The sequence below is a fragment of the Caretta caretta genome, chromosome 9, assembly GCF_965140235.1.
Source record: "Caretta caretta isolate rCarCar2 chromosome 9, rCarCar1.hap1, whole genome shotgun sequence".
In the NCBI taxonomy this organism is placed as follows: Eukaryota; Metazoa; Chordata; order Testudines; family Cheloniidae; genus Caretta; species Caretta caretta.
The window spans coordinates 1,764,490-1,834,449 of NC_134214.1; the positions used below are offsets into that span (position 1 = coordinate 1,764,490).

The 69,960-nt window shown below is 53.0% G+C and overlaps 1 protein-coding gene and 1 long non-coding RNA gene across 2 annotated transcripts in view; one reads left to right on the forward strand and one right to left on the reverse strand.

The window, feature by feature from the left end:
• The first annotated feature begins 2,338 nt into the window (after nt 1-2,338).
• Nucleotides 2,339-47,658, forward strand: LOC125642765 (uncharacterized). Its single transcript, XR_007358502.2, has 5 exons — nt 2,339-2,531; nt 18,197-18,286; nt 18,873-18,909; nt 44,703-44,860; nt 47,177-47,658. It is a non-coding gene; the product is annotated as an uncharacterized LOC125642765 (long non-coding RNA).
• A 21,208-nt stretch (nt 47,659-68,866) lies between these two features.
• The window catches only part of HES1 (hes family bHLH transcription factor 1), a 1,975-nt gene continuing 881 nt past the window's right edge, over nt 68,867-69,960 (reverse strand). The window contains exon 4 of the mRNA XM_048865126.2: nt 68,867-69,584. Within this exon, the coding sequence (XP_048721083.1) occupies nt 69,088-69,584 (497 nt within the window). The 3' untranslated portion in view covers nt 68,867-69,087. The remainder of the gene's footprint in view (nt 69,585-69,960) is intronic.

Below are 69,960 nucleotides of genomic sequence, written 5' to 3' on the forward strand. Positions count from 1 at the left end.
TGTATGTCTGGAGAACTGAAGTTACAATAATCTGTGTAATATGAAGAGCTCTGACCATCTGCTGGGCCCAAAATCAGGGTTTAAAAGATCCCTAAATACATAGCTGTAGTTCTCTCTCTCTCTCTCACTCTCCCCCTCTTTCCTTCCATAAAGAAATTAACAAGTTTACTGCACAAAAACTATGTTTAATGTTACAAAAACCAGCTCATTGTCAATGCAGCTGAACTGTGGTGGAGATCTTTCACTGACTTCTGTAAGCAAACACAGGTATCAAATCTACCTGTCTGATCTCCAATGGCTGTTTGGTGGATATCTAGCTGGGCTGAGTGGTCTCAGAGACTTAGAAAGGCTGATTTTACAATCAGATAAAAACCTTGTTTTTCAAGAAGCTGGGATTTGCTTTCTGAAAACATCTGACTAAATCTGACAATCCAGCACGATCATACTGAATGGCTGTTACTGTGACCGAGAGATGGGCCAAGGAAGCAGCAATTAGATTTGGATCTTGTATTAGGCTCATAGAATCATAGAAGATTAGGGATGGAAGAGACCTCAGGAGATCATCTAGTCCAACCCCCTGCTCAAAGCAGGACCAATCCCCAATTAAATCATCCCAACCAGGGCTTTGTCAAGCCTGACCTTAAAAACCTCTAAGGAGGGAGATTCCACCACCTCCCTAGGTAACCCATTCCAGTGCTTCACCACCCTCCTCATGAAATAGTTTTTCCTAATATCCAACCTAGACCTCCCCCACTGCAACTTGAGACCATTGCTCCTTGTTCTGTCATCTGCCATCACTGAGAACAGCCGAGCTCCATCCTCTTTGGAACCTCCCTTCAGGTAGTTGAAGGCTGCTATCAAATCCTCCCTCCCTCTTCTCTTCTGCAGACTAAATAAGCCCAGTCCCTCAGCCCCTCCTTGTCAGTCATGTGCCCCAGCCCCCCAGTAATTTTCGTTGCCCTCCGCTGGACTCTCTCCAATTTGTCCACATCCCTGCTGTAGTGGAGGGACCAAAACTGGGCACAGTACTCCAGGTGTGGTCTCACCAGTGTCGAATAGAGGGGAATAATCACTTCCCTCGATCTTCTGGCAATGCTCCTACTGCTGCAGCCCAATATGCCCTTAGCCTTCTTGGCAACAAAGGCACACTGTTGACTCATATCCAGCTTCTCATCCACTGCAATCTCCAGGTCCTTTTCTGCAGAACTGCTGCCTAGCCAGTCGGTCCCCAGCCTGTAGCGGTGGATGGGATTCTTCTGTCCTCAGTGCAGGACTCTGCACTTGTCCTTGTTGAACCTCATCAACAAGGCTCAGGCCAAAGTTAGGTCTGACCCCAGGCTGGGCTGTGGGGCTAGACCCCTCTCTCCACAATGGTCAGCCCAGGCCCCTGGGCCCAGATACCCCGTGTGGGAGCTGGGAGGCCACGGACAGACCTGAAGCTAGGCGTGGGCCTTGGACACCTCGTATCCCCACTCGCAGAGCTGGGGAGCGCTGTGCGAATAGAGGCAGTGGAAGGAGAGATCTGTGTCCCCTCTAGTCACCCCTCCGGGGGATGCCTGGAGGGCCACTGCCAGGCCCTTGAGGGAACCTGTGTGGGTCAATTAGAGAGGGGCTCCCTCTCCCAGTGATGGGAAGGCCGCTGTGAACTCTGAGGAAAGAGGAGCTAACGAGGGAATGCTGGCCGGGGTGGGGAGGGCGGCTGGGGAGGTACCGGGGAGAAAAGCACCTTTTGGCCTGGTGTCCAGTGCAGAATGAGCCCTCCATTGCATTAGTGGCTTGCTCACCGTAGCTGGGGTGCACTCAGAGAGGGTGTTAGGCAGCAGCTGTGAGCCGTGCACTCCCCCTTCCAGAGCCTGATACCAGCTGGACAGTGCCAGGGCAACATGATCTGGATCGCCCTATCCCACTCGTCGGACGAAGCACCACTGAAACTCTCCCGCCTGGACGCAGGGCTGCTGGTGCAAAGGCTCGCACGAGCAGGGGAGCGTGAGTCCTGACTTGCTCAGCGCTGAGTGAGTGGAGGCAGAGTTTGAAGCAGCTGGTGCTGGGTTGCTGTTGCACTGACGGGAAGGGGTCCAAGGGCTATCACACCCCAGGGCTATCAAACCCCAGGCAACACACATCACGGCTAAGAGAGGAGAAGCTGTCGTAAGGCTGGGGAAGGAGAAGGGCCCTGCTGCTTGCTTTGCCAGCTGGCCACACTATGAGCAAAGACCCCTTTTGTGTTACAGGAGAAGAGTATTTGCAACCTCGCTCTTGGTGTAAATACAGCCTCCCCCACCCCATAGCAGGCTTGGTCACCAGGGAAACACCCAGCTCCTCTCCCCAGGAATGTACAGCCTGGCTTGAGAAGGCATTGTCCTCGGGGAAGAGCCATTAGCCCACCTAAGTGGGGCGGTTATTTACTCTCCTGTCAGGCCTCATGGCTGTCTCGGTGCCTCCCTTTGTGTGCATTGTGCAGCGATAGAAGATGTGTACAGAGGTGCTGTTTGCCATTTGGGACCGCAGCGTTTCCTCTCCTCCAAGGGCTGGTGAGTGGCAGCTTCTCTCTCTTTCCTCCCGTGGAGCCAGGATCCTCCTGCTCCCTCGTAGGTTTGCGGTGCCTCCCGGCTGCCAGAGCTGCCTGAAGGGTCTTCCCTCTAGCTTGCTTGTGTTTGGGAATTGCCAGGCCCTGCTTGCAGGATCCCAGAAGATTCAGGGCTCATTGCCTGTGCTCTGTGTGCTTCTTGGCCAGACTCCCCTTCCCAGCTCCAGCTCCCCAGGGGTCGGGTGTGGTGTGGGGGGAGTCAGGCTGACTGGGGCTTAGATCCAGTCCAGCCAAAGGGGCCCCAACAAGCCAATAAACTGACCTACTCATGACATGTCTAGCTCCCTTCCCTGTCAGCGCTCCAGGGGCCAGATCTGTGAATTCATGGATGCTGCCTTCATCCAACTCGGGGTGTGGTGACCCCTTCTCATCCAAATTCAAGGGTACATTGCCAAGAAGGGCAGGCTGCATAGACCCTTCTAGACTTGACCGTGGCACCGTTTAAGCCGCAAACCGGCCTCTCTCTCGAGCCATTTGCTCCTGCAGTCTGTCTACATGGCACGGTGTACACTGGCTCAATTCACCTGCAGCTGCTTCTGAACAAGTGCATTTGTGCACCCATGCCAACAGGCCCTGCCAAGCCCACCAGAACAGCTGCGTGGCCGCACCAGTATGATGCCCGCATCTTGTTTCATTGCTGTAAGAGACACAAAACTGGCAATGAAGAGAAAATAGTGAATGGCATCTTGTGGGAAAATTACAGAGTTTAATGCAGAAAATGAGGATTGTCAGCAGTATGCTGAAAGATTGGGCCACTATATTCTGGCAAACGAGGTTAGAGATGAGGAAAACCAGAAAGCAATATTTCTCAGTGAGTGTGGCAGTAAATCGTACTGCCTTTTAAGGAGTTTGTTACAGGAAAGAAACGTTTAGAAGAACTGAACTGCAAAGGATGTTAACTGAGCACTATACTGCATAGCCCAGCATTACTGTGGAACATTTTAAGCTTCATAATTGGTCATGACTCGTGAGAAACCAAATAAATCTATCCCTGTAAAATATAAAAGCCAAAAGGACAAAAAGCAAAACAAAAAACTTACCAGTCTTAGTGATCTGAGGAAAAAGGCAAAATTTGTCAGGCAGAGATTGGATGAAAGAACTAAAATGGAATTGGGAAGAAATATTTAAAGTAGAACAGGGTTGTGATGTTATTGACTTGAACTGGGACCATATAGAACATTGTTGCAACCAAGGCCCTATGGTGGCACCAAATCTTGTATAAAGGGGGTCAAATGAGGTGTCTAGGACAGGGTTGTGGTTTGCTGGTTGTGATTGTGCTGTCTGTGTGTGTGTGTGTGTCGTTTTTGTAGTTGAAGTTATGAACGTTGGCTCTGTTCTGTCTGTAGTTCAAGCTTGTGCTGTGCTTCAGGGGGACGCCCCAGACAGGTTGGGGTCAGCTCTGCCTAGCCTGCTGGGTGGCCCATTAAGGACCATCAGCGACACAAGTGACCCATTGAGAGAAGGCAGACACGCCTGGGACAGACAGCCAGGCATGCAGGGACCTGCCTAGGGACAGAACTCTGAGGTGTTTCCAGGCAATGGGGTGGGCAGCTTGTCTTTGGGACACAGACAGCAGAGACCACACGGCAAGAGACTATAAATAGCTGCTGCAGCTCCTCCATCTTGTTTTCAATTCTGCTTCTGCCCTCTGGAGGGACTTTGCTACCCTGAAGCTCTGAACGAAGGACTGAATGACCCAGCCCAGCTGGGGATGTTCTCCAGAGACTTGATTTGAACCTGCAGTTTATTCTATCACTGCTACAAGCCTGAACCAAGAACTTTGCTGTTACTATGTGTCATTGATTCCATTGAACCAATTCTAGCTCTCATCTATATTTCTTTCCTTTTATGAATAAACCTTTAGATTCTAAAGGATTGGCAACAGGGTGATTTGTGGGTAAGATCTGATTTGTATATTCATAGAATCATAGAATATCAGGGTTGGAAGGGACCTCAGGAGGTCATCTAGTCCAACCCCCTGCTCAAAGTAGGACCAATTCCCCATAGTTGCCCCAGATCCCTAAACGGCCCCCTCAAGGATTGAACTCACAACCCTGGGTTTACCAGGCCAATGCTCAAACCACTGAGCTATCCCTCCCACACAAATTGACCTGAGTCTGGGGCTTGATCCTTTGGGATCGAGAGAACCTTTTTTCTTTTACTGGGGTATTGGTTTTCATAACCCTTTGTCCGCATAACGAGTGGCACTGGTGGAGATACTGGGAAACTGGAGTGTCTAAGGGAATTGCTTGTGTGACTTGTGGTTAGCCAGTGGGGTGAGACCAAGTCTGCTCTGTTTGGCTGGTTTGGTTTGCCTTAGAGGTGGAAAAACCCCAGCCTTGGGCTGTAACTGCCCTGCTTTAAGCAATGTGTCCTGAATTGGCACTCTTAGTTGGGTCCCACCAGAACCAGCATTGTTACAAGGGTAAAATACTCACACTCCAGGAAGTTCAAGGTGTTCATCCCACAATTTTCCAAGAAGCATTAGGGACCATGGAGGAGGTAACAGCCAGGGTTTATATTCAGGATGGGGGCCAGTCAAAACATTTTAAAGCAAGACTAATTCTTTATGTTCTCAGATTTAAAAAAATCCAGACTGAGTGGGACAGGTTGGAATAGCAGGGCATCATTTCACCAGTGCAGTTTTTGGAATGGGCTACCCCTGTAGTGGTTAAACCCAACAAAACCAGCTGAATCTATGGGGATTATAAAGGAGCAGTGAATCAAGTCTCTAAACTAGACACTTACCCCATTCTGCGCACAGAAGACTTGCTTATCTTGCAGTGCTAGGTAGAAGTCAAAAATTCAGAAAACTGGACTTGTCTCAGGTGTACCACAGATGAGACTGGAGGATGAGGGTAAGAAATTCACCACCGGGAACACCCTCAAGGGTTTGTATCAATGCAATAGATTGCCATACGGAGTATTGTCAGCCCCTAGGATTTTCCAGGGTGCCATGGGAAGTTTTTTGAAAAGTGTTAGGGGTTGTAGTGAGGATTGAGGTTATTCTCATCAGCGGCAGAAGTGACCCTGAACATCTTTCAACATCGGAAAAGGTTCTTAAAAGATCAGAAGTGGTGGGACTTCACTTGAAACAAAATAACTGCTTTTTTATGAGCCCAGAAGCGATGTCCCTGGGGTCCAGGATAGAGCAGGAGGGAGTACACCCTTTGGCTGACAAGGTCACAGCAATTGAACAAGTGCCAGTAGCTCAGAATGCCAGTGAGCTAAAAGCTGGCCTATGTATGTTAAATTACTATCGCAGATTTCTTCCAAAAGTTTCAGCCCTTTTAGAGCCTTTACCCCACCTTTTGAGGAATGAGACGCCTTCACACTGGGAAAGAAAGCAGAGAAAGCGCTCCAGGAGTCTAAAAAGCTACTCAGATCCTCCGAGCGCCTTGTTCCTTTTGACCTGGGCAAAGAATTAATCCTATCCTGCAAATGGCGCAGGGGCAGTTTCATGGCATAAAATGAAAGATTTTAGAGAGAGACCAATTGGCTATGTCTCCCAGACCCTGAATGAAGCTGAATGGGTTACTCCCAGCTAGAGAGAGAAAGCCTTGCTATTGTTTTTGGAATAAAAATTTCCACCAGTACCTCTATGGGAAATCTTCTACCATTTTGGCAAATCACAGACCACTGGTGGGACTCTTCAGTGAAAATCAGAGGAGCCGATCATGACAGCTGCCCGACTACAGCATTGGGCTTTGACATGAGCTGCCTATACAATAGTTTATAGTAGTGCCAACAGCGATGCCCTCAGTCAGTTACTGTTAGTAGAACCAGCTGGTTCTATGGAGAGATTTTGCTGCTCCTGGAACACCCACAGACCAGACCCAGGAAATGCTTTCCAGGCCAGAAAACGGTCTAGACAGGGTCCTGTCTTCTCCCAGGTAATGCAGCACATAGAATCATAGAATATCAGGGTGGGAAGGGACCTCAGGAGGTCATCTAGTCCAACCCCTGCTCAAAAGCAGGACCCATACCCAATTAAATCATCCCAGCCAAGGCTTTGTCAAGCCTGACCTTAAAAACTTCTAAGGAAGGAGATTCCACCACCTCCCTAGGCAACGCATTCCAGTGTTTCACCACCCTCCTAGTGAAAAAGTTTTTCCTAATATCCAACCTGAACCTCCCCCACTGCAACTTGAGACCATTGCTCCTTGTCCTGTCCTCTTCCACCACTGAGAATAGTCTAGAACCATCCTCTCTGGAACTACCTCTCAGGTAGTTGAAAGCAGCTATCAAATCCCCCCTCATTCTTCTCTTCTGGAGGCTAAACAATCCCAGCTCCCTCAGCCTCTCCTCTTAACTCATGTGTTCCAGACCCCTAATCATTTTTGTTGCCCTTCGCTGGACTCTCTCCAATTTATCCACATCCTTCTTGTAGTGTGGGGCCCAAAACTGGACACAGTACTCCAGATGAGGCCTCACCAATGTCGAATAGAGGGGGACGATCATGTCCCTCGATCTGCTCGCTATGCCCCTACTTATATATCCCAAAATGCCATTGGCCTTCTTGGCAACAAGGGCACACTGCTGGCTCATATCCAGCTTCTCGTCCACTGTCACCCCCAGGTCCTTTTCTGCAGAACTGCTGCCTAGCCATTCGGTCCCTAGTCTGTAGCTGTGCGTTGGGTTCTTCCGTCCTAAGATATATTGCACAGATGGCCAATCAGAGTAAGGGAAAAGAATTTCAACCCTTTAGGACCACGAGTACGGAACGAAATATAGAGAATGAATGTGTACCGTGGGGCACAGGCACTGTGATTCCCCCACAAGGATGAGATCAAGCCTGACCGAAGGACGTGACGCACACCCTGGCATTTCACGCATGAAATCTGTGGCTCGGAGCTGAGTATGGTGGTCGGATGAGGACTTAGACAAAGTCGTGAAGGATGTCACTGATGTCAGGGCTATCAGCAGACCCCTGCACGGCACCCTTCATCCCTGGGAATGTCCAGGCCACACATGGTTCTGAATATATATTGATTTTGCAGGCCTATACTCAGGGAAGGAGTTTTTAGTTATAGTGGATCCTCATTCTAAATGGTTAGACGTGCACGTGATGACCTCAACAACAGCCTTGGCTACCTGTGAGAAGCTCGAACAGTCCTTTCCCACACATGGATTACCAGTCGTACTTGTACCCCCAGTTTTCACCAGTCTGAAGTTGAAAGATTTTCTGAGAAGAAATGGGATTAAATATATTCAGACTTCGCTTCCAGCTTCAAATGGTCTAGCACGGTGTTTCTCAATCTCTTTGATACCAGAGACCAGCTTGCTGCCTTCCTAAACTGGCTGCTCATTGAGAAACACCGACTAGCAGAAAGAGGGGCTCCAACTTTCAAAGAAGAAATGAAGAAGATGATGAATAGGAGCTTGGAAACAAAGCTGTCTTGATTTCTTTTGACGTCACAAACCACGCCTCAGAATAATGGGGGTGAGCCTGGACCAGCTGTTGATGGGAAAAAGGATAAAAACTAATTTGGATTTAATTCATCACGGCATGGAGGGGGCGGTTTAAGGAAAACAGGCTGATCAAACAAACATGAGTATCATGCTGAAGACAGAGAGTTGGGTTTGAAGGATCAAGTCTATACCAAAAATGTTAACATGGATTCTGGGTACTATCCTAGAATAAACTGGACCTTTGTCTTTTCAAATATGTTTAAGTGATGGTCAAGGGGTACGACGACATCTGGATCAGGGTCCGCTTATGGAGTGACATGCCTGACCCTGAGCTTTTGGGTGAGGAATACTGCTAGAAGCAAAGGCCAGTAGGGGATGAAGAATTGCCCAGAATGCCCAAGTCGGGGGTATCTACTGAATCGCCAAACTCAGAGACTGGGGGAAGAGTTTCCCCAACACCTGAGGTTTCATCAGCAGCCGAGGAGGGCTGCAATCCAGCAAGAGAAAGAAGTGCCTAGGTTATTTAAAGGAGCAGATTCAGGCCGTCAATTAAGAGAGGAGGGATGTAGTAAAGTGGTTATTAAAGGGTTAACCAAGTGACTCAGAGTATTATGGGCCGGGGTCCTGCTTCACTTTTTGACCTTTCTTCCTGTTTGAGTTGGGGGGCGGGGGTGCGGAGGAAGGTGCTGAGTAGGTAGTCCCAACAGTCATTCAGCACGTCCCATAGCCTGCAGTAACTGTATGTAGACAGTGGGTTATTGTACCCACTGGGGGGCCCTATACCTGCCCCGTGCTGTGTAGTGTCACGTGGCTGGTACTTTGCAGACCCAGGGTTTACTCCAGTGACTGGTTCTGTCCTTGCTGAGGATCCCTGTATAGGAATGTCGCTACACCTCTCTCGCACTGCAGCAAGGGCTAGCAGCAGGCAACGTCTTCCTCCCCGGTCACTTCTCTCCCTCCCTGCCGCACCTGTCCCTCCAGGGGGTGTACCAGTCCTCTGGGAGGGAGCCACCTGGCCAGTGAGAAGGGCAGGGTAGGGGCAGGACTTGCTTGTCCGCTGAGTGAACGCATACTTTGCTGGTATGCCTCCTGCTGACGTCTCTAGCAGGTGTCCCGCATCCCAGAGACGTCTCTTCCCCAGCTGTCCGACTGTGGTGGCAGCCCTGGGCAAGCCCAAGTCTGTGCTGGGTTGGCTTAGAGGCACTGTGAGGGCCTGATCCGGAGAGGTGCGGCGCTCCCACAATTTCCATTGATCTTAGTGGGAGTCGTGGGTGCTCAGCATCTCTCAGAGAATGGACCTTTCCTTGGGGAACAAGAACGTCCAGACTTCGACCAGTACTTACTACAAAAAGTCCCGGAAGGGAGATAAAACTTCCTGCTTCAGGGCTTTCGAGGATCTCCAGCTATTGGGAGCTAGGTGCAGACTTCCCTGGGCAGTGTAGAAGGATTAGGGCCTACCCTGTAGTGGCCTCCTCCGCCCAGCCCTGGCTTTGCGCTAGGTTACTCACCCCCCAGGTGAGTCACTCACCCCCCAGGTTAATTCTGTCCGAGCTCTCTCAAGGAGTCCCGCCCCGGGGAGCAGTTTCCAGCAGGGTTAGTTCTTTCATTCAAGCCTTCTTAACGAACACAATCAAAACCTTGCAGCTTCATAGAATCATAGAATATCAGGGTTGGAAGGGACCTCAGGAGGTCATCTAGTCCAACCCCCTGCTCAAAGCAGGACCAATCCCCAATTAAATCATCCCAGCCAGGGCTTTGTCAAGCCTGACCTTAAAAACTTCTAAGGAAGGAGATTCTACCACCTCCCTAGGTAACGCATTCCAGTGTTTCACCACCCTCTTAGTGAAAAAGTTTTTCCTAATATCCAACCTCAACCTCCCCCACTGCAACTTGAGACCATTACTCCTTGTCCTGCCCTCTTCTACCACTGAGAATAGTCTAGAACCATCCTCTCTGGAACCACCTCTCAGGTAGTTGAAAGCAGCTATCAAATCCCCCCTCATTCTTCTCTTCTGCAGACTTCTTCCCTCCAAAGCCTGTGCAGGCCTAGCAATCCCTTCCCCAGATCTGCCCCGCACCCCCGTAACTCCAGGAACCCTCACAGCCCCGTCAGTAAAGGACTCCACACGGTCTCCCCTTCTGTCCATTTGGTTTCTTAAACCATTCCTGGGAGTGACTGTTGATACTCACCCCTTCTTGTCAACTGCTGGGAATAGGCCACATCCACCTTGACTGCATTGGCCTCATTAGCACTGACCCCCCACTCGGTAAGGCAACTCCCATCTTTTCATGTGCTGTGTATCTATACCTGCCCTTCTGTATTTTCCACTCCATGCATCCGACGAAGTAGGTTCTAGCCCACGAAAGCTTATGCCCAAATAAATGTGTTCATCTCTAAGGAGCCACAAGGACTCCTCATTGTTTTTGCTGATACAGACTAACATGGCTACCCCTCGGAAACCTGATTCCTCTCCACAGTAGCTCCAGTAGCCGTCCATGGGGAGCACAGCACCTGGCCCCTCAGCTTTCGGGAGGGTGTTGCAATTCCTCCCTCCATTTCCTGCTGCCCTCTTTTATAGGGGTCAGCTAATTAAGTTCCAGATCTTTCTCAGGTGTGGGGAGGGGGAGCTAATCCGCTAGCCAGCCAGCTGCAGACCTTTGACCCCCCAGAAGAATGGTATCCCTTATACCGTCACAGGCAGGTTGTCTCATAATGCCTGTTTCTGCGGTTCTTGCACCTTCCTCTGAAGCAGCTGGTGCTGGCCACTGGGCTGGATGTCCCTGAGGTCTGATCAAGGCTGGCGTTTCCTGTGTACTGGGCTAGATGGACCATGGGCCTGACCCAGTATGGCCGTTCTTATGTACCTGTGTCAGTTCCCCAGCTTGCACCAGCTGCCTCGTTTTCCAGACTTCTCTCTCTCTAAGCAAGGCAGCGCCTAAGAACCTTTACAAATGGCTGGCACTTCAGGAGCCCTCTGATATAGCTAGCGATTAAACTTGCTTCACTGCGGCACAAGGAAATCCGAGAGCAATGTATCACTTCAAAGGGAATTCCCCCTCCTCATCACCGAGGTCTCAGGGAAAAATGGCCGTGTGTGCAGCTAAAGCACAGGCCTGGGCCCTGGAAACCTCACCTGTGTTCCCCGCTCTGCTACAGGCTTTCTGTCTCTCCTGGGGCAAGCCATTTCCCCAGGAATGCCGCCTGCTTGTGTTTGTGGTGGTTAGACCCAGAGAGGAGAAGGGGCCTGATCCATCTCCCATTGCAGCCAACAGGAATCTTTCCACTGAGTTAAAGTGGGTCCCTATAGATTCTGGCATTCGCAGACTGTGTCAGTGGAGTTGTCCTGGCTTATGCAAAAAAAGGTGTGTTCTTACCTGGAGTTAGCCCGCATCAGGTAGGAGCCCACCCTTGTTACTAGTGCAGACCAGGCCTGTGTCTGCTTCTTCATCTGCCCAGTGGAGATCATAGTGCTTACCGATGGGGCGCGGGGAGCTGTGTTCTACATGGTCTCGGGTTTTATGTACGGCCTTAGGCCCAGCTCCTGCGGAGGTCAATGAAAAGGCTCTCAACGAGGTCAGCACGGGTTGGGTCAGGCCCTTGAAGTGCTTTAATGGCTCCTGAAGGGCAAAGTAATATTATTTATTTTATTTTCTCTTTTCCATTGGAGGGAAGTGATAACGGACCCGTTTCAGAGCCAGCGTGAGGGGCCCAGCTCTAGCGACCTCACTCCTGTATGTACCTGGTTAGACCGATCAGATAACAAGGCCTGTCTGAGGTGACTCTGTCAGAAGCTGCAAAACCAAATCAAGCCAAGCACCCCTAGACCATGAGACTCCTCTCCCACCCAACCTGCTTCTCCCACCACCACCTCCCTCAGCAGCAGTTCGGCTCCCGTGGAGCAGCACCACACACGCCAGGCCTGCGAGCGTGCACAGTGCAGGCAGGGTGAGTCCGTGCTCTCCTCGCCAGGCCCTGCATTCCCCTTGGCTACAGCTACCCTTTGGGCGTTGGTTTCCGTGGCAGCTCGATCCCTCTCCGTCTCTGAGCTCCAGAGAGCCACCACTCCCTCTTTCCCATCCAAGATTTACTGGCTTGGTCACATGATTGGAAGACCTGTCGCTGACAGAGCTGCTGGCCATTCACAGCAGAGGAGCCTGCTCCTGGTGTTCTGACTGTCTCAAGCAATGCACTAGCAGAGGAATATGGCTGTGATGTAGCGGGTGTTTCTGGGCCAGCATGTCTGGGTGTTAGTGCCTGGAACACTGGGAATGTGCTGGGGGACGAGGGGGTAGGTTAGTGGGTACAGCAGGATTCAGCCTGCCGTCCACCTTGGAGAAGGCGCTCTGCCTTTCAGTAAGTTGCTCCGCAGGCATGTAGCGCACCGGGCTCATGGCCCTTGCTGTTCCCTGCCCCGCAGGGGGAGCTGGATGCTGGTGTAAAACATGGCATTGTCTCACAGGCAGTGTTGTGATCATGCAGTGAGTCTAATGTGATTTACATCTCGTATTCGACCTCTGACAACTTCAAAGCCCCTGAGCCCCAGTGAGTTGGGAACTGAGCGGAGAGACTCCGGCTGGAGAAACCAGGAATGGGCACAGATCACCCTGGAGCTTCCATTGTTGCTTCCCCTCACAGCCCCTGCTCGCAGTTCCGGGATAATCATCTCTCTCATTGTGCTGGAGGGAAAGCCCCAGTGCAAACACAGGGAGCCCGTCAATATTGGTTTTTAAGAAGACTCTTTTTTTTAACCGTGTCTGGAGGTTTATACCTAAATCCCCTCAGGCTACTGAGACTTCCCTTGGGAAGGACAATCCTGGGAGTTTATACTAACGCCAGCCATTGATTGAAATTTCACGCCCACCTGTTTGCACACAAGATTTAATTTGGTTGATTCTTCATGCTCTTTTCCTGCTTAATCAACAACCTATTGAACTTAACATTAAAAGGGAGAGAGACGGAATTTCCTGAAAGGAACTAGAAAGTTCCAAATTGCAAAACAGTGAGAACAACTTTGAACTAATGACAATAAAGTGATTTCTCCGTTTGTATGAAATCAGGAAATAATATGCTACCCATTGACTTTGAATCGCCCTGCTAAAGAACACCTCTTTGATGTTAAAATATAGTTAATATAGGCCCTTTCATACTGACTGTCTGCCAGGTGCACTCTCTGTCAGTTTCTATGGCGCTGATCACTGTGGTCTCTGACAGCCAAAATGCTTTACAGTAGTCATAGAGGTTAAGGTCAGAAGAGATCATTAGATTGTCTAGTCTGACCTCCTAGATATCACAGCCCATCACATTTTGCCCGGCTACCCCTGTACTGAGCCCAGTAACTTGTGTTTGGCTCACACGTATCTTCCAGAAAGGCCTCCAGGTTTTAATCTGAAGACATCAGGAGTTGACAAATCCACCACTTGCCTTGGTAATTTGTTCCAGTGGTTCATCGCCGTTGGTACCGCCAGTGGCTGCACCTCAGCACGCTCAACAGTTCAAGAATGTAGCTGCTGGGTCAAATAACAAACGCCAGCAAAGGGAGAGGCACAGGCCAGGGCGGCAAGACGGGGAACCAACAGGCAGAGAAATATCCTGTTTTTACGTGAAGCATTTTGCAGTGATTAAAAAGCTCCAGGCCTCGCCTTGGAGAATGTACCGTCTGCAACAGACCACAGGGCAATGGAGCTCACAGCAGGGGAGGCGGAGAGGCAAAGGAGGGGTGCGTGTTACAACAACCAGAAATCATGGTATTGCAATTGGTTCTGGCACGCACTGAATGTGTTTGGGCACGTCTACACTAGAGCTGGAGGGGTCTGTCTACACTGGAGGGGGAGTTCTCAGCTTGAGCAGACCTACTTATGCTAGCTCTGATCCAGATAGTATGCTGAAAATAGGAGCGAAGCCGTGGTGGCACAAGCCCTGGGATGAGTACAATCCAGTCTGAAACCTTAGGTGTGTACCTGGGCGTGGCAAGCCCCTCCCTTTGCTCTGCTGCTGTTTTTAGCACACGAGCTGGATCAGAGCTAGTACCAGTATGTCTCCCTGAGCTGGAAAGTACACCCCTTCCCCAGTGTGGCTGCACCCTGGGAGCCAAAGCCATGGAAGGGCAAGTGGGGAGGGGCAGCTCGCTGTGGGGAGCAAGGGGAAAGGAGTGAGGGTTTACGGGAGGAGGTGCAGGAGAGAGAGTGAGGTGCACAGGCTCCTGGGGAAGGAAGCAGCCTGGTGTGAAGGGGAGCCTGAGGAGGAGACGGGCAGGAGCAGCAAGGTGGGACAAGCACAGGTGGCGAGGCAGGGGTCAGACCCCTGACCATGAGGAAAAGGGGTTTGAAGCTGATCGGGAGGCAGGGAAGGGAGGAGGTGCATAGAGCGGCAGGAGGGGGGGATGCAGGAGGGATTGAAATGGGGGAAGGCATGGAGGGAGCAGGAGTCCAGGGGAGAGAGAACCAGGGTGCTGGCAGTGGGAATGGTTGTGGGAACCATCTGGGGCGGGGAGCCTGGATGGGAGGAGAGAAGCAGGTGAGTGTGCGTTCAGGTATGTGCTGTGAGGAAGCAGTGCCCACTGGGGAGAGCACTCGCCTCCCAGCACACGCTGTGCTTACAGAGATCAGCAGGCAGAAAGTGGCCTGGCAACAGAGGGGTTCAGAGATGGCTTGTACCTGCTGCGTTCCTGACAGGGACTGTGAGAGACCATGAGGCCAGGTGCTCGCTTTCCTTGGCTGTCACTCCCTCCAGCTCAGGGGCCAGCTTAGGCACATGCCTCTAAAACGCTGCAGCACTGCATGATTGGAACATGGTGCCGGCTAGAGCTGAGAGGATGGTGGTTGTTGAAGAGGGCAGGCTACAGCACTTCAGAGCCCTGAGGCACGTCACAGGGGGGTGTGTGTGTGCAGCATCTGTGGGGTTTGTCAGGTGTGGGTCAGGGCCATTCCTCCCTCCTTGTTGACTGGCCCCCCCGCCCAAAAGGGAAGCTCCAGCACTTGACGCATTTAACACTGGGCTGGCCAAAGCTCTGGAAACTGGTCTGTAGGGCTCAGTCCTGCCTTGGTCTCTGGGGCATGGACTAGATGGGACCTAATGGATCTCTTGCCATCCCTCGAGCCCGTGAGTGATGGTTGGTTGCAGCTTATGAATTCGGTTTGGTAGTGTGTATCTGCGTCAGACTTGGACTCCATTTGGGCCGTGGGCCTTGCTGCCTTTGCTGCTGCCCTGGTGCCTCCCCGCTGGGTTGGAATTCCAAGGGTAGGAGCATGAGGCTAGCAACAGAGGGTCGTTACATCGGGATGGCACTCTGTTCACATAGGAGCACCTGGGGCAGAGTTGGCTGCCACTCAGAAGAGCCAGTCTGCCCTGGTGGGCTGGTAACTAGGTAACGGATCATCTGGTGAGGGACTGGGCTCTCCTGATGAGGCTGATCCGGGGGCACCTGACAGAGGGGGCTGGAGGTTTTACAAAAGAAGGCCTCTCAGCTGCCATCTTAGAGAGAGAGAGAGGGAGAAGAGAGCAGAGACTGCATGTTCTGGAGGAGAAGCTGTGTGCAAGAGAAAAGGGGGTCCTGGGTGCCTTGCAGGGGCTTGGCCCAAGCCCAGAGAATGCTCCAGCGAGGTGAGGAACCTGAGTCAGAGAGATGCGTACAGGTGTGTTTATTATTGTGTCTAGCTCTGTGCATTGCTCGAGCTAAGTGATGATCAGCAGTGTGTAGAGTCCTGTGCATCCTCTGTGTGTCTGCCTGTTGCCTTCACTAGCTCATGCTTTTGAAGAGTTAAACTGTGAGCCCAGAGCATCCGCATGGTTGTAGTTCTGGGAGAATTTTAAGCTATGGGGAGTCCAGGATCCCTCTCCGGAGGCTTAAAGCACACAGGGCCCAGACAGGTGGGACCCAAACACAACAGTCTAGTGAGTGTCAAGCAGAGCACAGTCTGCCAGCGCTGTGTGTGTGTTTGACTCAATGTAGCCTGGCATCTCACCAGCTTCTGCCTTATAATTAACCAACATTGCATTAGCGGCCGATCCTGTGTGGTTCTCACACCTCCAACTCCATTACTGAACTCGCTTCTGCTGCAGTCAGTGAAAAAAAAATCCCATTGCCTTCAGAGTGGGATCAGGGCCCAAGCCGATGGGAGGGGAGGAAGTTCTGCATTTCATAGGACCAGTTCCGTGTAAAAGAGCTAGACTCCGGGCACGTGGCATTGCTGGAGGGAGAGTTATTTTGTGGCATCTTTATACAATTCTGAGTAATTAAAGAATATCTACAAGGCAAGGTCTTCAGGGAGAGGAATTATTTAAGCTCAGTACCAATGTGGACACAAGAACAAATGGATATAAACTGGCCATTGGGAAGTTTAGACTTGAAATTAGACTAAGGTTTCTAACCATCAGAGGAGTGAAGTTCTGGAATAGCCTTCCAAGGGAAGCAGTGGGGGTAAAAGACCTATCTGGCTTCAAGATTAAACGCGATAAATTTATGGAGGAGATGGTATGATGGGATAACATGATTTTGGCAATTAATTGATCTTTGAATATTCATGGTAAATAGGCCCAATGGCCTGTGATGGGATGTTAGATGGGGTGGGATCTGAGTTACTACAGAGAATTTTTTCCTGCGTATCTGGCTGGTGAATCTTGCCCATATGCTCAGGGTTCAGCTGATCGCCATATTTGGGGTCGAGAAGGAATTTTCTTCCAGGGCAGATTGGAAGAGGCCCTGGAGGTTTTTCGCCTTCCTCTGCAGCATGGGGCATTGGTCACTTGCTGGAGGATTCTCTGCACCTTGAAGTCTTTAAACCATGATTTGAGGACTTCAATAGCTCAGACATAGGTGAGAGGTTTATCGCAGGAGTGGGTGAGTGAGATTCTGTGGCCTGCGTTGTGCAGGAGGTCAGACTAGATGATCATAATGGTCCCTTCTGACCTTAATATCTATGAATCTATGAATTGTTTATTGAAATATTTAAAAATACAAGTACAAACTATGGTCTGATACACAGTGTCTATCTAATCTATCCTGGTCTAATGACCTAGAGCCTACATTCCAAATCTGATTCCCTGACTGGAACTCTTTATATCAAGCTGAACTTCATAGACCAGATTTTTAAAGGAGCTTCTGCCCACTCTCTTTTTTAAATGTGTGTGTGAACCACACCTAAAGACTTTGCACTTGGATCCACTATTTTTGCAGGTGCAGTTTGCACTCAGAAGAAGGGAAGCTGTCCTTCCAAAAAAGGCTCCTGCATCTCTGTAATGGATCAAAATTCCAAATCCAAGCAATCCTGAATCTGCCAGGTTGAAACCACCATTTCCCATCTATTGGCTCAATGAACTTGGGTGTGTGTGTGTGTGTGTGTGTGATTGTTTTGGTTTGCAGAGAACAGTCATGTGTATTTAATATGTGATGTCCCTTCTGTCTGTAGTGCTGACTTATTAATTGCCAGACAATGAGCAATGGAACCCAGATGTTCCCGTTTGGTGGCCTCCCATCCTTCGTAAAGACTGTACCATGTGAGAAAAAGACAAGAGGAAGTGCCTTTTAAAATGTTTGCATTGCTGCGCACTTTACTTCCCTCGCCACAGACAGGCTTAGAGTCTCTCTCAAACGCTGGGCCCCCTCGTCACCCACATCTGAACTTGCAGCGTGGGGCACCAGCAAAGAAGTTCAGGCCAATGGGCTGGATGTGGGGAGAAGTCAGAAGAGAAGAGAGGCAGAAGAGGGCATTTCTTTCTCTCTCGGAGGGTGTATTAACCCCAGGGTTTTCCAGGCACTGCTCCCGCTCTGCCAGGCTCAGGAACTCACATCCGTGGCAGTGTAACATGAATACACTTGCAGTTCTAAGCGTTACCCTTAGGTGGCCACTCCACCGCAGACTGGTGCAGCCCGTGAGATTTAGGAACCTTCTGTAAGGATAATCCTTTGTATTTTGCAGCTTCTCTCCTGGGGAAACTCAGAGCACTTCACAAACATTAAGTAACGAATACCTTAATCGTCATGCAATGCCTCTGTGAGGCAGGTGAGAGCTATACCCATTTCTAAGGTTAGTTAAATGGATACTAGAAAGTGGCTTGACCAAGGCCACACGGGAACTCAGTGGCAGAGCTAGGAATAGAATCTAAGAGTTCCCTGCTCTGACCATTAGACCACACTGCCTCTTGTAATACTACACAACAGAGGGCTGGACTGGTGACTTTGTTTCCTTCCTGATCTTTAGTGATTGGACCCCACTGCTCTGGAATGCTCCAGGAGCCCTCAGAGGAACCGGTATTTGCCTGACCCAAGAGTATGTTGGGCTGCATGGAAGGTGAGTCACTAGCTTACTCACAGGTTTCACATTTGAAAAAAAAGAATCCATTATTTCAATAACCAGCAAATGAAATCTTGGCTTCCATGATCTCCCAAAAGTGTCAGCACTGCCGACCAATGATGGATGTAATTAAGACTTTAATAACATGTGCTAAGCTTCTGTGCTGCCTTCAGATAATTCCCCAGAGACTGTATACAGTCGATTGCATATGTCCCCACTAAGCACATTAAATCGACCGAGCGCTGCTGAATTCCACCTAAACTCGTAGCTCCCAAACAAGAGGCTGACCTGGGGGACTCTGTCATTTTTTAATTACTATCATTGCTAAATAAAAAGTAACTTTGTAACAGGCACAGGTTTACCGGGAAGTCACTCGGCTCCTGACTCTTCCCTTTGGCCAGGGGCTAAAGAACCATGTTTAAACCATGTGGTTTTAAAAGCGACAGCAGAAAGGGTGGTGTTAAGGGGCTGGCCTGGCGTTTAGGGGTCAATTCCCTGCTCTGCCACAGACTTTCTGTGTGACCTGTTCCTATTTGCAGTGTTCACGCCTCTAACCGTTATTAATTATTTCTTCACTACCCAGGTATCATCAGGACAAGCTTTACTGGAGACTACCGCAGGTTAGTCTGTGGGATGGCTTTATTGTTAGTAATAGGGGGGTTGTAATGGCTTGGGTTGCTGTGCGATCGGTTTTAAAGACATGTTGAGAACAGAGCGCATAAGGATTTGACCAACAAATAACCTCTTGTAAGGTTTCCACTTCATGTTTTTAAACAGGAAAGGAATATGATATCGATGCTCTTCGAATTATGATCTGATAAGTTCTCCTGGCAAGTTGTCACATTCTCCTGGCAAGTTGTCACATCCACTGTCTTTTTCTGACATTAAAATTTGAAACCTCTCTACACCATGGATTTAATCCTGAGACTCGCCCCCTGGGACGATGTCACTATTCGTTATTTCGTCCCTGCATCTCCTCTCAGCGGGTTTTCTCATAGATTCCTAGGACTCCATTTCACCCCGTGCATGTCACGTGGCTGAGCTGGGATTTCCCAGTGGCCCGTAGTTTGGGGGAGATGCTCTGGGGCTGGCTCAGTTGTCCGGCAGTATCTTGGAGAGTTTTGTGATCTAAGCACCACGGTGTTGGGAAAGTCGCTCTGACTGCAGGCTCCTAACATGGCGCCTATGTACTGCAGGGCCGTTACCAAGCACCAGACTGGTTCACAGGAACTAGAGTCCTGATGAGACCCTGCAAGGGGCACCAGGATTCCAAAGGAGCTGAGATTCACTAGGACCGACCCGATCGTCAGTGGCTGCGGCCTGGTTATCGGGCACGGCGTGATGCTCAGGAATCGGGAGGGGCCTGCACTTTCAGGCTGAGTGCCCACAGTCTCTGGGCCCCCACAGTGATTCCTCAGTCCCTTGTAGGGGGCAGGGTGGGATGTCTTGCTCATAACCTAGCAGATCCTGTGAGCCCAGTGGAGATAGAGACCCATCTGGGCAGCGGCCTTGCTCCTCCACGTTGGCTACCAGCCCCTCAGGACCCCTACAGATCCATGGCAGCAGGGAGCTCCCTCATGCTGACAAGGTCACAGAGGGGTCTCTGCACAGCCTGGGGAAGGCGGGTATGATGCTATGACAGTGTCACTCCCCGGCAGAAATCCACCGGGTTTTCATCTCCACTTGCAGCACGGCCAGCAGAGTCCATTGCTGGGGCTTGTCCTGTGGTTTGGTTCCTACTGCTCAGTCAGCTGAGGCCCACGTACCGGACAGAGGCGTACAGCGAGGGAGAGCGGAGTCCTGGAGCAGGTCAGAGGGACAGGCCTGCCCCACTGACACTGGACTTTGCACGAGTAGTGGGGCTGGCTGAATGTCCCTTGGCTGCTGGTTGCCGGCCTGGTGTGTGTGTGTGGGCAGGGGTGCGTGCACTAGGGCGTGTGCACGTCTCCTTCTCCGATGTCTTGGCTGCAGGCTCGATGAGCAAAACCCAGCTGCCTTCTGGCTGGGGAGCATCCACTGTGGAAATCGAGGAGGAGCTGACAATCCCTAAAGATTGGCTGCACATACGGCCAAGCAAGAGCTGCTGGCTCCCAGCCTAATTCACTGCAAATGTTCTTCAAATGTGGTTCTAATTTGTACCTCCCTCCCCTCCCTTGGCTCTGGGAGAGGGCTGCAGTCGCCAGTGTGCTGTCAGACTGCAGGGCGGCCTCACATTTCAGCTGACGGGGGATGGTGTGTGGACCAGGACCAATAAATCCTCAGTGCTCACACAGCTCAAACCGGTGACCTGTGGGCCATCTCCAGACAGGAAATGACAGCTCCTACTGCATGCTGCTTGTTACCAGAAGGACAGGGCACCTCTAAGCATGTGTCCTGATTTGAACATCCACAGGGCCCAAGCCTGTGAGACTTTGAGCCCCCTCAACTCTTATCAGCTCCCTTGAGCGTATCAGGGCCTTTCATGGTAAACTCTTTGTGGCAGGCTGTAAAGATCCTAGTGGACTGCTGGTGCTATTCAAATAATGGCCAGCTCTAATTCTAGCTCAGACATGAGGCATGCTCTTCCCATGATTTTGTCCTTTATTTGCATGACTAGTAGGGTGAACACAGGACTGGGAGCCAGGAGCTGCAGAGTTCTTATTGTGCTTAATTGCTCTGTGCCTCAGTTTCCCCTCCTGTAGAATGGGACTGAAGACCTCTAACCACTTTGCATTATGCCAGTCGGGCACAGCCCGTTCTGCCTCCCATAGCTCCCAGGCAGGTTGGTGGGTGGAGGCTGCACCTTCCTGGGTGCAGCTGATTCTCCTTCCCCTGCTGTGTGTCGAGCTAGCCACGCTGGTCGGTTCAATGGGGGGCTGAGGCTGGAACCCTTTCCCTGCCTGCTCTCTGCTCCCTTTGGGGCACTGTGAGCCCCCAGGCGAGCAGGGCTGGGGCAGCCCCTGCGTTCCCCGGAGCCTGATGCTAGCTTATGGCATACTAGTGGGGAGGGGGGTTCCTGATCCCTCTCACTACACTGACCCAGGCAGGATGTGCCCTGAATGGGCCCAGGCCAGGCAGGGCATTCTTCTCATCCCCATTTCAGAGATGGGAAAACCAAGGTGCATAGAGGGGCATGATGTACCCAAGCGAATCAGTGCCAAAGCTGGGATGCAGCCTGCTCTGGTGACTGGTTTCAGCCAGGGCCTCTAGGCACTACCATCATGTAACTAATAGTCTCTTGCATCCCAGTCCTGAGCTCTAAGCGCTTCCAGCCCCCGTTTCCGTCCACCTGGCCTTGGCTAAATGTAAGTATTGCACCGTGTTCACTGTTAAAGCTCAGCAGACTTGTCTGAGGTGGCGTCATGAATTAGTGTCCCCTGTGCTTCAGAGCGCCTGGCCTGCAACGTGCTGCTTCTCTGTGCTCTGGGGCAGGAGGGGTGTGTGTCAGGGACAAGCAAACAGCACAGAGGCCTCTTGAATACTCTGACCATGATCTAGGTGACTCAAAGGGATGTAGCGTGAGATAATTGAATAATGGTGATATGGGGGAGAATTCAGGGTCCGTGTCCCTTGTGCTCACGCCCTACACGTGTGGAGGCAGGCTACCTATTTACAGCTCACTAGGCAGCAAGGTAAAAGATGGTGCTGAACTGGCAGAAGGCTGCTTCTTGTTTTGCAAACATACTCTCTTCTCCTGCGCCGGTGCAGTGCTTTGATTCTGCATTTAAAGGAGTGAAAAATCATTTCCACTGGGTGGGCTGGCTATCTATCTATCTATCTATCTATCTATCTATCTATCTATCTATCTATCTAAAGCGCAGTTTGTGAGGCTCTGCCATGAGACAATGCAGACTGTCACAATAACGGGGGAGATACAGGGTCGCAATGTATGTGATGACACCTGACTCCTTAATTCACACAGCCAAATGCACAAGGTGTTGTGGTTTGCTGGTTTCTGTGATCTTTAGCAGCAAGGTTGGGCAGAGTAACTCAGATAGAACAGAGCCTCCCCTTTTCTGCAGAACTATTCAAACCAAAATCTTAGATTAGACCTATCTGGGGAGCTGGAGAAGTCTGGGGAGCTTTTCCCCAGTGTGGTCTGCGTAGCGCTGGGTGGCTTGGGACCTAGCTACCCCTGAAGCAGAAAGCTGGAGTCAGCTGGACCGCTCAGCTCTGAACAGCTCGTGGTGTTGGGGCAGAGGCAGTGAGTGCCTTTGTCGAGGGACTTCTCCTGCACTGTTACCCTGAAGGTGCTGATGTCCCAAGTTGGGTGGTTTGAATGGGCTGAGCGGCCGCTCCCTGGTTTGTGCTTCGGTCAGAGTGGCTAAGCTTCCAGCTGGAAGGTGTTGAAACTGGAGTCCAGGGGCTGTAATGGGCACATGAGATGAACACACTTGGGCACCCCCTTTGCACACTTGTGTTGAGGTCTGTGCTCCAGGAGAGACGCTTCTCACGCTATTTCCAACCCAACTGGAAGCAGCAAGGGCCAGATCTCTGGTGCGGTTTCCAGCCCAGATTTGCTGTCTCAGGAGGTTCGGATACAGAGTCAAGCCTTATCCAAGTGAACTGACCCGAGCAGATGATCACAGGTTTTGGGGTGCAGGTAGCCACTGCCTGAGGGGCCCTGGGCTTCAGAGGGCCCTACAAATAAATTTTCATTTAAAACACAAAATAGCAGCCTGTAGCCTTTTTGCCTTGAGAGCACCTTGGAAATGGCAGGCCACGTAAGCCCACCGCTGGCCCCGCCTGCTCGCAGCAAGGATTTGCCTGCGGCTCACAAGCCAAGTGCTCGGACACGAGGGTGCTGCTCCTGGTATAAATACCTGGGTGGCTAGATCGAGATGGCGACGCCCAGGGAGCCAGCCACCTCACCCAGGGCTGGCCTTAGGAGCGGACGGACCCGGCTACCGGATCTGGGGGGACTCCAGATGAATTTGCAGCTGCAGGAGCTTCGGCCAAAGATGCTGAGGATGCCACGTTCTCCCGGCCCACGGGCTGCGTGGCCTCCGACCACCAGCAAGGGTGGCCCAGCAGCGTGCCTCAGTCCAGGCAACAGGCAAAGCGCAGAGCAGGGAGGATGGGGCTCCTGTGCTCTGATCTCCTCCGACAAGAGACTGCCGCACACGCGTCACTCGCTACCTGAGGCTTGTCAGGGAGAGGGCCGGGGCGGCTCCAGCCTCTTCCTGCTGGGGAGGCTGAGGTGGGCTTGACAGAAAATCGGGGGGGAGCTGTGCCCCCCCCTTGCCACAAGGCCCCACGTCTCTCTGTGGTCCCGCTCCCTGCTCCTCCTCAGTTAAGTGCTGGCCCCTCCTCCTTCCCTGAGGCCCCGCCCCCTGGGCAGGTCAGAGCTGGAGCTGGGCAATATGGGGCGGCTGCTGGGCTGGCTGGTGCCGTGGTGCGGGCGGCTGCGGCTCTCCCATCTCCTCCTTTCGCTGCTGCTGGTGCCCGGGGCCGCAGTTGCTCCTCAGTTCCCCATCGCCCTTCGACGGCTCACAGCCCATAAGAGCCGCCCAGGCCAGGGGACCCGGCTCTGGGGCTGGCAGAGCGCTCAGGGAGCAGTGACCGCGGGGCTGGGGCCCAGGAGCCAGGGCCAGAGGGAGTCCGTTCAGGCTGCTGGGGAAACCAGTGCCCTCCGGCGGGTGGGGACACAGGCTAGGGGCTGCCTGTAGCAGCGGAGAAGTAATGTTTGTCCTTTGCTCTGGGAGAGGTGGCTATAAGGGGGCTAAGGCAAATTTTGGTGTGGCTACAGCCCCGGTGCCCGCATCTCCCCCACCGCCACTCCTGGAAAGGGGATGATCTTCCCTATCTCTGCCAGTGTCCATTGTGACAACCGGTGCTTATCTGTAAGGTTCTGTGTATGTGTTAGCCTTCACCAGGATCTCTCTAATGCACCCAGCTCCTCTGGACAACTGTCATTTAACGAACGGTTTGGCCACTACTCCGTTCCCCTCCTGCCATTCCACGGGGGGTCAGAGCCCCTTCCTCCCAGTGCTGCTGCGGCTGCACGCCCACTGTGTGAGATAGGGTGTCACAGAGACTCACAACGGGGGACCAAAGCACTAAGAACTGCCCAGGAATCCTTGACCAAAAAAAACCCCATCACCCGATGTCTGAGCACCTGGCTTGTGAGCTGTAGGGCCTAGCAGTGGGTTTACATGGCTTGGGGCTCTCAAGGCAACAGGACTAAGATGGAATATGATAGAGGCCTATAAAATCATGACTGGTGTGGAGAAAGTAAATAAGGAAGAGTTATTTACTCCTTCTCATAACACAAGAACTAGGGGTCACCCAATGAAATTAATAGGCAACAGGTTTAAAACAAACAAAGGGAAGTATTTCTTCACATAACACACAGTCAATCTGTGGAACTCCTTGCCAGAGGATGTTGTGAAGGCCAAGACTATAACAGGGTTCAAAAAAGAACTAGATAAGTTCATGGAGGAGAGGTCCATCAATGGCTATTAGCCAGGATGGGCTGGGATGGTGTCCCTAGCCTCTGTTTGCCAGAAGCTGGGAATGGGCGACAGGGGATGGATCACTTGATGATTCCCTGTTCTGTTCCTTCCCTCTGGGGCACCTGGCATTGGCCATTGTCAGAAGATAATGGGCTAAATGGACCTTTGGTCTGACCCAGTATGGCTGTTCTTATGGTCTTATGACTACACACTTTTGTTTAACCTTTTAGGAGGAATACCAGTGTCTGCTTGAACAGGGGCAGGTCCATGTGGGACAGGATCATGTGAGTGCTCAAGCTAAGGGATGATTGTGCCATAGGCTGGAGGCCATCACAATCTGTGAGCCTGATCCTGCATCCATGGAAGGCCATGGGCGTTTGGCACTCTGGCACTGGGAGCAGGTCCCATTGTGGAGGTGTATATTTCGACAAACACCCTCGTCTGTGCACGGGCAGTAACAGAAGGAAGGAGCAGTGTCACTGACCATTATGCTAATGTACTTCCCCACAATCCTGGGGCACAGTGGGGTTTCTCTGATCCAGCCTTTGTGTTCAGTTAAATAGGGACATTAATATTTTATATTGACACAAGCTTTTCCCTCTGAGGATCTCTATGTGCTTTGGGACCATTAATTAACCCCCCTTATAACACAGACAAGCACCATTATGCCTATTTTAAACATGACTGAGGCACGGAGCAGTTCCAGGAGTTGCTCACGGTCACTCAGGGGATGTGAGGGAGAGTACACTGGGGTCCTGGGTCTCCTCACCCATTTCTCCCACGAGGCACCACTCCGTCATACTCAGCTGTTGACACTGCTAATGCTTTGCCCCTCTGTGTTCATGCAGCTTGAACGTAGTCGTGCCTCTCGTTCGTTTTTAATCTTCAAAAAATAAAATACTTGACCCACAGTGCACAGTTTCAGCCGCTCTCACATTGTTTTATGGCTGGGTTAGAAATGCCTGAATAGCTGAGTTCTGAATGGAAACCCTGACGCAAAGTCAGCTCTCATGGTATTGAAATAAAATTGCCTCAGACGAATACAATTCTTCTCCAGTTTCAGGAGGGTCAGGCTCAATGGGCCAGGAGTCTCCAAGAGCGAGTGCAGCCTGGGTGAGCCAGCACCTGCAATAACATCTTTCAAGTCATTGTGCTGATGGCAGATAATGCAGGACCGGAAAAGGAAATGAGGAGTAAAGGAGCTGGGAGTAGCAAAGTGGAAGGGAAAACTCAGCAAGAGGACTGAATTCCCTCCCCACTGACCTGGCTAGAAGGGGATTTTGTTAATGATTATTTTGCCAAGTAATTTTAGAGGAGGAACTCCCCCTGCAACATATCCTGTGTATGTGATTAACTATTGGAGGCTCACTGCTGTCTGTGGGGTGAGGGTGCTGGGTTTTTTGGCACTAAAGATCCCTTCATACCGGGCAAATCCAGAACCTGGTGATTACATTCTACCTGACTAAAATTCCCCATAAGGTTTCAATTGGATACAGGAATCTACTTGACTTCCCTGTCCTAAATTATTGCATATTATTGTTGTGTGCTATTAGCAGACACCACATTCCACTCTACAGGTGGCTGCATTTCAATAGTGGGCGATGCAATCCTACTTTCCCAGTATTGTGTTTGTAAATAGTTGGTCCAAAACTGCAATCTTGCTACCAAAGGCAAAGTAATTTCAGGGAGTTTTGGATTCCTTTGTAACCCTTCTTGTCCCTCCAGTTTGGCCTCTGACAGATTGCTTGGATCCAGAGTCAAAAGAGAGAGATACATTTTCCATTTCTGGTTGAGATGCTGCCATAATCTCTCAAGAACAGCTGATTGATCCACTAAAATGTCTCCCATTTGGGGATGAGATCTCCAAACAACTTGTGACATTTCAGCACTATCCAAACTACAGGCACGATCTGGTCTGTGGCCTGCAGATTAGCCTGAATCTGAACCATATGCAGACTTCAACAACTTGGCCCATTTTATCATCAGAGTGCACTGAGATCCAAACGGCTGTACTGAAAGGCAGAATGTTAACTGTCTCTGTAGCTGTACTTGGTGGAAACTGTAGAAGGAGGTAAACCCTGTGGCCACAGACATAGAGAGTCAATTGGTTCATCTGTCCATTTCTGGAAGGCAAATTGACGGGTTTGGACTGGACCCTAGAGAGAACTTACCCTATTGGAGGAGTCCCCCTCCAGTGACAGGGGGTCACTGTGTGTTCATCTCATGTGTGTTCATGTAGCCAAAACTCACAATGGGAACCTCACAATCTTATAGGCAAGATCTCCAGCAGGTGACACAAAGCCAGGTAAGTGCCTGTCAAGTGTTCAGATGCCTCTATCTCTGTGTTAGGCCAAACCAAACACACAGAGGTGAAGGCCAGTTTTGGGACAGTTTGGATTTTGATCAAAACTCAGCATGTGGTAAATGTGCCTTGCAGTTACATGTGCTAATTGTATGTGTTAATGTCACTTTGATTGGGAGAGAGCAGGAAAGGAAGAAATACAGTTACAACAGACTGAAAACCATCTTTTCTTTAAATAAACCACTGATCTGGTGCAGCTCTGCTGGGATTGTCCTAGTGAGAGAACAAGACCCTGGGTACAAGGAAACACGGGGCTTGTCCTTTTAAGATCAGAAGGGTTTTTTAATTGACTTTAGCTCTGGTACACTAAGGAAAACATACAGAAGGGTAATTAAAGTGTAAGAGCAATGCTGGGTTTACCTTTAATGGCTTGCAGCTGCAAATATTTTTCTGTCTTCCCTGGCCCACTTGTAAGACGTCTGGTTGTATTTCTCATCCTGACCAATTAGGTTCCCATGTGTGCTGCAGGAGTGAAAATATAGAAAGTGAATAATCCTTCAGTTCTGCTCCTCATCTCAAAAGTCTTTGAACCTCTCAGTTCGATGGCTCTGTTCCATTAGAAAACATGTTGGTTCTTAGTTCTGCCCCCCTCCCACCACTCCCCTGCCCCGTCCCTTGTTTAAAAATGATCTTAACCTTTAGCAAAGGTGCCTGGGCACCACCATTCATCTTCAAACCCTTCTGGTCAAAGCTGAGGGCTTCCCTTTTCTTTCGCTTAGTTTCACAACAGGTTTCCCTTTTTGATGCTGGTTTTCTGCCAACATTTCCATGCTGAAATCAAAAGGGACCATCCATTAATAGAAGGCATCTGTAACAAGCACACTATTGTTATGTTTCTTTCAAGGTGCCCTGTTTTTTTAGTAAACTGGTAGTGACGTGTAACCTCCAAAATGGGGAAAGGGGGAAATCAGTGGCTAAAATCCTAGCGGAGTAGACTCTACAGTAATAGGGGAGTGTGTGTGATAGGGATGCTTTCGATGCCAGGCTGACTCAGGGGGTAACCAGTAGCCTCCGGTTCTTAGGACGGGGTGCCAGGGGTCTGCTGTGACATGAGGGTATGGTCACCTTTGAGTTCCTCTCTTTCGGGCCGCTGCCCCCTTGTTTGGTCCTCGCAGGGATGTGTGAGGGCCCCAGGGAGGGTCCACCCACAGACACAAGGAGCCACCCCCTCAACACAAAAGAGGAGAGGGCTGTGGAACACCAAGGACTAGCTCATTCTGGGGAACCAAGAACGCAAACGTGTGTGGGGGGGTGCAGCTCATGTGATCCAAAGCCGGGATCTAGAGCCGTGGGGAAGGACTGTCATCCCCACTGAACCCCAGGGCAATCCCAGCACAGGCAGCTGCTGCAGCCTCTTTGCCACACAGCCCATGAGTATGCGTCTGTCCTGAGCCACAGAGCCCACCCCTAAGGTGTGTGGGCATGGGGCAGTCTGCGAGCTCCCCTCAGGTCCCAGCCTTTGTGTGCGTAGGTCAGGATTGTCTCTGGCTTGGCTGGCGAGGGAGAAAACTCCTTGGGAAAGGAGTGAGGCACTGCACGCTCCTGCACTGAGCAAGAGGAGCTCCAGCCTGAGAGCGCAGCACTGCCCATCCCAACACAGGGCTCTGCCGGGGCACCATCAGCCCTCGCCTGGCCAGCCCCCAGGAACTTGCCAGCGTTGTTCATCTCTGCGGGCAGCGGGGCCTGGGCATGTGGCCAGCCCAGAGAAATGGGCTCCTGCTTCAGCAGCCGGGGGCTTCCCATTCCCATTTACTGCCACCTCCATATTAAGGTCCCCTGGGAGCCATGTGCTTCCCTGCCGACCTGCTGCAGGTTTAGGTGATGCCACCTGCTGAAGTAGCCAGGCTCCGCCACAGGGCACAAAAGGAAGCAGACAACAGAGAGAAGAGCTGCTAGGGCCTCCCCTTGTTTGGAGGAGGTACAGGCGGCATCTCTGGCTAGGGCATCTCTGAGCCACATGTCTAGGGCTGGAGGGCAGCTTCTGGCCTATGTCAGGAGAATGACGGGCACAGGAGTCCCTCTGAGCAGTAGCAGGCAGCTCTCCAGCCGGTGGGGCAAGCATGGGGAGGACACTGGGAGGGGGAGGTGTGTGCTGAGCTAAGCTCAATGCTGGACCGTTAATTGAAACATTCCTGGCGCAGTTGTGTGTGTAAATGGGCCAGATTCCACCCTGAGACTAGGAGACTGCACAGGGGTCATGGGGTGGAATTTGGCACAAACAGTGGGTCTGATTCTGCTCTTATTTATCCCCGGTGTGAAGCAGGAGCAGCTCTGCTGAAGTCAGCAAAGTTGCACTGTTGTAAAATCTGCAGGAGCAAGAATCGGGCCCAAGGGTTAATTTCTGCTGGTGGGGTTAAATCCCAGCAGGTATCAGCGACGGGCCCAGACTGTGCCACTGGCTCTGAGCTCTGAGTCCAAATGTGACGACGTGAGTTTCAATCTACAGCAGGCTGGAGAATGCCCTGAGTTTGGAGAGAGTCCAGATTCACATTCAGATCTGAACACTGCAGCTTGAGTCCATCTCTGTAGAAACCAGCAAACGTCTGACATACTCCTGGTTAGGCTTGGCACAGCTCAAAGGGGCTGTCTCCAGCTGTCTCAGCCTTAAGAATCTCCTGCAAAGCAGAATGGTGAGTGTCTAATAAATGCCAAGTAAAAGCGGCGTTGAGTGTGAGAGCGCCTCGTCAGTGTCAGGAGCTGGTGATTAATGACCCTCTAATCCCGCTCGGAATATCTGACCAAACACGCTGGAGCCCCGCAGCACAACAAACCGCATTAGTCCCATCAGCCCCCTCGCAAAGGTGTGGGCTGCGGCTGCTCCCACCGGTGCCGTGGCCATGCAGCCCTCTTCCCTCGGGTTTTTAAGCGGGCAGAAGAATGAAGTGCGTACAATGGAAAAGGAACTTGGTCTAAAGGAATAGGCTGTGCCATGAATAAACATGCAGGTTCCTGTGTTGGTATTTGGGTGAATGCCTTGCTGAGGGGGTTGAGATGCCCCAGTTACCCCCATTGTGTGAGAGGAGTGACTCTCCGTTTGAAGTCAAGGTGAGGACATGCTGCGGGCAGATGGAACCTGCTCTGTTTGTGAAAGAGTTTTTCTGCTATTTAGGCTAAGCAGTGGGAACGCTTCTCAAGCATCGCAGATGATTCTGTAATGAGGCCGGCCTAAATATGCCCACATTGTTTGGCCAGGACAATTAAAAACTCCCCCTTGCCACATTAGCGGGCTCTTTCTTTCCAGGAAGGCACTTGGAGGCTGAAAGAGGACAATGGGGGGAGAGTGAAAACACCACAAAGACCGACTTTTGTTTTGTGTTCCTTTGAACCTTCTCAAAGAGCCTATTTCAAGGGGTGTCCTTTGTGGGCTTTTCAGCGGTACTGAACCCAGAATTGCCTGTTGTTTAGCAACACAGAAATGTGACCTTAATTGACTCTACTCCTGAGTGAACTTTGTAAATCATTCCTGGCCCAGAGTGGAATTTGGTGAAATAAAACTTGGCTTTGGTAAATCTAGGTAGAGTCATTTCTTTACAGTTCTCTGGCAGGTCCATCCAAGCAGCTGAGAAATACAGTAGGATGTGAAAGGACTTTTATTAAACACGGGGTCTGTCATATAGAACATATCTCAGAAAGGCATCACAGAGGTAGACAATACTTTGCACCTCCATAGCACCCAATTTCGCGGGCTCTTGATGCCTTTACAAACACTGAAGAATTAAATCCCCGTGAGAGAGTTACAGAATATTACTCCCAGTTTACAGCTGGGGAAACTGAGGCACAGAGCAGTCAGGTGGGTTGCCTGAGGTCACATGGTAAGAGTGGTGCAGAGCTGGGAACAGGGTCCATGTCTCCTGGATCCTGTCCTGTGATGGCGGGAGAGATAAATTGGAAATCCGGAGAGGAGGGGGGGATGTGTTTCCTGCTTTGTTTTGAAGTGAAGCAAAGAGATACTTGGAGGATATTTCAGGTGGCAGGAAGGGCTGAAGAAGATAAGGTGACAGCATCAATAGTGACCAGATTGTGAGCAGGGAAAGACAGGAGCCTGGTGCTACAGCAGATGTGCATGTGTGCATGCACGGGGAACTGTGTTAGGCTTCACATGCCAGCTCACCTGCAGGAAGCTATCCTCTCTCACAGCAACGCTACATGGTGCTGCAGGGCTTAATTGCACTGTATGGTACTTGCAGGCATCTAGGTGCAAAAATTACAGTTTGCTGCCCAGGGGAGAGAAAGGAAACCCCTTCCTCGCCGGCCCCCCCTCCCCCCTCCCCCAGGCCATGTTCCCAGAGGTCCAGACGCAGTTCCACTGACTTGCATGGGAATCCTGTGGCTCCAAGGAGGATCAGGCTGCGGATGTCTGGGCCTGGACTCCAAATCCTGATCCTAACACTCCTGGGCTCTGAGAAAGCTCAGCTCTAGTTGTGAACGCTGATGCTCCAGCCCTGGCTGTGGTTTGGGGATTTCTGCGGGGGGCCGGATACCTCTTGGTGTAACCAACGCGGGTGTTTTTCAGCCTCCCTTCCCAGGTGCTGTATTTTCCACGGTTGGGTTATGAGTGATGGCCGCTTGTTACGGGGTGGCTGGCCCTTTAAGGCAGGGCTTCTCAAACTGGGGGTCGGGACCCCTCAGGGGGTCGCGAGGTTATTACATGGGGAGTCGTGAGCTGTCAACCTCCACCCCAAACCCCGCTTTGCATCCAGCATTTATAATGGTGTTAAATATATAAAAAAGTGTTTTTAATTTATAAGCGGGGTGGGGTCGCACTCAGAGGCTTGCTGTGTGAAAGGGGTCACCAGTAAAAAAAGTTTGAGAGCCACTGCTTTAAGGCTAACAAATTTAAGGGGAGACGGGGCTCAGCCCCACCTGGGACACACTTTACTTGCCTCCCCAGGGTGGGGAAATGGGTCCTGTGGGACGGAGAAGGGAGAGGCCTGGGGGAAGAGAGCGAGAGATGTGTCAGCAGGGGAGAGCAGGGCAGCTGCCGAGGTGTCTCTGAGGCACCAGGGGAGCAATGGGCCAGCCAGGTAGGGCTGGGAGCCGCCTGCCACAGCTGGGCAAGGCTGCCGGCTGGAGGGCCTGGGAGGGGCTTGATGAAGAGCAGGGCATACAGGGACTGTCAGGACCCTACTTGAAGGGGTCTGTGATCCTCAGCCAGGGACAAGCCTGTGGGGTGTTTACTGAAGGGTCCTGAGGAGAGGGCAGGTGCCTGCAGGGTGACCCGAGGGCTGTGGCCATGAGGGCTGCTCGGGGGGCTGTGACCTGTTACGCTGCCCCTAACAGAAAGAGGGGGGACTTTAAGCAGTTTGGGGGCTCCCTCCCCTCCATTCCTGCCCCAGCCCCTTCCCTGTGCCGTGTCCCCATGAGCGATGGCAGCCGTCACTGCTGCAATCATTAAGTCAGGAAGACAGAGCCACCTTTTCTCTGGTCAGCATAAGCTGGCGTGGGCGTGTGGGGTTGAGAGCCTGGTCTCCGAATGGCAGTGTAATGCCCAGGAGCTGAGCCAGTGGGCTGGCAGCTGGAGGACATGAGCAAGAAATGAGCCAGGCCACATGGTACGAGGATTTCTTTCACCGGAGACAGTCAAACACCTTGTGGCTTTACCATTGAAAGTGGTGTTTAGGTGTGAGATCTGCCTCTCCTTCCGTATGAGATTTGAGCAGGTTGCTACATCTAGTTCAAATCGAGGTGGGTCAAAACGGCAGTCAATTTTCCAAAAGCTCCAACTTCCAAGGGTCGAGATCTGGACCCACCCCTGCTTTTGGTTGGTACCACAAAACCCAACCAAACCAGGCTTTTTCAAATCGCCCCCTCTTGGGGTCGTTTCTCTCTGGGGGTGTTGGTACTTCCCTAGTGTGGTGTCTTGTGCATTACGGCATCAGATCGTTCTGCTCCAAGGGGCTATGTAGAAAACCATCATTCTTCCTGGTCTCCAAAAGCCCTTTGCGGACGTATTTCTACTCTGTCCCCGTTCAGACAGATCTGAGTGTTAGAACAGAGGAAAATACGGCTCTTTACTTTCATTCCCCGGGATTCACTGGGTTAAAGCTTTATTGCAAGGAGAAATTATATGTGGCAAGAATGTAACAAAGGCCCTCTGTGAATGACTGACATTCACTTAACCAGACAACTTGTTTGAACGATACCAGGGGCTGTACATTAGCAGATATAATTTGTAGGCTCCTGAGGAGAGGTTAAGGGCTGGGAGCACAGCTTCCTTTGAGCTGGCTCTGCAACTCCATGTCATCTGCTCCTGTCCTTAATCAAGTTATCATATCAACCGACGCCTCCCGGGCCCCGTCAGTCTTTTCAATGAGAAAAATTTGCAGACAAATTTCTAGCAGCAGGAAGTTGGAGCTCTCCTGCCTGGCTGGATGAAAAGTACCTGTAACCTCTGCACGGCCTCCCCGCTCTCTCATGCTGAGAGATTGCTTCAAGTTAGCACCATGCTGCTTCCCTTATTTGATTACGCCTCTCATGCCTTCAGCTGTGTAGGCAGGTCCATTCACTAACACTCCCAGCGCTTCCTGCGAAGCGCTAGCCTTGTGTTAGACCCCGCTGATGGCAAGTGGGACATTGCAGATACAGGATATGTACTTAGATTAGGGCGAGAGCTTAGCAACTGAATTGCTCGCATTGCTGTAGAGTCTCTTCCTTATATTTTGTAACGAGGGCAGCTCATAATATTGGTTTTTCAACAGAACTCCGTAACAGTCAATGGCAATGGGGGACTGGCAGAGAGAAAAAGACTCAGCCTATCTACTTTGTGGTTTGTTCTGCTCGATGATGCCATTACTATTATACTGCTATACTATTTGGGTGTTTCAGAAATCTCAGCAGTAACGGATTATTATAATCTAGTCCGTTCTGGCCAGCAGACATGTATGCAGGCACAGTCCCCCTCCCCAGCTTACAAGTGCTGGGACCGACAGTTCTCCAGTCATATGTCTGCATTTTGGCTCTTTTCACAATAGTTTTTCTTTATTACCTTGTCATCCACTTTAAAAGAAGTGACTGAGTACTAACCCTGAAGCCTCTATTCCCAGAAGGCCCTGTCGGGCACCTGCAAGTCCCACCGAGATCTTGGGGGCCTGACTCAATGCCACAAGATTCAACAGAGTCTTTTCATTGTTCGGCACAGGGCTTTGGGCCAGGCCTTTAGTCCTTCAGTCAAGAGGGACATTCTAAAACTCCAACTTTATTTCAGGCAAACTCCCCTGGGATTCATCACTGAGTCAAATCTTCAGAATTTCCCCCTGTCATTTATAATTCACCTTTCAGAATTTCATATATTTAATAATTAATAAAAAAGACGTTTGGTAAGAAGTGGTTTGGCTGGAGCCCTCTTATCGTAGCTGGGCTTTGAAATGGCTTGTACTGGGCTCCGCTTCCTAAATTAATGAATAATCATTGGGGCTCGTTAGAAGTGGGTTTGAAGAGAAAAAATACCCCATGTGCAGGTTATTCTTGTGAGTCAGGAAATGGGATCTGAAACTGATATTGATTTGTGAGCTTCCAAAGAGGGGGAACAAATTGTCTCCCTACTTGTTAGCTTTTGATTGAGAGAAAGGCTCTCAGTGCAAGTTCCCACAAAGCCTTTAAAGGCTGAGAGGAGGGGCTGGGGGTGGCGGGGGGGGGGCGGGAGGGAGAGACTGCAGCTCTTCGTTTGTGTAAAAAAGGCATCCCGCCGCATTGCGTGCTGGAATCTCAACAGTTAAAGATCCCTCGGCACAAAGAGCTTCCAGCTGTAATCTGAAAATAAATTTAATTTTGCGGATTCCTTGGCACCGGGCGACAAAAGCTCAGGTATGGAGCCTCGGCGGGGGATGACCTTTCAGAGCTGCAAGCAAACCCGCAGTGAGCTGTCAGCACAAAGGGGCTCCGGAGCCGGACGGACCAAGGACTTTGCCTGCCACGGCTACCTGCTGCTCCACTACAATGGAGCCTGAGTCCCCAGGCCTGCCTTCTCCACACATGAAAAAGGGCCTCAGAGAATAACAAGGCAGGCCTTGTTCCAAGGGGCTTGGGGTGGCCATTTCATCTGCCAAGAATAAGAGATGTGCCCCCCAAAAGCCTAAACATTTTGGAACTGCTTTTGCCTGATTGCCTCCCCATTGAGGGTTAGTAACACCTCCTAAGCAGAACTAACTGATTAGAGCCACTCCGAAGGGAACAGAGCTAATAACCAGCCCTGGAAATGGAGTGAGAGAAACAGAGCTGGGGGCTCATTAACAGGGACCTTGAGAAGGGAGAGAGGGACAAGCTGCTCCACCCTACGGGATAGCGCTGGGGTTGATGGATCCCTTACCCTGGTGGGGAGATGGGTAGCAGGCAGCTGGAGGAAACCACTTGGGCCACCCCAGTCAAAGTACTTGCTGCTGGGAGATGCCCATTCCTGCTTCCCCTGAACTACTCCCTGGTGCAGGAACAGTGTCTACAAGTCAGAGCAGGGCCCTGGGGGTCAGGTCTCCCAGCTCTGTCACTGACTGGGCCGAAACACTTTGCCTGCTCAGTAGGGCGCTGTGAGGGGGAGCGGGGGCAACACACTCCGAGATCCTCCAGTAAAAGGGGTTCTCTGTGGGGCCAAGAGCAGAGTCGTGGTTGAGGTTAAAAGAGGTTGAGAGGTGTAAAGATAATCCAGAACAGTACGGCCAGCCCCAAGCACTAAAAATCACAAGTCAGGCCCCCGAAATCACAAGACTGCTTAAAAAATAATCCATGTGGGTCCCTGCTGGGGGTCGCTTACCAGCTTTTCTTCACCACCACAAGGGCTGGAAACTTACTTTTTCTTCTTCAAGTAGATGCAGCTGTGTATTCTATGTGGGGGGTGCATGTCCTATGCACCAGAGCTGGAGGACTACTTATACATCCCAAAATGCCATTGGTCTTCTTGGCAACAAGGGCACACTGTTGACTCATATCCAGCTTCTCGTCCACTGTCACCCCTAGGTCCTTTTCTGCAGAACTGCTGCCGAGCCATTCGGTCCCCAGTCTGTAGCGGTGCATTGGATTCTTCCGTCCTAAGTGCAGGACCCTGCACGTATCCTTGTTGAACCTCATCAGATTTCTCTTGGCCCAATCCTCCAATTTGTCTAGGGCCCTCTGTATCATATCCCTACCCTCCAGCGTATCTACCACTCCTCCCAGTTTAGTGTCATCTGCAAACTTGCTGAGGGTGCAATCTACACCATCCTCCAGATCATTTATGAAGATATTGAACAAAACCGGCCCCAGGACCGACCCTTGGGGCACTCCGCTTGATACCGGCTGCCAACTAGACATGGAGCCATTGATCACTACCCGTTGAGCCCGACAATCTAGCCAACTTTCTACCCACCTTATAGTGCATTCATCCAGCCCATACTTCTTTAACTTGCTGGCAAGAATACTGTGGGAGACCGTGTCAAAAGCTTCGCTAAAGTCAAGGAACAACACGTCCACCGCTTTCCCCTCATCCACAGAGCCAGTTATCTCGTCATAGAAGGCAATTAGATTAGTCAGGCATAACTTGCCCTTGGTGAATCCATGCTGACTGTTCCTGATCACTTTCCTCTCCTCTAAGTGCTTCAGAATTGATTCCTTGAGGACCTGCTCCATGATTTTTCCAGGGACTGAGGTGAGGCTGACTGGCCTGTAGTTCCCAGGATCCTCCTTCTTCCCTTTTTTAAAGATGGGCACTACATTAGCCTTTTTCCAGTCGTCCGGGACCTTCCCCGATCGCCATGAGTACCTTAGGAGCAGTACCTTAGGTTTAGTTAAGCTCTAGGTTAGTGTTAGAGTTGTTGGCTGCCCATGTGATGCCCTCTCCAGGGTCCAAGCATTGTCATAAAGGGGGCCATCCGCAAGAGCGACCCCCACATGAGGTGCTTGTTGTGTCTTGGCGAAGGACACGGTCAAGAGCGGTGCTCCGTTTGCCCGTCACTCCCCAAGGAACCCGGGGGCGAGAGACATGCGGTTGAAGCAGCACCTGCTGGAGCAAGCCAGGAGACCCGCGTTGGCACCAAGGCCCTGGTCTGATCAGCCGTCGCCTCCGGACCTGCTCTGCATTCAGGCTCTGGCGTTTCCCCCAGGAGGAAAAAGAGTTGTTCATCGTCCTCTGGTGTGGCCAGGACAGGAGCCCATAAAATAAACTGGGCCCCTTCCAGGGCTTGGGGAGACTCCTCCCCTTCTTGTAAGAGGCGAGCTGACCAGTACCATGCTCCCTCTGGCACAGGGGATGGAGCAGGTCCATCCGACCGCTCCCCAGTGCTGCGCCAAGAACAGCGAGGGCCCATACCATTGGCTCTGGTTCCAGCTATGGGAGTCCACTGAGGCCGGTACCAGCGCCAATTGTCTCCACGCCAACGGCATGCCAGGCAGCGTCAGGCCTGTTTTGCCTCTCAGTCCTGGACTCTCCACACCTGGGTCTTTACCAAAAGCATGGTCGTGATGACAGCTTACTTCAGGAAGAGGGGAATTAATATCTTCCCGTATCTGGATGACTGGTTACTGAGGGGCAAGTCCAGAGAGGACATTCTCTATCATGTCTAGTTCACACTACATCTACTCGATCATACGAGTCCCATCCTGAAAGGCGGGACGTCGACACTGTTTCCAACTTGAAGAATCGAGCTCACTGGGGCCCTGATAGACTCTTCGAGTTTGAGAGCATTTCTGCCGACCGACTGATTCCAGGAGATTCACTGCGTATAGCTGAAGCTGCAGTCCCAACCCTCAGCCACAACCTAAGTATGTCTGAGGTTGCTAGCCCATCTGGCTGCCTGTGAACGTGTAGTCCAATGTGCCAGGCGGGGCCTTCGTCCTCTTCAAATGTGTTGAAGTCTGTCTAGCATACGTCATCCCTTGGACAAACTGGCCTGTCTTCCTCTGCCGATCCTGGCAGAAGGTTCCGGGTGGAAGGCCAATGTGGGAAAGGGCGTTCCCTTTGCTCGATCTCCACTGACCAGAACTATTGTCACCGGTGCCTCCTAATAGGTTGAGGCGCACATCTGGCGTCTCTGACTGTTCACGACCTGTGGTTGGAACAGGAAGCTGTTCTGTCTTTCTCTGCTAAGTTAAAGAACTCTGCAAGACCTGGTATCCCCCCCGCCCCCGAAGGTCCTTAGACACAGGAATCAAGCCGCCTCTCCGTCGTCTCTGTGCAAAGCTGAGCACATCGAGCTCTCTAAGGCCCTCACTGTGCAGAATTTTCTCCAGTCTCAAATCTTTTTTGTGGCATCATCTGTTTTACACCCACTCTAATGTTTCAATGCCCTTTTTAAAATGGGGAGCCCTAGCTGCAGGAGCGCAGTATCGGTCTCACCAATGCCGTACGTAGAGGTGTGATCTCCTCTCTGCTTCTGCTCATTACTTCCTGTTTTCACACAGCCAGAGGATCGAGAGTGACACCCTTCAAGGCCAGCATTGGGAGACCCATGTCCACCGTGACCAGTATCAATGGGCAATGTGACTTTCCTGCACCAGATGGCCAGTGTCTCCATTGGAGCCGTGCAAACCACCCAACTCCGTCCTTCCTGGGGTCCCGCAAACACTTCCTGCACTCTCTGTCAACTTTGGGCTCATGCTCCCCATCTTGAGTTTTGCTTTGAGCTTCAAGCACAAACAATCCCCAAACCCCAAGTGAGACTCAGGGCAAACTGGCAGCATGGGGTGGGTAGGGGTCAAAACACAAGGCCACTCTGGGCTTGGGGTGGGCTGATGCAGGGTGTCTGGGATCCCGAAAGAATCCTGGCTGGTCTGTGGCTCTCCTGGCTTCCTTAAGGGTTTCTGTCTGCATTGGGTTTCTAAACACAATTTGCACTGACAGAGATGATTTGCACTAGTGCAGCTTCCCCCACAGCTTGAAACTACAGCGGCGGCTAAAAACCCAGTGTCAGCAAGTCCTTAAAGAGCATCTTCCACTCCCTGCGGGCCGAGCCTGCCTGCTGGCGCCAGAGACAAGCTGGGTTACTGGCAGGCCCAGGTGTAGGAGCAGCCAGTCAGGGTAGTGGCCAGCAGCAGCAGGAGTGGGGTTGGAGATGGAGGCGCTCTGGATCAGAGAACAGGTCTGTCTGGGGTGCCCTGTGCCGGTGGCCAGCCATCCCCTGCCCAGGTTGGCTGGAGGAGTTTATCTAGGTGCCGCTCGCTGGGCAGGGTGGAATACTGAGTTTGGAATGAAATGTGAATCTGTCCGAGTTTCACTCCGGCCATGGAACATTTTCTTTCTCTGTGCGCCAGGGAAGTGTGCAGGCAGCCAGAGACCTCTGTGTGAAGGCCGCTGCTCGCTGGCAAACGTTGAACTTGGGTCCTACCTCTGTGAGAGTCTGAACAAAAATCTCAAGCACCCCCAAAATACAGGGGGGCTTTGGCTCCAGGTCTGCCCACCGTGGCTCCATTCCTGTGAAAGGGCATTTTTTGCTGTGCAGTAGAATTCCCTCTGGCTCCCTGTACTCTACTTTTGTCCAGGAGGGAGTTCTAATTTTGTTCTCTGATCTTCCTGTTCTTTTTGGAGATTTGTGCTGCTTGCTGCCCTGCTGATCCCTTTACATTCTTCTCACACGGCTGGAAAAGTGGCTTTTTCTGGACTCAGGTCACTGCACTTTAGCAAACAGGCTCACTGCAAAGTTATGAACAGAATTTCCTCCTCCGCTTGTGCTGTTATGAATGGAACCTTCAGCTGCACTCCCTTCCTATTGTCCCAAGGAGATAATTGGAGGCACAAATGAACCAAGGGTATAATGAATTCTTCACCTATTCAGCTGGAGCTCAGAAGCAGCAAGCTAGCACTGAAGTGCTGAGGTTGCTACATTCATTCTTGGGAAGCTCAGGAAGGGTGACCCTCTTTTGTAGGAGCTCGGGGGGTGAGATTGCAAGCAGCATCTGCAGCTTTATCCTGTATGTGCAAATACAATTTTAAGTGCTGTCAGTCACAGCTGTGAAACGGATTCCATTGGAATCTTCCCCTCAAGAACCTCTTAGAGACCGAGTCTGAAATGAGGGCAGGAGGCCAGCTAGCATCTTGGAGTTTTCCTGAATAAACCAGATCAGGAAGTGAGACACTCACACCCAGCGTGAGTGCAGGAAACTCAGCATCAGAATATAAGAATGGCCAGACTGGGTCAGACCAAAGGTCCATCCAGCCCAGTATCCTGCCTTCCGACAGTGACCAGTGCCAGGTGCCCCAGAGGAATGAACAGAACAGGGAATCATCAAGTGATCCATCCCCTGTCACTCATTCTCAGCTTCTGGCAGACAGAGGTTAGGGACATCATCCCTGTCCATCCTGGCTAATAACCATTGATGGACCTATCCTCCATGAACTTATCTAGTTGTTTTTTGAACCCTGTTTTCGTCTTGACCTTCACAACCTCCTCTAGCAAACAGTTCTACAGGTTGACTGTGCGTTGAGTGAAGAAACACTTCCTTTGTTTGTTTTAAACCTGCTGCCTATTAATTTCATTGGGTGACCCCTGGTTCTTGTGTTATTAAAAGGAGTAAATAACTTATTTACTTTCTCCACACCCATCATAGTTTTATAGACCAGAGGCCTGGGGTTGCAGCCCACCTCCATGGGACAGACTGTGGGGGTTCAGTCCCCCTGGGGCTGCTCTCCTAGATTGTAACCTACTCCCATGCAGATGGTCCTGGCCACTGGGTCCCTAGACCTGGAACAGGGTTGTACTCAATCCCCATGCTAGTGTCTGTGAAGGGTGAGTTGTAAAATGGCCCATTTTCATACAGCTGGGTGCTGGAATTAATATGGAAGCTTTCTGTGTCCTGGAGTCCACAGGACTGACATATACACATCGTGATGTCCCATCTCCTACAGGGCTCCCCATTGACGGCATGCCCTTCTTCCACCCAGCTCCAGCACTGGGAACCCCTGCCAGGCTTGGTCGGCCCCCATTCTCGCCTCCTCCAAGTTTTGTTCAAAGCTCTCTTTTCTAAGAGGGCCTTGAACAGGAATCCTGGCCCTAATCAGATACCCTCTCCGCTACCCTGCTTAGCCCACATGGCCTCCCACAGCATCCCACCCACCACCCACTGTGTCAGGGCAGGGCCAGCTATGGGCCACGCTGTGTTACCATATGTACCCGTTACTTTGGGGTATGCTCATTTATTAGGGTTACACTTCGGGAGCGGGGAGGGGGGTTCTGTAAGTCTATCGATGTACTGCTTCTGTCACTTGGGTTCTCATATGGAGCTCTATTTGTCCCTTCTGCAAGTCCCCTCCCCATGGAGCTGTCCTGCAGGACCTAGGTTCCCTAGGGTGGGTTCCGTCAGCCCCAGAATCAGATGAACATACACACACACTAACAGAGCAAGTCTGAGCAGACTGGGTCAATCAGCTCTCTCCAGCTGACCCCCTTGGTCTCCCTGGACCCAATGGGCTGGGCCAAGCAGCACGTTCAAGCTGCCACCCGTAAGTGCCAAAGGTACCGCACCGGAACAGAGCAAGCCTGAGCAGGCGGGGTCGAAGAGCACTTCCAGGCTGCCACCCTCGTATGTCCCAGGTTCAGCACATCCCTATCCCACTTCCACGTCACAATTGTACGGGTAGTAACCCACTGGATGAGCAAACCCCACCGGATTTTGGGCTCTGCAGGGATCTTTAGCTTCGGTAAAAGAAGCGTTCCTGCAGAGTAAATGGGAGAAGCTAAAAACACAAAAGAGTAAAGTTGAGAGAGAGGGAGAGAAGCAACCAGCTTAACCATAAAAGTTATTTATTGAATAATAGTGATAACTACCCAAGGAGAGCCTAAACCAACATAACAGTTACATTATTAAAGGTTAATACCTGAGGTAGAAAAGAAAACAGAGAGAGGGAGGGAGGGATCTCCATAGCTCCATGAAGCTTGAACTGGTCGGGGTTCCCAGGGGATGGGGTAGCTCAGGGTCCTGAGGGCAGGAGACAGGCAGAGCCCACAGCACGGTCAGTCAGGAGAAGATGGAGACCAGTGCAACTGATGCAGAGTTTGGATCCAAGCATCAGAACACTGACTGGAGGGTGAGTAGGGTTTTTTATAGGGGAAATACAGTGGTTCAAGGGAGAACACTAGATTCGTTTATGGGTAAACTGATGACTCAAGGGTTTTCTTTAGGCTAGTCAGTAGGAGCTGATCACTCTTGGCTATGGATGATGTTCCTTCTGGGGAGCTCACAATGCAATTAGGCTGCTTCAGTATTTTGGATGTCAATCAAGGATTCATTACTAGAATTGGTCTGATAACTGCTGAGCTGGGTGTGTGCAGGCGTAGGTTCATTAACATCTGGAGCAGAGATCCTCCATGATGCAGTGCTTCCCTGTTTTTCTGGTCCCAGAGTTCAGTGCGGTTCTCTGTTCTCCATTCTGTATGCTAATGCAGATGCCTCCCTGTCCCATCTTCCATGCAGATGAGGCTAGAGGAGTTGCCTTAATCTTGTCATCCTTGTCAGGAGGGGTCTAGGTGTGTCTCCCCTGGCTCTCTGTAAGCCTTTTCTCGGATTGGTTTTTGTTTAGGCAGCGGCTGGGGGGGTGGGGTGTCTTTCATGAGTCAGACAGGCTGGATACTGCGCCCTTGTTCCCCAAGAACACAGAGCTGACTGGTATCAGATCAGCTGTGCCTGGCCCTGCACAGGCAGGGGAGAGCTCTTCTGCTCTTGCGTGCCTCCACAGGGTCCGTGTGCTTGCCTGCAAAGCAGTGTTGGCTGGTTTGTCCCTAGCTGGCTGGCTCTGAGAATCTTGGAGTGTGGCCCGAGGAGGAGCGAAGGGGGGACACGGAGAGAAAGAACGCTGAGGCTGACTACTAGGGGACACCTGGTGGGGAGTGGAGCAGCCGCCCAAGGCAAGGGGTGGGAGCCCCACTGCTGGGAACATTTAAAACTGGGCTGGACAAAGCACTAGAGAATGTGGCATAGGGCACAATCCTGCTCTGGCTCCAGGCAATGGGCTGGAGGGCTCAGCACTGCCTCTCGATTCTCTGGATAAGATACAAACCAGACTCCTGGCCGGACACTCCATGGCTGCCAAGCAGGAATCATGAGATCCAGCCCCCTATCTGCTTTGTGCTAGCTGGAGCCCAGGGCTTGGCAGTTCCTCTCACACGCTGCTGCAGGTGGCCTACAATCCTGAGACATCTTGTATGGCTTGGCTCAGGCTTTCCACAGCAGCTGCCAAGCTCTCTGTTGGATGTTGCAGCCTTGTGTGATTTTTCCTGTTAGGTGTCTGTGCAGCACCAGACCTCTTTTGTATTTCCGTGCAACAACTTCCAGCAGGCTCCAGCTAGAGCCAAGGGGGCAGGTGCCAAACCTGGGTCCCCTGAATTAATGGACACTCTGGAGAATTTGGCCTAAACGGCTTTCCCAGAATTGCACAGCGAGTCAGTTTTAGGAAGAGAGACTGAGTCTTCTGGCTCCCAGTCCTGTGCTCAGTCCACTAGCTGGGGGCTATTGGAAATGAAAACTCACCCTCCCTGGCTTCTCCAGGGGCCGTGTGAGCACTGTTCCCTCTAAGCTGTGCGAGTGTGCATGTGCACACAGATCCTAAACCCTGCGCACACGCAAAACACCACACGCACAAACATTTGCACAGAAGCACAACAATTTGCACAGAAGAAATTTTTTCGCACACGGCCTGTCAAAAATTAGAGGGAACATTGCGCGTGAGCCGTGTCCCATCTCAGGGAGTGCAAGCCAAGTGCTGAGGTTCGAGCCAGCTCTCAGGCTTGGAAGATCAGAGACCTTCCCCACCTCAGGCTGGGCCAGCCCCAGACTCTCTCCTAAAGCCCAGCTGGCCATTGGTGACCCTGGTGCAGCATGTCCTGTACTGTGGTGAAACACCCACGTGCCTGTTTTTCTCTGGATGAAAAATGACCCGACGTCGAAATGCAGGAATGTGTCTGGAAAACAATCAGCGTGAGGTGTGGAGCGCAGCGTCATGCGCACGGAGACCCCTGGGAGGTGAGGAGAAGGGGCACAGTAGAGCCCCGGAGCTGTCAGGGAACAAAGCAGCTGAGCGCTGACTGGTAGGCACTTGTCCCAGCTGAGCAGTGCGTGTCCAGAGGCTCGAGCACTCCAGACGCACACGCTGGGGTCCAGGCCAGCACACGCAGCAACAACCAACTACCCAGACATTCCTGCCGCCCTTTGGGCAGAAAGAAGGACCTGGGTCATCAGCATGGGGAGACGGGCCCCAAGTCGTTTGCTCCAGGACGTGGAGGGTGACAGAGCTGGGGGGGAGGGGGAAGCACAGAGCCCTGCCGGCTTCAGGGATCCAGAACCACGCGTTGAAGGAAACAACCCCCCTCCGCAATAACTTAGAAAAGGGGAGAGAGACGGGCAGTGTGACAGGGCAGGTCCCACAAGCTAGCGGCCCCTCAGTGCCTCTGGCTGACTTCGGCAGGACTTGGCAGGGAGCAGCTTCCTGCGGGTGTGACCGTTTGCAGGTCAGGGCCAGCATTGGCAGCTCTGGCTGCGGCAGGCTGGGGGTTGGGCGGAGGCAGGTTTAGAGTCTGTGGGCCTGACTCGCCTTCCTCTTACCCCCGTGTAGCTGGAGAGCAGCTTCAGTGGGGTTAGACTGGGGAAAAGCTGGTGTCAGGGAAGAGTCAGCTCCCCCACGCTGAGGTCAGTTCACTTGCCTTTAAATCCTCTTCTCTCTCTGCAGATTCGGGAGGTGGGGACCCGGAGTAGCTCCCCTCCCTGGCCCGGCAGGATGGGGGCAGAAGGATGCAGCTGGAGCATGGCCTGTGAGGGGAACTCTGCTCCCTTCCAGGGCGTATCGGAGAGCGGTGCTGCTACGGCTGAGGGTCCCGTGCAGCGAAGGTACCAGCGGGTTCCTTCTAATTCAGTCTGACTGAAAAGTCCAGTAATATTTACTGGGGGTGAAACTCCTAGCGGGCTAGAGAAGCTACTTGGAAAGGCTATAGAATGTAATCGAGGGTGATGTTCTTAACAGAGGATTTTAACCACCCTGTAGAAGTCTGTGGCAGGGACAGTCCCTGAACAAGCAGTTTGTTAGATTCATCGGCTAGGTGGTTAATGGTTAATTACTCACTGAGGCATATGGCCATGACACCGAGAAGTCCTTCTGCTTGGATTGCATCTCTGGCTGTTTGCCTTGCTTCTTGCTCCCAGTGTTCATGGGGATGGGGAAGGCGGCTGGCCAGAAGATTCAATTTCATCAGAATAACGCACTTCCCAGCCCTTGCCAGCCAGGAATGGGTCTGATGGACTCTCTGTAATGACTAGAAATAACATTAGAATTGTTTTCTCAGTCATTATGCAACATGGTCCAGGTAAAGCGTGACCCAGCAGCCTGTCTCCTTTCCATTGGCCTGGCACGGCCAGTTAAGGGCACCATTGTATGGACCAAATGGGCAAGGACGCAAGTACATACCATGGCCGCAAAGGCACTCACGTTGGCCCTATTCCCACGCAGAGTGCTCTGGCAGCTAATGGCGCTCTGGCAAAGAGCAAGGCTCAAGGCTCAGGCGTTTGTCTCCCTTTCCTTGCCAAGAGAGCTCTAATACCCCTGGGGTAAAACCTCGCAAACCAGTCAGTGTGTGTTAAATCACCCTGGTGACGCCCATCACATTTTTATGCCAAGGCTGCTATGATGTGTTATTCACATGGGGTCAGCAGCATGCTGGGACCCCCAGCCCCTCGCTGTGGGGGTGCAGGGGCAGTGCCCAAGAAGCAGCATCCAGTCTCCATGGGACATAAGAAGGGCCAGACTGGGTCAGACCAAAGATCCATCTAGCTCAGTATCCAGTCTTCCAAGAGTGGCCAATGCCAGGTGCCCCAGAGGGAATGAACAGAACAGGTAATTATCAATTGATCCATCCCCTGTCGCCCATTCCCAGCCCCTGGCAAACAGAGGCTAGGGACACCATCCCTGCCCATCCTGGCTAATAGCCATTGATGGACCTATCCTCCATGAATTTATCTAGTTCTTTTTTGAACCCTGTTATAGTCTTGGCCTTCACAACATCCTCTGGCAAAGAGTTCCACAGGTTGACTGTGCATTGTGTGAAGAAATGCTTCCTTCTGTTTGTTTTAAACCTGTTGCCTGTTTAATTTCATTGGGTGACCCCTAGTTCATGTGTTATGAGAAGGAGTAAATAACACTTCCTGATTCACTTTCTTCACACCAGTCATGATTTTATAGACCTCTATCATATCCCCCTTAGTCATCTCTTTTCCAAGCTGAAACATCCCAGTCTTATTAATTGTGTTAAGAGAAAAAGACGTATCACGACCATAACTTTTTTAAAAATTAAGAAAGGAAAGGAAAAGAAAAGGGCCCCCTGTGAAATGAAGACTTACCTATTGAGTTCACAGCACAGAGGGGTCCAGCTTTGTAACCACAAATGTGCTTTCGGACACAGCTTCTTTAGAAGAGATCTGGAAAGTGATGAGCATGGATTGCCCTCAAGGCAGGTGCTGTGATGGAGCAGGGTCACCTGGAGCAAATGCCCTCGTGGGAGGGAGAACCAGGTTGTTTGTTTTAAATTCAAATAATGTCACACACAAATCACACTTAAAATAAAGCACACACTCCACTCTCCAAAATGAGATGAGTTCAGACCTTGAAGGAGGATTTAGGGCTTTTGTCCCTGGTCCAGCAAACCAGGTGGTCACATAATCAGCAAACTAGGAACAATTGCAGAGGTTACAATTTCCTGCGTCAGTGCCATAAACAAACAGTGAGCAGTGGGGCAGGGAAAGCCAAGAGCATGGGCAACCTGAATAGAAAGGGAAGACAAACAAGACTTTGTCCCGAGATTTACACTAGGCCTCAGGTCGTCACCAGGGCTAAACATGCTGCTGCTTCTCTGGTGCTCAATGTTCAGATGAAGAATCTCATAATACCGTGGCTTAGTAGAGCTTAGCCAGCTGTAACAGGCCCCAGCAAGGGCCTTCCTGACCTCCGCTGTAAATGACTTTAGCTAGCAAGGAATCGAATGTCTGCCACTTCCTTTGTGAGGGGGGTTTTCCCTACTGGCTTTAATGGCGGTAACATTTAGACTTCACCAAGAAAATGCAGGGAGCTGTGAATCTGAACCTGAAAACCACATCATGGTCTAGGTTCCAGAGGGTGCTTTTTATCTTCACACCCTTTTATTTATCAATTTCCAGGATTACATACCAGCCATGCAGAGCCACAGCGATAAGATCCTTCTGACAGCAGGAAAGGAAGGACAGCACACCCCCTGATACGGTGACCTTTGTAGCAGACCACAGTTTATGAGAAAAGGGGAAACAAGGAAAAAAAGTTATCTATTCAAAAAAAGTCCCACTTTGTGGCCATCCGCAACTATAGACCCAGTCGCTGTAACACAGTGCCCATAGGATGCAGCACAGAAATCTGCGAGACCCTGCAGCAACCACAAATCCTGCAGGAGTGGAAAGAGCCACGACTGTAAACTGACAGCCAAAGCGGGAGGGGTTTGTAAATCGTTTCCCAACGATGTAATCCTATAAAGAGAATTAAGAAATGAAGTGCCGAATTAATTCCCACAGAGAAGAAATACATTTCTGATCTGTGCAACTGACCTACTTTAATTAAACTTTTTTTGCGGGGGTGGAAAGGCAAAAAAAGGCATTTCTATGCTATGTATCAGAGTGCTAGAACATAAGAGCAGCCAGACTGGGCCAGAGCAAAGGTCTGTCCAGCCAAGTGTCCTGTCTGCCGACAGTGGCCAGTGCCAGGGGCCCCAGCAGGAGTGCACTGGACAGGGGATGACCCAGTGCTCTCTCCTGCTGGGACACTTACCTGCAGAGCCTTGAGAGCAACTAGATTTTTAAATGATACTAGTATTTTTATAGTACTTCTGTTGCCTCCTCGCGATATCAAAGTGCATTACATTTGGTCCCACCCTTGAGAGGGGAGAGGGCATCCCACTGACCACCAACACCCCGCCCCCCTTTGAGCCACCCTGTGCCCCGGAGTGTGTCTTGGCTCTGGGCTGGCTGGTTGTTTATTTTTGTGCCCTGCCTTTTCCTCACCTGCAAACAAACAGGGCTGCCAACTTTCTACTCACACAAAACCAAATGCCCTTGCCCCACCCCTCCCGCACCCCTCCTCTGAGGCTCTCCCCACTCTCACTCGCTTGCTCATTTTCACCGGGCTGACTCAGGGGGCTGGGGTGTGGGAGGGGGTGCGGCCTACAGCTGGGGGTGCAGGCTCTGGGGTGGGTCCAGAAATGAGGAGTTCAGAGTGCGGGAGGGGGCTCCAGGCTGAGGCAGTGGGTTGGGATGCAAGAGGGGGTGTGGGTTCTGGGGTGGGGCTGGGGATGAGGTGTTTGGGGTGCAGAAGGGTGCTCCAGGCTGGGACTGAGGGATTCGGAGGGTGGGAGGGGGATCAGGGCTAGGGCAGGACGTTGGGGTGTGGGGGCGGGAGTGAGGGCTCTGGCTGGGGTGCGGGCTCTGGGGTGGGGCTGGGGATGAGGGATTTGGGGTGTAGGAGGGTGCTCCGGGCTGGGACTGAGGGGTTCGGAGGGTGGGAGAAGGAACAGGGCTGGAGTTGGGGCAAGGGGTTGGGGCCTGGGGAAGGGGTCAAGGGTGCAGGTGCCAGGCAGTGCTTACCTCAAGCGGCTCCCGGAAGCAGCGGCATGTCTCCCATCTGGCTCCTATGCAGAGGCAAGGCCAGACGGCTCTGCGCGCTGCCCTGTCTGCAGGTGCTGCCCCCACGGCTCCCATTGGCTGGGAACCGTGGCCAATGGGAACTGTGGGAGCGGTGCTTTGGGCAGGGGCAGCGTGTGGAGCCCCCAGCTGCTCCTAGGTGTAGGAGCCGGAGGGGGACATGCTGGTTGCTTTCCAGGAGTTGTGCGGCGTGGAAGCTAGCAGGGAGCCTGCCAGTCCCGCTGTATGGTGCCGCCAACCAGACAGTCAACGGCCCGGTCAGCAGTGCTGACTGGAGCCGCCAGGATCCTTTTTTGACTGGGTGTTCCGATCAAAAACCATACAAACAAACCCTGAATATTTATGAATGATAAGCTCCATACAGCACTAGCTCTTTGTACCCATAAGCACTGTGTAGAGGGCAGGCCTGAGACTAACCTTTGTGATGATGGGCTCCAGAGAAGGACTAGAGACAGGCCTCAAGCCCCTGATCTGAACACTCCTCAAATGTATGAAGTTTGGATTCACATCCCCATCCGGATCCAAACTTAGCAACTTGGGCCCAGAATATTCCAACTCTTTTGACCCCATGAGCATTGGCAAAGAGATCGGAGGCAGAATCCATTCTGGCACAGCTGAGATGCCATTGTGCTGTGAGCATGGTTATCTGGCTTGCTGGCAGGACCAGCACAGCTGGAGGCTCCCACCAGGTGAGTTTGGAGTGCAGGTGGTTTGTGGGATTGGGTTCAGGGCTCCCAGCCTTCCAAAGCAGGTGTGTTTAATCTTCTGTAAGTGGAGCAGGGCAACGATGCCAATGTAGCTCGCACAGTGCTAAAGCATCATCACTTATTCAGATGCCTGACTTCCTAAGACCCAGCAGCTCTGCAGGAGAAATTGCCTTTGAACTCACTGCTCACTAGATTCCTCGGAAACTTCACAGGGAGTTTTGTTTACGATTCATACAGCCTTATTATTACTTTGAAGCTGGCTGAACAAACACAATGGCGTTCAGTGTGCCCAGGATGCTGGGGAGCAGGCCCAGCAGCTGAGTATAAACGCTTGTGCTACTGAAAGAACAGGCAATAATATCTTGCAGGAGCAATACCCAGCTGCTTTTTGGGACTTAACATCAAAATAACTCCTCCACCTCTCCCAGTGCATGCTCACAGTGTCCCGAGCTGAACGGCCTCGTGACATACCAGGGATGCCCCACAATGAAACAGTACTTGCTGAACCTGAGAAAGGAGAGGTGGCCAAGCCATGTCGCCCGGGGGCCAGTGTGGGTTTCTTCCCTACAGCATTTTTCCTGGGGTTTCGCCCGGCCTAGACTAGGCCTTCTGCCACTTGCCTTTGCAGAAGACTCTGCAGCTACCACTTACAGCAAGTTGTTCCTGACTCAGTCTAAAAATCTTCTTATTTTCCACCCATGGTCCCGTGTTATGGGACTCCTGTAATGAATGCAAACTGTTCTGGTCATGCTCCTGTGCCATGCTCCATCCCTCCTCTCCTTCCTTGGTGCTGACACCCTTCAGACCTGTGTAGCCTGCTGCCCCAGTCCCTGCGGTCGTTGCCTCGCCAAGCTGCACACCCATGTGGCTCCTATATTTGTTTCTCATTCCTGGGTTGCTCCATCCCACTGCTTCTTTTCATTGCTCCTGCTTAGCTGCCCCCTTCTGTCCATCCATGGCTTTCTGGTAATGTGGTGCCCCAGGTGCTGCCCCAGGTTTGATGGCACCAGGGCCAGCTCTAGGTTTTTTGCCGCTCCAAGTTCCGAGAGCGCAACTGTCCAAGCCAAAAAAAAAGGGATGGCCGGAACGCCGCCCCTGGAATTGTGCTTTGCTGGTGCCTAGAGCCGGTCCTGGATGGCACCCAAAGCCCTAGAAAGGCGGGGGTCTGTCCCCTCCCTGCCCTTGCATGCAGCCCAGTGTTTCACCTGGCTTGTCAAACTGTTACCTGCACACCTCGGGGTACCCACCTTTACCCTGTTCCTAGGGCTTAAGGCGTAACCCTACACTCTAGGGCACCCACCCTTACCCTTGCATGGTCTCAAGGCGTAACCTTCTGTGGGTTTTCAGGACCTTTTACTAGTGAAAGAGCCTTACCCAGTAATATCCTTGACCTCTGTTTATTAACAGTCACCAAGCCATACAATGCTATGCTCACCAATCCTGATCATGCAGGCGGGACTTTCCCTGCTGGCCAGACAAGGTCGGTCTCCTCTGGGTTCTCATTGCTGCACATCACAGTCATGCACAGGAGTCTAGCAGCTCTGATCTCAGGCTGTGTCTTGGAGGTGAGTTCTTCTTCCTCCTCCTCTTCCTTTCCCTCTCCCTTTCCCTTTCTTTTTTCCTTCCCAGCTGCTCTCCTTCTTGGACCCCAGTTTATATAGTGAAACTTGAGACCTGCTTAGCTGTACCTTAACCAATCATTTTACTACAATATTACAGAATGATTCTTTGACCAATCCTAACGTATTGCGACATCATTCTTTACCCAGTCATACCCCACCACCTTAGTTGATTTAAATCTTGTAAAATTAATTATGCAACAGACAGAAACAATCCAAGAACCAGATAGAAACCAGATAGATAAACTGGAGAGAAGTGGGGACCATAAAAGCAAAACAATGAAGAAGTAGAAGACGATCTCATGCCCACAGCTGTTGATAGGTGATTCCTTGCCAGACAGATGCCGTCAAACAAAGTTTTCATTAAACATCTTAAGATCGGTTTATCTGGTGATGGTGGGTACCATTAGGACTGGGTCTTCTTCTTAACAGCCGGATATTACATTATCTTAAAGTAATTTAGATGGAATGAGAGGATGTGACTTTCTGCTTCTTGGCTCATGGCTGCTACTCTCCTAACATATCTGTAGAAAAAAGCCTCAGACCTTCCTAAACCTTTTCAGAAATTAAACACTTAGCAGGAAAACTCTTAGGAGGTGAAGGCCAAAGTCCTGCTCTGGTTTGGGTGGGTACAGGGGGGATACAGGGAGCCCCAAAGAGGGAGGAATCCTGCCTAGAAGGAAGGCATGTGGCTATGGACTTTTGGCTAGAAAGGGATGCCAGGCCCCCAGCTAGTTGGCACGCTGTGGTAGGCAGAATGCACTGGCCAGGGTGTAGGCTGCTTCTGCTGGGATCAGCTGTAACCTACTCCCAGTGAATTAAGTAGCAAATCTCCCACTGGCTCACTGGGGGCAGGAGCAGGCAGCATCTCCTCTCCTAGCACATCTTGAGCTGCCCTGACCCGTGCTGGCAGGATGGCTTCAGGGCTGGACGCACGGCTACCACGGCTCCCCTCCCCACCCCCTTGTGACCATCTCTGTTTAGGGGCTTCTCTTGAGTAGAGGGTTACAGCTGTGCGGGTCATCAATGGAGTGTCCCTGGTGCAAATCTCCTGATTGATTTGGGGATGCTGAAAGGCAGAGGGCCTGGGATCAGTGACGTTTGCTCAGCGGCTCCTGAGCATGGCGTCAGCTCAGAGAGCTGCCGGGGCTGCCCACAGGCAGCAGGCACTCCATAGCCAACAACGCAGCAGGACGCGCCCGTGCCAGGCTGCCCAGAGTCCTGCTCCTTTCATACCTTCTAGGCTGCAAGGAGCCGAACTCCCTGCAGCCCCTGGCTTCAGCCTGGCCCTGCTAGCAGCTGAGCACAGCGGGGAAGCAGACAAACTCCACTGCTGTCCACAAACATCAACAGCTGCTTGGAGCCTGATCAAAACCATCAGCCCTGGCTGTGTAACCGCCAGCCCCATATTTACAAACCCAGGAAATGCTGGAAGGATGAGAGTCGGCACCAGGGAATGTAAATCAGCAGTAGCTCCGCAGACAGATGTGGACTTGTGCTGCGGTACATGAGAAGCCACTCGGGCCCCGGACAACGAATGGTCACATCCTTGAGACCCCGCAAACGGGCGCAATGGGCCCCCTTTCCACGAGATGCCGCAGAACGGAGCTGAAACGCAGGTATCAGCTGGGCCCCAAAGGGCTCCTCTCGGGGCCGAGCCCAGCGTTCTCCCCGGGGCAGATGTAGCCCGGGTGCCTCTGAGCAGTCGTCGTGCCCCGGAACAAGTCACGTTCTACAAACACACGGCCACTCTGTCCACGCGGGTCGGCGCCGGCTGGGCTGCCTCCTGTCGGTAAAGGGGATCTTCAGCCTGGCTTAGCCAGAGATAGCCGCAGGGCCAAATTCTGCAATGTGGCAAATGGCTTCAGCTCCACACCTGTGACGGCGGCAGAGGGCCTCAGAATATGAAGCCGCTCGTGGGATGGCAGCTGCCTGAGTGCGAATGCTCGTCCAGTGCCCCGGTGGAGTGCAGCGATGGGGCAGTCACGTGTGCACAGATGTGGTGGGGAGCAGTGTGGACACGGGAAGAAGAACGCTTCTTAAAGTTACGCTACTCGATGCTCCTGGCAGGGGCACTGCAGGAAATCTGAAGTTGCTCCTGACTGACACGGTTATAACTGAGGCCAGGTCTACACTGCCACCGACTAACCTGCACCGCTCGGGGTGTGACTAGGCCACCGCCCCGAGCGACGTAAGTTACAGCGACCTCAGCGCCAGTGTGGACAGGGCGAGGTCGGTGGGAGACGCTCTCCTGACGACCTCGCTCCCGCGGCTCGCGGGGGTGGAGCTGTCATGCTGACGGAAGAGCTCTCTCCCCTCGGTATAGAGCATCTTCCCCAGACGCACGGCGTCGGCACCGCGAGAGCATTTCTGGGGTAGACTAGCCCGGAGGTTGCGGAAAGTGAGCGCAATGGGCCATTCCCCGGCCCAGCTGGACGTGTTTTGACAAAGGCTGTTTTTGCAGCGTTCAGCCACCCCTGCAGAAGACTGGTCCTAACAGAGGTGAGGACGAATGCCAAAATTTGGTCCTGGATTTCCATCCGAATCCAAATGTTCCTAAAGTCTGGGGAGATCTCATGGGTTCTGGGTCAGGCTCATTGTTTATCAGCTCATTAAATGGGCAGCTGGGCTCACCCAGAACCAAAGCTGGCTTCCACGTTCAGCACCACCCGCCGCTGCCCCGCACCGCTGTCCACGTGTGGTCCAAGCTGGCTTCCTGGAGCCTGACATGCGAGCCGGGTGAAGGAACAGGGCCTGGCAGACGTGCCTGGAGAACGGAGGCTATTTGAAGCATGAGTTTCTGCTAGCCAGTGTCAGAGAGAAACACTGGGGGGGGGGGAAATGTGGTGCCCAGCTTTGGAGGCAGAAGAAAGGCCAAGGAATGACCCGAGCTGCTCCCTACGTCTGTGCGCTCTGCAGCAGGGGCCCAGGAGGGCAGACTGGGGCTGGCCCCTTGCACAGGGCTCTGTGCTGGTCGGGGGTTGTACACGGTGTTCCCTTTTCTCCCGAAAGCCCTAAATGCTCATGATCCCAGAGGCTGCCTCTTCCTGCATCCTCTGCAGGCAGGTCCCCCCGGGGAAGGATATTGCAGCTGTCAGTCTCCAGGCTGGAACTCCTGGGGCTCGCAGGGGCCAGTTCTGCCCCCCCACTCTCCCCTGAACTGGGCATCGACCGCTCCTGAATCTCACCCCTTAGAGGGCACAAGACGCACCTCTTCTGCCTGGCTTTTCTACGCTGGGGTGCTGGCAGCACTGGGTATTTATCCCTTTGGGATTGGCCCCCAGGTGCGTAACCCCCCTGCCAACAGCAGCGGGGGCTGGAGTGAGCACGCTCCCTCTTTGGGGTCACGCTGGTCTCTGAGGCGCCCGAGACGGCTGAGCATGGCACTCTAGCGGGGGCCGAGGGAGGGGGACTGCGCCACGGCCACGGGTCCCGTGGGCCTGCCATGGGCTCGCCACAAGTGCGAAGTGCATGGCCCAGCCCGGAGAAAGCTGTCACTTCGTCCTCGTTGGTAGTGCCAATTTAATTCCTGGTGCGCCCTGCCTGAGGGAGCAGGCTCTGCCCTACGCTGCGGGGCCCGGACTCCGCTCCTACAGGCCGCTTCCATCTCTCACTGCTGGGCTCTTGTGATCTGAGCCCACGGGGTGGAACTGGGCCAGGGGTGAGCAGGCTCAGGAGATCCCAGACAGCCCCAGCCCTGGAGCAGGGTGCGGAGCCAGCAAGGGACAGGCCGCGAGCTCAGCAAGATGCTCCCACAGGCTAGGGATGGAAACCTCAGGCTGAGGCCGCGCTCGCTGGTGTGCGCAGGGCCAGGAGCACTGCGCCAGGGCCCGGTGAGCGCTGCTCCCTGCTGCCCTCAGCTGGGTCTTCGGCCAGTGCAGTGGATGGACCATTGGGTCTGCCCCAATGCTCCCATCCCCCATCCTCAGCGTGGCCTCCAGTCAGAGACATGCCGAGGAGCCTTCTCCAATCTGCCCAGGGCAGCCGCAGTGGGCCTGGAGTCACTGTGGGGTTGGGGCCTTGGGGCATAAACTGACCCACTGACTCCACTTACTCCAGATTTAGAGCAAAAAACGCTGTTTCCCGGGGATCCCATGGGGTCGGGGTGATCGCTGGTGGGGAGGTGCACGCGAAGGAACGATGGGGGGGGCACTCCTTTGTACTGCACACGTCGCTCCGTGCTGACCGGGTGGCATGCACCCCTGGGTGATGCATGGGGGTTTGCAGGGAGATGTGCTCCAATGAGATGTCACAGGGATGGCCACGTGCAAATTCCCACCAGTCAGAGTCCCAGTGTTACCCAGGACACGCTCCCCTGCATTGCCTCCTCCCTGACCCAGTGCTGGGGCCCCACAGCGTGCAGAGCCGAGGGAGCAGCCAGGCAGCCCCCCACCCCAGCGGCCCTGACACCTAAGGGCCTGCCAGGGTGCGGGTCTCAGCCCTTTGCCTTGCCTTGGCAGTGGGAAACGGTTCGATGATACTGCCACCCAGCGGCAGATGGCAGGAACTGCACTGGCAGGGACACCCTCTCCAGCCCCAGGTGTTCCTCAGCAAATGTTCCAACCGTGCAGTCCAGCCCTCAGCCAAAACTCAGTTTGCCTGGCCTTTTCTGTGTCGCTCCGTTTTGCCTGAGTGAGTGAGGACAGCAGGGTTAGGCCCGTTCCTGGGTACAGGGTGGGTCTGTTTTCAATTAAGGGCTGTGTTGCTTTTGACAGCAAACATGAGCTGAAGTTTGGGTGAGGAGCAGAAAGCCTGCGGGAACCCTGGTGGCTGTCTGCGCATTGATTTCTCCCACGCCAGTGCCCAGCAGGGCAGGACCAGGAGACAGCCCGGTTTACAGTGCCCTGCTCTTTGCTCAGCTGTTATTTTACTGTAATTATCATGCGACTGCAGCTTGAGAAACAATCGGAATTGTCTCTTTGTCTCTTTTTCCAGGCTGTGACCCAAAGTTGATTTGGTTAATAAAATGGCTCTTTGCCTTATCGTTCATTGTTCCGCTGGGTCACCTCCAGCACACGCACTTTGGCTTCCTAGAGGAGAAGCTGCCCTTCAAGTCCTTTTAGCCACTGAGTCCCCCCGTCCTTACTCAGCATCAGCACGGAAAGTGACAAAAAAGATGAGTAGTGAACAATTATTAATGGGTGGAAGATGGTCCTTGTTCATTCAGATTCATTACAGTGACAGCTCTTGTCTTGAAGGGCAATAAAGATCGAGCTGGGATGACAGATTCTTTACTTCTCTCCATTATGAAGTCAGTTTGGGAATGTAATAAAAAATCATGCAACTCTTCATGGAGAGAACAGCACTTCCCTTTAAAAATGGTGACACCTGTCCTTCCTTTTCTTTCCAGAGATCTGTTGTAATACGTGTTTTAATCCTGAAACATCAGCCTGGCTGCCCCATGGGAGCTGGTGGGACATTGATCTCTTCTCCTGAGCAGAGAACTCAAACAGGGGATGCTGTTGTGTGTGGAGAGGATGGAGGGTGAGAGGAGGTGGAAAGCCCCCTTAAACTGGCAGCCAACTGGGGAGTCCCTTTGCACAGGGCAAAACCTGGGCTGACAGAGACGGCATCGTCAACTCTAGGCCAACCCCACACAGTCCCTGGCTTTAGGAGCCCTGCTGGGGGGGTGGGTGGGGCATGGCTCAGGAATGAACTGTGCGCCAGAGATCCTTGCTTGATCACAGGCTGCCCTGAGCTAGAATAGGCCTGAGACTGCTCTACAGTCTGTCAGGGTTGAACCCCCACCCCCGGCAGCCCCAGGGATCAGGGAGGTGCAAGGGGGGCTAAAAACTCCGGTGCAAAGCACAGCTCAGCCAGGCCTGAGAAAAGTGTTGGGGCAAAACCTCAGGCCCTTCAGAAATAGCATCTGCTGCTCCAGGCATTCCCTCCTCTCTCCGACTGCAACCCCTTGGTAAACATCCCGTGGATCGGTCTCTGCTGCAGCCTGACCGATCGCCTGATAAACTTTAATGGGGAGAGTCAGGGAGCGCGGAGAGGGATTTTTAAAGTCACCCACTGGAATATCTCCTGGCTGAGGGCCAGGGATCCCAAAGTTCAAAGGGAATCCAAGCAGGAGTCTTGAGGGCTCCGCACGTGGGCCAGCGCTCGTCCCACCCACTGCCAGGGTTCAGCAGAGCTGCTAGGAGCAAAGGCAACGCTGTGTTTGCTGCAGTATGTTACCAGCCTGACGCTCCCATACAGCTCCTGCTCTGTGATCTTTCTCCCGCTGTATGCAGCGAGAGTGACTTCTCTGCCTGTGTCTGCAGGGGTTGTGGGCTTCCCCAGGCTCCGCGGGCTTCAGGGCCAGCATTTAGAGCTGGCTCTTCAGAGAGACCAGTGCAGCCTGGTCTGACTCTTCCCGGCATTTGCAGGGTTCCGAGCCAGGTTCTGATTCGGCCCATCAGGATGACATGGGTCAGCTGATCCCATCTACCCTTCCCAGTGGAGTTGGGCCCTGGGGGCTGAGTTCAGGCCTGTCTCTCCAGGTGGCCTGCGTGCTGTTGACAAGTGCTGCAGCGAGAGGGTGGAGATGTGAGTGTGTGAATGAGGAGCAGTGCCCACCTCCACCGGAGCAGGGAGAGGCTTCCCAAGGGCCTGCATGCTGGTCCCAGGGGCCAGAAGCTGCCCCAGGGGAGACAGGCCTGGCAGCTCCGCACGGCACTTGGTGGCCTTGGTCTCTCCGGTGCAATGACTTTGTTACCTTCTGATCAGACTGCGGCCAGGGCAGGAACCTGAGAGTTTGTGAGATTTCTGCTCTACTCCCCAAAGGCCAGGGGTGGGCTATTTACAGACCGGGATGTGTGCACTGAATTCCTTCCCGTCCCCGCTCACACTCACTCCCTGAATTGCAAAGCAGAGGGCCAAGTCCTGCAGCCCTAACAGAACAAAGCTCCCTTTGCTTCAGCTCTGGCTCCGGCTCAGAGATGTCGTGAAGAGCAGGAGTGATGGCAGGATGCCCGGAGACATTCAGCAGGACCTTTCCCACTTAGGGGCCAGCTCCTGCAAGCTGGCGAGTGACTTCTCTGCAGGACTGGGCCCTCATTTCTTATTGCATCTCATGGGTGACAAATGCAGGCATGTGGACATAGCAGGTGGCCTGCTCGGATTCACCTGCAGATTCGGGAGAGGGCGGCTGCAGTCTGCTCCTCACCATCAGACCTTCCAGCTCCTTGGGTTCTGGAGAGGCTGCTATGGCCCCAATACCACCCTGCTGGATGTGCTATGGCTGAGATTGGTCAGAACTAGGTGGAGAGTAGGTGTCTCTGCAGAAGAGGCTCATTACTCAGTCCCTATGTGTTTGCTGAGGTCCCTGCAATGTTTGCTGCTTTTATCCCAGCAAAAGCCTCTCAAAGCCCCAGGATTTCAGCGGAATCAGGGCTCCATCTCCTCCCACTTCCTGAGGTGGGAGGGGGCACCCCATGGTCTGGAAGCTGCAGACTGAAGTCACTGTGTGTGGTGGGACTGGGGAATCCTGTGACGAACCAGCTGGTAGGGATGAGACCACTATCTCCTGCTGCACAGAGTCAGACCCATTCCCATGTGTGAGTGTGGTGGGCTGTACCCAGCCTTGGTGGTGTCCTACTACACCCTATCCCAGGAATCAATCCTGTGGGAGGAATGGAGCTGTGAAGGTGGGTCCTCCAGGCCTGCCTAGAGAGGCCTCTCCAGAGCAGCCACTTGGAAACTACTGAGGCCTGGTCCTCCAAGGGCTAGAAGGGCTATTGACGGCCAATCAGAGCCCAGCTGGCTCAGATAAAAGGTGCGGCAGAGCCCCGGGCAGGGCAGTCCCCGGTTGGGACCAGAGGAGTGTTGGTGTAGGCATGGCAGGGTGCAGCTCTGGCCATAGGTACCTGGGGTTTGCAGGGCTCTGGCAATGGGCATAGTGGGGTTTGCAGGGAGCGAGGAGCTGAGAGCTCTGGCCCTGAGCTATGGGTGAAGAGAAGGGGCCAGGTGGGAAGAGCCCCAGGCATGCAGCAGTAACGAAGTGAAGGACGAAGTACAGGACTGTGGTTCAGGGGTCTGTGGGTTGGAACCCGCAGTAGTGGGTGGGCCTGGGTTCCCCTGGCAGCAGCACGGTGGCACAAACCCCAGAAAGGGGGGTTGAGCCTAACCTAAGCCCCGGGTAGGGGACAGGGCTTGTTTGGAAGCCAGAGCGAAGGGCTGTGTTTAAATGGCCTAGAGCCAGGTCTGAACACCCTGTTGAGGGCAGAGAGACTGTTTCTTTGTTGGACTCTGTTACCCTGAAAGGGGTTTCCCTTGGCCCTGCGATCTGGCCGAGGGCTGAGCCACTGAAGACCAGCGGAGGCAGGGAGACGGCCTGCAGGGGCGTCAGGAGCCGGATGAGGAGTGCAATATCCCTGCCCCCCCACCAGCTGGAAGGAGGAGCTTGAGAGGTGAGTGCCCCCCCAGCCCACCACAGTGGGACATAGCTCCAGCTCTTCCCCCTGCTGATGGGGATTCTCCTTGACATGGGGCCGGAGGGGCCAGGCCCTTTAAAGCAGAAGGTTTTGAGATCTGTCCTGAGCAACTGCAGGAAGCGGTGGGGTTGGGGTGGGGGCGGGCAGGGGGGAGAGATCAAGATCTGGGAGAACAGGGTGAGCAGGGCCCTAGGAGACTGCAGCAGGGCACGGGGACAGGAACCTAGGGAGCCTCCTGAAGGGGAAATGAGGGAATGTTCTGCCTGGCCCAGTGCCTGGTGCTGCTAAGTCAGCCTCTCCTGCAGAGATCCCCCGGGCAGACTGAGCCGGCCCGTACCCCCACTCCACCTGGCTGGGATCACGGAGGGATGCTGGACAGACACCCAGTGGCCCCCTCCAAGCTAAAGCAAACAGGTGCAAAAGTGAAGCTGAGAGCGCCCCAAGCCGTGACGTCTCTCTGCCCTGAATGACTCCTACTGATCTCCACTAAATGTGACCTCTGGTCACCCGCCAGACTGTGGGCAGGGACCTTGTCTCTCTCTCTCCCCAGCTCCAGCCAGTAACAGCCAGCAGCTGCAGGGAGTGGGCAGAGGAGTCTGGAGATACCGCATGGAACCCTCTCCTCCATCTCTGGGGTGTGCTCATTCAGTGCCCTGCCCCGAGGCTCCTCCCTTCTCTGCATGGATCCTGCCCTTGTGTGCGCTCAGAATCAGACTGCAGTGGGAGCTGAGCACCAAGCAGGATGGAGTCCTTGGAGCACTGCCTCCCAGGCTTGAGCCAATAACCCCAGTGCTGGAGTGGGGAGCTGTAGTCGTCCTGGAGCTGAGCCAGGAGTTATCTCCAGGTGAAAGATAATGACAGCGAATGAAAGCAGCATCTGTCCGACATGCCAGACAGCAAGCTGCTCTGTATAAAAGAGACATTAATACAGGGGAACTCCTGCTCTCCTGTATCTAGATGGCCCAAGGAGGTAGTGTCTGGATTAGGTGTAGGTTACAGTTTGGGGCTTGGGTCCAAGGGCTACGCTGTGTGTTTGGATTAGAAGAAGCAGAAATCTTGTGATTTGGTCTGGTTATATTTCGGCCTTAGTTCATTGTTAAAAGATTTCTGGTCTATCCAGACCAGGACCAGGAAACCAGCTCCTCCTGGTTTTGGATCTGACCTGGAGTCAAAGCTGTGGGTTTGGGTATGAGGATTGGAATCCAAATTCCAAAGGAGTTCAGTGAGCTCTGCTGCCCTGTCCCTGTTATGTGTGTGTTTCTCTGCACTGCACCTTTCCATTTGATGCAGTTTGCCCGCCTCCGGGCAGCACTGCTGTTTTAGAAGACTGCATTGATGCAGCGTATTACAGGGGAGATGTACGCACTTTTTCTTTTGCTGGAGACTTTACTTTTGTTCTTTCTTTCTTGCTGTGTTGCTTTCCTTGACCTAAAGTGAAAGTCATCCTGGCTGCAAGTGTATGGCTCACATTTTGTGTCTGGAAAAGCCCAGGAAAGAGTTCCTCGTAGTTGGCCTGGCTACAGGTTTGGATCTGAAGTTTCAGTTTGGGCCCATCTCTGGGTTTGACCCTTGTCACTTGAACGGACTTTATATGCAATATGCTATCTTAGTGCCTGTGGGGATCAGGTGTCCCTCCAGGGGCTGAGATAAAGACCTGCTGCTTAGTTCACAGTTAACTCAGACTCCTGCTAGTGAAGGTCTCGAGTTCCATCCTTCCTGTTGGCTTCTGGCCTGTCCAGACTCCTCAGACACTCCAGTGCTGTTGTCTGACGGAAGAGTAGTTGGCACATCGGCCTCCTGTACTTGATCACGTTTCTCTTGAATGGCTGGTCCTTGCTGCTGTAACGGTCTGCTACTCACTGGTGGGTTTGGTCCTGTTGATACTCATGTGTGTGACTGCGGTTTGTAACACACAGATCTGTATATTCAGTATCCAGAGAGGGCGTTCCTTCTTCCTAGAAGAACAGTCCCTGACAAGTAGAGATGAAGGCTTGAGACAAGCTTTGACTGCATGATTCATACACCAGCCAATCCAGCCTGTCTGAACTACTTCAATTATATTAACTTCCTGTGAAGGATCAGGTGCGGAATCATTTTCTTACATAAACTCTGTTAATACTTAACGTGTCTACTTATCACATGAACAATGTAGTCACAGGAATTTAGGAAGAGAGCCCAGTTCCGCACAGAGGAGCTAATGACAAACCGTGATCGATGGTTACAAGATGTGCCGTGGGGGTTCTGCCTTCCTGCTACTCCCGGAGCATGCACTTGGTCAGCTGTATTGGAGCCAGGCCTGGCAAACCTCTGAGCGTAGGGGTGCGCTTGCTTACAGGACTGGCATTTGGCGGGGGGGAGGGAATAGACAGTTTAACCCTTAGATCAGTGGCTTGAATTACGAAGGGTCCTGAAGTGGATCACCAGGCCCAGCCTCCCCGCTCCTGACCTCTGAGGGAAGTTCCAACCTGCATCCCAGTGTGGCTCCAGACTGGGTGGGCAGAGCCTGCCAGCCAGTGGCTGTTCACTGACGTGTGTGATGCGATTGTCAGCCTCCCTCCAGCCCCAGCACAGCTGACAGAGCAGAAGACAGGGCGTGAGGATTGCTGGAGCCCGATTTCCCCATTGCCTCTCACCACGTGGAGTCATTTATACCAGAGCAAAGTGGGTACAGAGCAGCTGGGCAGTGTTCTACCCCCGCTCTGGGTTCCTGTTGCCCTGGTGTTACTGATGACACAAGGTGCAGGGCAGTGGATGCTGGATTCTAGTCGTGGAGCTGGGTAATCGTGGGCATGTCACTTACAGGGGCACTGTCAGGTGAGATTTCAACCCTGTGTAACCCTCCCCACGGGGCTGCAGGTGCAGAAAATCTGTCCAGGCAAGAGCAGCATTAGTGTGTGTGTGGCTGTTGGCCTCGCAGTGGCGCGTGCTGTTTCGGGGCCCTCCGCCCAGACCCTCACCTCAGTGAAACCCCGGGGGGATCCCTGCCCGTGGGCTCACCCACAGAGAGGCTTCCACTGGGCTCTGGGCTGGCGGAAGGGACCAGTCAATGTTCGCACCCCGCTGTGCTCTCCGAGGTGAAAGAGAAGCTCGGGGTCCTTATGTCTCACTCAGTTTAGGCCCAATACTGATGCATTTGAAACTTCCCCTCCTAGGCCAGTGGGAAGGAAGGCCCCAGCCCCAGGGGCCGTGAGCTGGCGGGGGCAGATGAGGCAGTGCACGGGGGGGTAGTTCTGCCCTGGATCTCCGGTTTAGGGCTCAAGCCCTCGCTGGGGAGACAACCCTGCCTGCTCTCTGCTAGGGAGAGGTTCAGAGGAAGCTCCTGGAGTGTCCTGTCCCTGGTGTGGGACTATCCCTGCTGGGCAAGAGGTGCCCTTCGATTTGAGACTGTGCTGCCCAAGTGGGCTGCTCCCCCTGAGCGGGGCCCAGAAACGGGCTCTCCCTGCTTTGCCGTGCAGCTGGCAGCCAGGGGCTCCAGCTTCACTGCTGCTCTCCCGGTGCAGTTTGTTTGCCTGCAGGCAGGATTGATCTCACCCAGATTCAGCTTTGTGCTCCCTGCACTCATAGCATGGTGACTGGGTTCCTTGTATCACTGCTCTGAGAGGGGGCGGGACGGAACGGGTGACCTCTTGGCAAGGCTCAGGCTCGTGTGTGCATCTCTAGGCGCAAAGGAGCGCCAGGTGTGTGTCAACAGAAGGGGCTGCTGGAGAGGGTGGAGACCAGGATCTCTGCAAGGCTGGGAGTTTCCTTCTGATCTTAGGGGGTGGGAATGCAGGTCACACGGGCTGGGTCAGCCTCTTGCTGCAGGTCCCAGGTTGGATCCACAGGGAACCAAGCTCTAGTTCTGGGGAGAACAGGCCCCCCTGCATGGCTTCTCTGGCCACCCTCCTCACTGGCCTGTGCTACCTTTCCTCAGCACCCTGAGCTGCACCCATCCCCTTTCCCAGCCATGCCAGAGCCCTCTCCAAGGGAGTCGCCCTTGTCCTTGGAGAGAGGGTGCCATGGAGAGCCGCCCATCCCCCGGGCCGCACCCCAGCCTCAACCCTGAGGAACACTAGAAGGGGAGCAGCTTTGAGGAAGGGGTTGGGTGAGGGGACAATGCCAAGGAGCTGGCTCTCCCCACATCCACGTCCCCAGTGGGAGATCAGCCCTGGGCTTGTCTCCTCCGTTTGCAGAAGCAGAGGGTTTTCCCACCCGTCTGCAGCTCCGCTGTATGCTTTGGGGAACTGTCCCAAACACCAGTTTATGGTGCAACCAGCAAGGAATGGAGTGGAGCCCTTTGCCGGGCTGGTCCTGCCTCGAACGTGTTTCACTCACACACACGTCACCCTTGGGAATCATAAGCCCCTTTCCCCAGTCCCACTCGGGCCAGCAGCCGAGTGAAATCCCAGGATCCTGCAGCAAATGTGACTTGCAAAGAACTGACGACTTGGCTTCCCATTGTTTAGGACTGGTGCCCCAGCCCAAAGCTCAGCTGGGCCCCAGTGGGCTGCCCTCTGCAGTGCCAGAAGGCCTGCCCCCTGGGCTGTCCTTCACCCCAACGCTTCACTGGGTAGTTCTTCAAACAGGTTTGGCAGTCAACACTTCTCCCCTCTGCCCTGGGAGTGGAGGGGCAGAGCCTCCAGCTGCTTCCTCGGCTCACCCTGGGTGCTGAGATTGCACGTTCCCTGAGCTGCCCTCCTGCATAGCCACTGGGCAGCATCCTGCTCTCATGCTGGCCAGGGTGCTCCTTGCAGGAGTGCGACACTGGGCTCTCACCTGGGGGGACATTCTAGGGCATCAGCAGGTGGTGTGGGCTGTAGCTGGGCTGGGAGTCAGGGCCTGCTCTCACCCTATGGGGTTATGCCCCTGGCAGCAGTGGAAGCCCCTCTGTACCCTGGATTGGTGCAAGCAGAGGCAGGCACTGCCAGGCTGGTACCTTTCACCAGCCCCACCCTCCCCTCAGCCCTTAAACCAGGGCCCGGGCTGCAGGCCACATGAGCTGCAGACACCAGGAGCTCAGCAAACACCCCGCAAAGACCAGCTCTTTGGGGGCCCAATTCTGAGCAGGGTCCAGCGCCCAGTGTGGTCAGCCGGAGCAGAGGGTGCTCAGCCCCCTGCAGAACCGGGCCCAGCAGCATCAGCCAGGGCCCAGGTTGCTCAGCCCCCCCCCCCCGTCTCCTCCCAGGATCGGGCCCAGTGACCGGCTGGAGCAGGCTCCCCCTTCAGAGGCTGCCAGGTGCTAGGACCGCAGCAGTGGCAGACAGGCAGGGTGCTGGGTGCTGCCCGCTCGCAGGCCCGAGCAAAGGTGGGTGTCAGACATGCCCCCCGTGGCCTCCCCCACGCTCCTGGATCCCCCCACGGCATGGCAGGGGGGTCGCTCTGTTCTCCTGACCTCAGGTTCTGGAGCTGGCAGGAGTGAGTCCAGCCCACCAGTGCTCCCAGTGCCTGGTCTGGCACCGGGCTTGTGCGGCTCTCGGAGCTTGGGCTGTGAGCCCGGCAGCCCCGGGGAGCAAGGGGCGGTTCCGCCCTGGGCAGGGAGCATGTGGAGAGTGAGCCGGCCGCGGCGGCAGGTCCCCGGGCAGTGGGCGTGCGTGGTGCGACAAGGCAGGTGTCCTGGGGGGATGAGTAGTGCAGGGAGAGCCCCGTGCATTGGGCACCCTTCCCTCGCGGTGCTGCTGCGGGCAAAGGCCCATCAACTGGGCCAGCCCCTGTGGACATGGATCCCGCAGGGGTGGTGCAGTTGCATGGGGGAGCAGCACCCCTGGGCCCCCTGCCCAATGTGCTCTCCTCAGCATCCCAGCCAGGGGGCGGCCCTACATGTGCCGCCGAGAAGCAAACTTTGGTCCCGGTTTGCAGCTGCTGCCTACCAATTTAATAACCCTAATCACCAGCTCGGCGGGGAAGGGCCCCTCCTCAGCCTCCTCCTGAGGCTTATCCTCACGCCGCTGGCTGGGCTGAGGCCTGTCCTACTTGCTGGCTGAGTTTACTGCAGGAGCTGGCTCTGGTTGCCCGATCCCCCGGAATGTCCGAGACACTTGAGGAAATCCCAGCCGGGTCTGGCAGCTGCTGTCACACGCTGGCTAGGATCACCTCTTGTTGAAGCACTAATGGGGACCCTGGCCTGGGTTCCTATGGCTCATGTGGAGTCACAGACGAGGGGAGTGAAATCCAGGTGAGTTGGGGCAGGTGGGTGTTATCATGGAGGCCTTCTTTCCTCTCCTGGCCACCGAGCTCAACATCTTCAAAGCAGGGAGTGATTTTTTGGGTGCCCAGCTTAAGCCCTGATTTTCCCAGTCACTCCGCGTCTCGGATGATGTTGTGGGCGCTCAGCACCTGTGGAAATCACATCAAGGTGCCTAATAACGGTCACCCCCAATGACAGGCCACTCTTCAAACTTTGGGCTTTAATTCATAACTGGGCAGGATGAACGTAGGCGCAGCACACCGAAATAGACCGACCCTCTCCTTCGAACTAAAGGCTGATTCTCCATGCGCTTCGGCATGAGATTAGGGCCGTCCAGTGCAGTGGGCCTGGCGTATTTGTACGGATTACTCACTAGAGTAAAAGTTTCTGGGACCAGACCCTCAGTTTGCTGGGCCAACGTCAACCCTAGTGTAACTCAGCTGCCATCAGTACAGTTCCCTGGGTATGAATTTGGCCCGTCACTACTTTTTTTTTTTTTTTAGGGGCCTGATCTTGCAAACCCAAAACAGACCTTGCTCGGTCACTAGTCCCAAGGACAGCTCTGGCAAGGGAGGGTTTCCAAGATCTGGCCCAAATTCTCTCTGTTGGAATATTTAAACACCGTCCTGATTGAGTTTTCCTGGTCTTTAACTTCAGGACTAGATGTGCTACATGATCTCCCATAGCCCATCACAGTCTTTTTCAAATAGATTTCGTCATTTAACTAAATATTTCCACAGAGGGGATGGGAACTGCTCAGTGGAAGAGGACAGAACTATTAATGATGATCCGTCATTGGATTTGCATAAATTCAATTCCAGGCCAGCTGGAGCCAGAGCTGGTGCGACGTGGTTCTCCGATAAGGGACGGGGTGAGGAACGCATGTATCTGTGAACAGTTTATAAAAGTTAAAATGGATTAGATTCCTTTCTCGTTGACATCAGTGTAAATAAGGCGACATCCCACAGAAGTCAGTGGAGTTACACCACTGTTAGTGAGAACAGAATTAATCCAATGTGTTTAAACATCTGTCTTTGGAAACCAAATACTGATGTCTTAAGAGCCAGACACAGAACAGTTTGTAGCCTTGTCAGTTACCCAAACAAGCTGTTCCTTTCTGGTGCTCTGTGTTACTAAATACATGTGATTCCAACACCCGTGTTAAGTGATATTTTTTTTTCCGTGGTTTAAACAAGAAGGTAGAGCCAGCTAAAACTGAGCAAGGCAGCAGATAACAGGCCTTCAATATACACACTACAATAAATTGCTAGCAAGGATAAATAGGAAATGTGCATTAAGAAGAGCCTAATATAGATATTTTACTCTTCCCTATAAAGTATTTTTTAAACTGAAACTTAAGGGCTGAATTCTGTCCCAGTTTTCTCCCAATGAAACCCCATTTGCTGTCTGTGAGGTAGCAAGGGATGTAAATGGGGGAAGAATTTCTATTTGAAAACAGTAACTCATCCAGGGCTGAAGCCTACAGCAGGGGCCTGCATGTCCCCTCAGGGCACTGCACTTTGGCAGAACTGCCCTGGGCGTCAGGGAGCTCTGCTGTATCGAACTGGGGTACGTGAAGGCCTGGAGTTGTGCCTGACGGGGAATGCAGAACTGACCCCTCCCGCCAGTACCCCACCATTGCTTTCCATGGTGCACTTGAGGAAGTGACTAGCAGCCAGATGAGGAAATGGGGCAACAGCCCAGATCCCAGAGGAGAGGAGAGGAGCACTGTGTTTGTATCGTACAAATTTGGCACTTAGCTGCTTCAGTGAAGTGTGCACAGGAAAAATGTGTAGAGAGCCAGACAGGTTATTAGTATTGCAGAGAGACAAGGTGGGGGAGGGTATATCTTTTATTGGACCATCTTCTGTGGGTGGAAGGAAGAGGCTTTCCAGCTCTACAGAGCTCTTCCTCAGGCTTTCATGGGGCACCCCTCCCCCTAGACAGAAGGGGAAACGACTGCACTTAGAACTTGTGTGTTAGTGGGGATGTTGAGTTGTGGTGACTGAGAACAGCTCAAGGGGTCTAAGGGCTTTGTCTTCATAGTCCTTGGAAAGGAGACAGAAAAGCAGTGCAGGAAGCCCTGCAGAGATTGACCCTGGGCACTAGCCCTCCCCCTTCCCCAGCAGCAGCTCCAAGGAGCTCTCTCTGAGGGGGGAACAGAGGTGGGTGAGTGCATGTGTGTGGAAGGGGGGCTACAGGTATGATCTGTCTGGTCTCGCAGTCCTTCTGGCTTTCATTTCCCCGACACCTGGATGCAGTCAAGCACCTGGCCAATCCAGACAAAATCCGACGTGTCTTTGTGGTGGGATTTGGAAGGAATTCCCTGCAGATCCTGGCATGGTTTAAAGCTGTCCGCTTTGAGTTAGGACTTGTTAAGGAGGGTTATGTGAGCTGAAATCCGAGCCTGCCATTTGCCTCTCTCTGGGGCTCACATCTTGCCGGGAAATGGGGCATGACCAAGTCAAAGGGGGCGCTTGCTGCTGGTATTTATAAGGGAAGATCATCTGCCCAATAGACCAGTGCTGCTCCCCTACCCACGTTTTCTGCGTTAGGGCTCAGGCAAAGCACAGCCTAATCAAAACCGCATGCCCTGTGTTAATCAGGGAGCTCAGCCGGACTCGGTTCTGGCTTGTTAGCCAAGGGGAAAGGACTGCACCTTTCAGCTCTCCTGAAAGGAAAGCATGGATCTCGTTTAATTCAATTGGTGCGCTATGGCTTTCCAAGCTCCTGCTGAGTAATGCCAGGGAACAAAACCCCTCAGCCGGCTCTTGGGGCGGTGGAAGAGAGTGGGTGTTTTTGTAAACTTTTCTTAATGTTATGAATCTGATTCTGTAGCTTGCTTTATTTCAGTGGAGAGCTACATCTGACTTACAGCAGGTTAAGACCCTGAAGAAGCAGGCCTAATTGCATGTAATGCTCTCCTCGCATCTGTGCTTGCAATTTCAACTTGGAATTTAGACTTCATTGGCAGGATCAATCCATCTCCCCTCACTCTCCACTTGGCTCAGTGACTGTAATTTTGTAACAGAACAACATAGCGCTTCCCATGGGCGCCTGATCAGATTCATTAAAAGGAACTAAACTGCTGCTAATGAAGTGAGATCTTTGTGCACAGGCTGCTTTCAGGTCAGATCTGTACAGACTGTCCTGTCTGACTGGGCAGAGAACATCTAGGGGCAGCTCCAGCTAGACAGTGCCTGCCTCGGCATTGTCTGCAGGGCAACCCCTGGGCTCACACAGCAGGCAGGGGCTCCCAGATGCAAGTCAGACAGTTTATTATTGTCAAATAACTTCCCCAAGGAAGCGAGGCATTTATTGTATCGGAAGAGCATTCAGACAGGATCTTTGGTGTCACATTAAAAAAGGGGGGGAGGGCGCAAGGGAGCTCTCATGGAAAACACGAGTGGCCCACCCCACGGAGGGGCTATAGTACAGAGGCACAATCCAATATGAACAGGTAATGATAGTCCAGAGTCCTGCTACCGGTGCTGGCTCACCAGGGCCGCCACACAGAGTCCGCTGTGAGCGAAGGCCCGCCGGCGGGGCCCCCGCTGGGATACAGTGGCACCATGGCCCCGCCAGGCGCAAAGGTGTTGGGGATGAGAAAGGCGAACTGGCCGTCGGAGGCAGGCACCAGCTGGAAGCCGCCGTACACCTTGGTGGCCTCCCCCGCCGGGCTCCCCAACTTGCAAGGCATCCCGCTGAGCGGCACCACTCCACCGCCTGGGGGTGCTGCCCCTGCGGGGATCTGCACCAGTGGCTGCCCGAAGGAGGCGTGCGGAGCCCCGGGCGGGGGCAGGGGCGGTGGCTGTGCTGGGTAGTTCATGGCGTTGATCTGGGTCATGCAGCTGGCCAGGTGCCCCAGGAGCCGGGTGCGCACCTCGGTGTTCACCCCCTCGCAGGTGGAGAGGAAGCGGGTCACCTCGTTCATGCACTCGCTGAAGCCGGCCCGGTACTTGCCCAGCACTGTGGGGTCCGTGCTGAGAGCAGCTGTGGGGCAGGAGGGAGACGTAGATCAGAGCCTGTGGGGCAAGTGGAGCAAGGCATGCCCTCCCCTCTCCAATTCCAGCCTGGCTCCTTCCCCTCCCCATGACACCGTATCTCACGCTATAACCTGCACCCCCTTCCCCCGGGGGCACACAGGGTCCTGTATCCCACCGCTTCCTCCTGTCCCCTTCAGCCGGCTTTGCCTGACTCACTCCCACCCCAGACCCTGCATCCCATCGCCTGACGGCTTACACCTGCAAAGGGCTTCAGAACTGGGTTTTCCTTTTCCTCTCCCAGTTTCCTTGAAAGTGAGTTAACCTCACCCCCCCGCAGTGCTGTGACTTGTGCAAGACACTGCCTTGGCCCGGATCCACCGACT